Source organism: Urocampus carinirostris, chromosome 12 (assembly GCF_059441175.1).
Source record: "Urocampus carinirostris isolate Australia breed hairy pipefish chromosome 12, RoL_Ucar_1.0, whole genome shotgun sequence".
NCBI classification, from domain to species: Eukaryota; Metazoa; Chordata; class Actinopteri; order Syngnathiformes; family Syngnathidae; genus Urocampus; species Urocampus carinirostris.
The window spans coordinates 26232287-26288819 of NC_142360.1; the positions used below are offsets into that span (position 1 = coordinate 26232287).

The window sequence follows — 56533 nt, forward strand, 5'->3', positions numbered from 1 at the left end:
CTAGACTGATCATCATCACTGATCAATCGATTCAGTTTAGCTATAATGAGGACTATTATCCGTTGATGAAAACAAAGTCCTTGTATTGGTGCTGAAATAGATGTTCATTATAACCACTGTATAACTTACTCTCACCGTAATACATTGAAGCCTTCACAGACTCCGCCTTCTGTGCCGCTAACACACAAGATAAGCCAAAGAGTTGTCACGAGATGACAATATTTTTAAATTTTTTAATTGCAATTTGTTACTAAGACAGACGAGAAATACACAGCAAATCGTTTACATACACATAAGACACATCAAAATAGTAGGCGTAGAATGTGGTACTGTAGTTGAAACATTTGTAACACAAGTTAGGCTAAAATTATTTCTGTGTTATGAATTCTTAGCGTGATATTCTTATAAAGAGGAATTCTATTTTTCCATGACCTTTAACTTAGTCACTGCCAGGTAAACTAGTTTGTTTGGTTGAAGCTAAGGTTATGGTTAAGAGTTTTGGTAGGTTTCAGAAGAAGGACTGGTAGTTTAACTGGGAAGATGAGTTCACTCCACAGTCAAAACAGTACACATTTTGAATGTAGGGTTTGGTCGAGTTAGGGTTTTGGTTGGTGCTAAATTAATGTTTTTGGTTAGAGCTAGGGTTCATGGTTTAGTTGGAGTTGTTTTTTTTTTTCCTTACTATTTTTGGAGCCATGGTTAGTCGGTTAGTGTTGGATATAGGGTTGGGGGTTTGCCAGTAGTTAGGGTTATGGGTTTTTTTTTGGTAGCTAGGGTTAGATATTCGGTTGAAATCTGTAACAGCGTGAAAACTCAAATGTTAAGGTACCTGAATTACACTGACACACTTGTGGGTTCATTCCTCACGCAAGGCAGTACAAATTCTAGGGTTAAGGGAATTTATGGAGGGTTAGGGTTTTGATTGTGCCAACAGAAACCCTAATCCTAGGATTTGTACTGCCTTGACTGGGGATCGAACACAAAACCCTGTGAGTGCAATAAAGGCATCTTAGCATTTAAGCTATGAGTGCCGTTTCTAAATCCAACTAAAACTGTAGCCCTGACCCTAGCTCCAACCAAAACAACCGAAGAACCATAAAACCTGGCAGGCTTCCTACCAGTTGAGCTACTGGTAATGTGGAACCCTCAAACTGTAAGGAATATTAGTTCATTCTTCATTTTCCCCATCCTGATGTTTTTAAGGTTTTTCCTTTCACTCATGTAGGTTTCAGATTAGGGGATGTTGTAATGGTGGTCTGTGCTGCCCTTTCTTACTTTTGTGACTAAGGGCTATACCTTGACTAACCTTAACTCAAACTACAACCCCAACCTTATCTCCAACCAAATCCTTAACCCGAACCATAGCTCCAACACCAGCCACCCAGAATGTGTACAAACTTGACTGGGGATCGAACCCTCAATACTATTTTTGTATTCTACCTGCTGAGCTACTGGTAATGTTCTAACTCTTCTTGGGAATAGATTGGGCATTTAAGGTGGCGAGTTTGAATAAAATCAATGGAGTCTATGTGGACAGAACCAGTTGGCTGTTGGGCCATGCAACTGTTATGTTGAAAGCAAGGATCACCGCCCGTGCAAGATACAACAATTAATCAAACCAAACGTCTGCATTTCTAGACTATCGTGGTGGAGAATGGTCCACTGCAGCCCATACACCACGACAAAGAGATTTGAAAGTAAAACAATCTTGAAAGATGCTAATTGCTAACGCCAACAAGATTTTGATTTTGGGGGGGCTTGTATTGTTAATTTCTTGGCACTAGTATCGACGTGAGGACGTTAGAATAGCGACAGAGCGTGTTGCGGTGAGTAAACGTTTCCCTCTGCTCAGATGAGCCTCTCTATTGGTTGAGGCTGCGTGATGCTCCACATCTCCACCCGGGAACCGTCCTTTTCCTGCCGGCTGGGGCTGTAAGTGCCGTGGGTGGCTCGTCGGTTCAGCGCCGCTACCAGACCGGCCGAACTCAGGATAAGAACCAGCAGCAGGACCACAGACACCAGGCTGATGCCAAGGAGAAGGTCAGAAGTTGTGCCTTTGGAGGTCAACTGGGGATAACATGGGAACGAAGAAATAAGAATGTTTCAACTGTAGTTAAATGGTAAGCATAATTAATTATATCAAAGAGATCTATAACATAATTAGTCGTCAAAGAGAGGAAAGGAGTGGAACCAATAATAGTAACACAATTTTGCGATTCATTTGAGGGCTAAAAATAATGCTAAACCTTATAAATGAACAAGTCAATGCACTTGTCATCGGAAAAATCAGCTAACATCTGATGAGCAAATGTTGACTGCTGTGAGATAGTAACACTAGACTTCCTATTATAAGACACTCACCACCCTGGCCACCACCTCTTTGACCTGTTACCCTCTCGTAGCCGTTAAAGGTCCTTCAAAACAACGACAAACAGGCTCAGAGACAGCTTCTTCCCCAGGGTCATTACAACCCTAAACGAGCGCAAAAAAACTGAAAAAAAATTGCAACTTGTGTTTTCTTCTTTTGTCGTTGCTGCTAAATGTTATTGCACTTGTTTTTGTTGCACTATTCTTTTTAATTCACGAACATTGCACTACTATTATAACTTAGACCATTCTGTAAGCAATATGTTGTAAATATTTTTCTGCCTTTCATCCAGATAGTCTTTGAGGCGGCAGTAGTTTAGGAGGTAGAGCGCTCGTCTTGGGATCAAGGGATGCCAGTTCGAATCCCGGCTCGTCCTTGTTACATGTCGAAGTGTCCTTGGGTAAGACACTGAACCCCTCATACCCCCAATAAGCAGGTCAGCGCCTTACATGGCTGGAAGGCCGCTATTGGGAAATGTGGAGCACATTGTAAAGCGCTTTGGGAAGTCATTGACTTGAAAAGCGCTATATAAATGCAGATCATTTCATTTCATTTTGATTCCCAAGCCTTAAGGGTGGATATTTTAACTTTTATCATCACGTATACCTGGCTCACTCTGAGGATCCCCAATGTTAGAGTGCAGCTAGAGTAGCAAATAACACAAATGACAAGCATAAGAAGCGCTTTGGGAAGTCATTGACTTGAAAAGCGCTATATAAAATGCAGATAATTTCATTTAATTTCTTTTTTCCCTCTTTAAAGTCTTTATTACATGCTTATGCTGCCATGTCCAATCTCGTTGCATACAACAACGTAGATATTAAGGACAATAAAGACAATCCAATTCCATGATTTTCAGAAGTGCAAGGAGGAAGTTATCGTAGTTCTGCTCAATGTCTTGATAGTAATGGGAATAGATTGAGCTCAAATGTGTATTTTATTGTAAAGTTAATTTCCTTTGTAATAGGTTCATTGTATGAATTTCTATAACAACTGTGTGATTGACATTCAGGCAAAAGAGGAATGGACGTTGAATCTCATTCAAAAAACAATACTGATGCAGATATTCAACTCTTGAGTAGTTATTGTTAGCCATATAAAGAAAAAAGGGGTGAAAACTCCACTTAAAAAAAACGGATTTTTTTTTTAAGAAAATGTAAATCCCAACATATTTCCCCTCAAAAGGAATGAGAACGAAATTGCACTGCATAAAACACAATTAAAGAAAAATGTTTTATTTTACAAGAAAAAATACAAAAACTATAAAAAAAAGAGAAAAATAATACTTAAAATAGGCTAAATTATCTTCAATTATGTCAAACCGTTTTGATCTTTATGAGAATTAATTTTCAAATATTAGAACATATTTCTTAAAATAAGACAAATGTTCAGCCATCTGCAATATCTGATACTTTAGCTCTTATAGGAGGGATATTGTGTATTATTCAGCACCTCCTTGTGGTAAAAAAAACAAGCAAAAATACAGGAAGTATCATACAGACCTACGTTTTTAAACAACCGTAGGTCAAGAAATGTATATTTATTTTACTCAGCCTTACCAATAGGGAGCTGATATAATTGTCTCCATCTTGCTGCTATGGGTAGCCAAATAAACCAAAAACGTAGTAAAAGGCTGGACAAAAAATTGAGACGAAAAATTGTCTAGTTCGGTCACTGAGTTTGTAGTCAAGGCTTGCGCACTAACTGCCGATGGATGGATTCCCAGCCTCAGCAAGAGGACTGCAACCCCCTGAAGATTCCGATGGCCTGAGACTCAAAGCTCCCCCTGTCTGCCCCCCTTCTCGCTGTTTGGGAACTGCCGGTGCCGGAACCAGGCCAGCCAAGTACTGAACAAAGCAAGAAGCATCTGTGGCGGATCACACGCCGACACGCAGTCACATACGAGAAGCTGCCTGATGAAACCGTTGTCGTTCAGAGCTGCATGGTATGGCACAAAATCGCTCAAATTGCATTGGAGGTAAAAGTAGTGTCCCTCGTAAACAACGGGTCTTAGCCAATCCAATAGCTGGTGGAATCAAACATCCCTACTGTATAAGCACATACACTGTATGTATACATACAGTATACATATACTGTATGTATACAAGTACTGAATGATGGGTGCCAACAAGACACACCACTGGAAATGGTGCCCATACTACCCTAGTGGTTAAGGGATCCAACCTACCAATACCGCTTATCCTCAGTCACAGGGCACGAGAGAGACAGATAAATCACTTGCTCATTTACACCTAGGGACCATTTGGACCGGCCAGAAAACACACGCAAGCATGGGGAGAACATGCAAGCTCTGCACAGGAAGGCTGATAGCTGCATTTGCACCCATGACGTCAGAACTGTGCCGCGGACGTGTTAACCACTCATCTGCTGTGCTGCCTTTTATAAACTATTTAATTCTGAAATTTCTAATATCACATTGTACGCATTGCATCACTTGTGGCTTTTTTTATATGTTTGTTGAAATACAAACTTTGTGGCGATGACGTTACATCCTTTTTATTTAGTGACATATCAAAGGCTCCGTATATTTTGGGATTTTATATCTATATTTAAATTATTTATGATTTCAATGGGCTCAGCAGCTAGGTGGTTAGCGCACTGCCACATGGTGCGGCGGTTCAGGGTTCAAGTCCAGCTACCGCAGCCTTCCTGTATGGAGTTTGAATGTCAAAAACACTTATGTCAGGTTAATTGGCCAGTCTAAAATTGGCCCTAGGTGTGAATGAGCGAGTGAGTTGTCTGTCTCTCTGTGCCCTGCGACTGGTTCAAAGATGGCTGGTGAAGGATTTTATACATTTTACTATAAAAGATTTTATACGATTGAATGCAATTTACATTTATGGAGTGCTACAAAGATTTTCACAGAGAAGGCTTAAGTTCAATGAGCAGTGTAAGTTCAGGGCATCCTGGCCTGGTAGGAGATGTTGTTTACAAGAGTGGCGGGAGCTGACGTGAGGCTGATAAGATAATCAGCACATCCGACGACGCAGAGGGGCCCTGATGACGGGGGACGGCAGGTGATGTTTGGAGAACAAGGCCCTGATGACGTGGAAATGCTCGGGGATGTTTTGATCATTTCAGACATCGAGGCGAGGGGGTGGACCCCACGTGGGAGCTTTCCTGGCACGCCCATGGTAGGAGCCGGCACACCAGCTTGCAGGGAAAAAACCGTGGGCCGGGAGAAGAACTTTAGAGTAGTGTCCGCAGCGTGCTAGTACCCCCGCCACTCTGTGTTCGACAGTGCAGGCGTGCTAACCAGCACACAGACTCATATGTGTGTGTGCACGGCGGCCAGTCACACTTTCTTCCTCCACTGTCCTCCCACTGGTCTTCACAAATAAAATATGCAAATTCGGGTTTTCCTCCTTGGACAGCATAGCGGATGAGTGGTTAGCCCGTCTGCGGAACAGTTCTGAGGTCATGGATTCAAATCCAGCTACCAGCCTTCCCGTGCGGGGTTTGCATGTTCTCCCCGTGATTGCGTGGATTCCTCCAGGCACTTCGGTTTCCTCCCACATCCCAAAAACATGCGGGTCAGGTTAATTGGCCGGTCTGAATTGTCCCTAGGTGTGAATTAGCAAGTGAGTCGTCTGTCTCTGTGTGCCCTGCGACTGGCTGGCAACCAGTACAGGGTGTCCCCTGCCCACTGCCTGAAGATAGCTGGGATGGGCTCCAGCACCCCCGCGACCCTACTGGATGGGTGGATGGATGTTTTATTTATTTTTCTGTTTGATAGCTTTACAATGCACTTCACACTTATCCTTTCACACACCCATCTACTCTAATTTCGTTGTTAACCTATTTTTGATAGCAAAATTTACGTTTTAGCTGCACTGATAGGGTTACAATCTATTTTGTGTCAGAATAATTTACACAGTAATACACTTTGAATTTCAATGACAGTTCAAATGAATGACAAGAAGGTTCATTAAATAAGCAAAGAAAACACAATTCCAATGTTTTCCAGTTCAGGGGATCCAAATGCATGGGTGGAGAAGCACCTTTTCCGTTACTGGCTCCATCTAGTGTTAAAACTGAGAAGTGCAACAGAGTTGCGCTCAAGCGCCATGTGCGGGCCATATTCAACTATATTTTCAGAATTTGCTGTCAGGCTAATTGGCCGGTCCAAATTGTCCCTAGGTGTGAATGAGCAAGCGAATTGTCTGTCCCTTTGTTCCCTGTCCTCTGCCCACTGCCCGAAAATAGCTGGGATGGGCTCCATCCCCTCAGCGACCCTAGAGAGGATAAGCGGTGCAGATAATTGAAGGATGGGTTTTCTTCTGCATCGATCCCTCAAATCAAGTTAATTTGTGTGGTGTAAAACCTGTGGGCTGGGTTGGGTCTGGCTGGATTTTTAAGGGCCAATCTTACCTCTATCCTGGTGTCTGTAGAGACAATTTTATCCGATGGTGCACATATAAGTTTACATCAAAAGATACTGTGGTTGTGCTCTTAACATATCGAGCGGTAGCTGTAACTATCATCACATCTATACAAGTGGTCACTTTCCAGTCAAGCACTGTCGTGGAAACGCAATTCGGAAAAGGTTATACCCCGCCGCTAGGACACGTTTCTCTGCTCCCTGTAGAGGTTCTGCTGAAAAGTGCTTACCTGTCACCGCAACGCAGTTTTCTGTCAGAATCAACGTGAAACAAGCAAGCCACCGCAACAGCCGCCATCAGTCACACAGTGACACACACACATGCACAGTGCTACTGCGCTGTCTAACTAACCATTGTTTGAGGAAGGTGGCAAGGCCACCCCGAATCCTCCGAGCTCATGCAGCAGCAATGCTTCTCTGGTGTCAGCACTATTACCTTGCTTGCTCCGTCTGTGTGCGGGCACCCTCAAATGTTTCCATGAAGCAGACCAAACATCAGTGAAAGCCACCAGCTACCTGCTGAGGCTGCACTTCCGTGCCAGGTGCTATTTTTTCGCAGACAAGGCACATTTCCGCTTCGTCTCAAAGGATGGCCGCATCAGTGCCCCCCATCATGCACAACACACCTTTCATAACTATGTACAGTAAGTGTGTCTGACCAGGAGGCAAAACCTTGCAAGAAATACATGATGGAAGTTATGAATACCGGGCCTGGACAAAATAGACCCACAGTGTTCCCAAATCTTGCCTGAGGAGCATTTAGGAACAAGAGTCTTTTAATTAGGTATGGGTGATAAAACGATGACGATAATTACCTTCCTATAATTTTTGCCAGGATGAATGATAAAAACCTTCTACCACCGACCACCAAAGAAAATTGGAGCGCTATTGCAATGAAAATGTTCCAGACTAGCTTTCAGAAGACGAAGACAGTGACGAGAACCAGGAAATCATTTCGCAAGGATAGCAGTTCAGGGTGCTGAAAAAAATTGTAGACAGGAGAGGTCCCCATCTTCAGTTGTTTGGAGGTATTATGGCTACTTAAGAGTCTGATAATGGGCAACACGATAAACTTATTCCACAATTTTAAACACAATCGCATGCTAAAAACACTGAAGGAGAAACAATTCAGCCCCAAACGAGTGCGAACGGACATTCAGCAAGCTTGTCTAATGTTCAACGAAGCCCCCCCAAAGCGCTTTACAATGCACTTCACACTTACCCTTTCACACACCCACTCGCAAACTGATAGCGACGTCAGCCATGCAAGGAACCTACCCGCTTATCGGAGGCGTGATGGTTTCAGTGTCTTGCCCAAGGACACTTCGACATTTAAGTTGGAAATCGAACCAGCGACCTCTCGGTCTCAAAATCCAGATACTCCAAGTGACCAGAGAACCATTTTACTTCTCATTTTTGAAGTTTTTGGATACTTGTGCCAGCATGATGGTGGACAAATATGTAATTTCCCTTCACTCCGCATGTGATAGCAGTTTTCTTTTATTCTATTATGAAAATGGTGGAAGTAAGAAAAGGATTGTTTCAAATACGGTTCAAGCGCCAACCCAAACCTCAAAAAGAAGAAAAACGAAGAGTTCATTCGAACGCATGAAACTGTACAGTAAAGAAGATTATATGTTCTTGGATAATTTGGTGCAATTTTCCTATTTTCTATATTTTTGTGCAGTTAAAAAAACGATTTAAATGAGAAATAAAGTTAATAGAAACAAAAACCTTCAAGTCGAAAATTCGTACATTTTTGATAGATCATTTTGCTTATCAAACAACACCGTACTCAAATGTAATAAAAAAAATAAAAATCATTTTAGTTTTTTTTTTTAACTTTAAAAATATAGTGAAGTAGATTAAATAATATGTTCCTGGGGGATTCGGTCCAATTGCTTATTTCTAAATTTTTGTGCAGTTAATAAACAATATGAATATAAAAAGAAATAATTAAAAAAACAAACAAACTGTAAAATGATGAAACATGATGCACAAACTGATTCATTCTATTCATTCAATTTGATTATATTGGTTTTATCATTTTATTATTATGAAGAGCATTATTGTGCAGTGCAAAATAAAATTACGTTGGCAGATAATTGTATTCATTTTAAGTATTACAGCATATGTCTTGTTTTAAGATATATCATTTAAAATTATATATATTTGTAATTCTGGATTTTGTATATATTAATATATATATATATATATATATATATATATATATATATATATATATATATATATATATATATATATATATATATATATATTAATAATAATAATTAAAAACAATCTTGGGGAAAGAAGAAATAATAAAAAAATTAAATGTAATTAATCAGTTCATTACCCTGTGAGCTGCGTTCATCTGGTGTGCACATTTTTCCCACAAGAGGGCATCACGTACAAGAAACAAATGAAGAGTTTCAAAGAGTCAGTCAGCTTCAGTTAATATTTGTTGCAGGGATAAAGACTATATACTTTTTTCAATATAGTTCAATGCATGTATTGTTGCATATATTTTGTTTATATATGGCACTTTATTTTCTAAGCAGTACACAATGTGTCATTTTCGTACAACACTGCAGTACTCATCTCGATGCTCACAATTTTGATCAATCAAAGCTTACAGTAACAAAAATACTGTCGGTACACTTTTGCTAGATTTTCTCTCGTTTGCACTGCGTGTTTGCGTTGGAGATTTCATTATTTTAGGATACAATCGCTCGGAGTCTTGTTAAAGGAGATTATGGGTCTATTTACGGTGGCACGGGCCAGTCTGGTTACAAAACACACACATAAGCAGAGGTGGATCATATGGTAAAAAATGAATAGAGAATGATTAACAAAAAACACTCAACTAAAGAAGAAAACACACAACAAAGCGAACCAAAGATGATTTATTGTTAGTAGACAGCAGTGAAAAAAACAGAAATGTGAAGGACAGTTTCTTAAGTTAGTAGTGTTGTTAGATCAGGGGTGGGCAATTATATGGAGCAGGGTTAAAAGATTTCGACAAGGGGCCGGTACTGGAGACCTATCATACTCTTTATGAATACATGTACATGCAGACATCTACATGTTATAATTATTTTTATTTGTTTTTAAATAGATTAGTTTAATCAAATTGGCTGTGAAGTGCTCACAATTAAAGTCAAATAATATATTAGATCCCTGTTTTAACCACTAAATTTGATAATTATTTTCGTGGTATTATTTTTGTTGTATTTTTTTTATATTTGCCTAGTATTTTTGTAGCACTTCTGTAGTATTTTTGTAGTATTACTAGTTTTATTTATTTATTTTTGTGGTATTACTTTACTAGTATTTTAGAAGTATGTCCATAGTTGTTGTTGTCATTTATTTTGAATATGCGTTAAAAATAGTGCCAGGGTTCCTGATTTCTCAAAAAAAAAAAAAAATACATGTAGAAATTTTAAAAATGAGGAAGCTACACAACCAGAAAACAAAAGACGTATCTAGAAAGGAGTGAGCAGAAGCATAGTATATTAGCTCTCACCCCTTTGTAGTATTTTTGTCGTATTTCTGTAGAATTACTGTAGTTTTAGTTTCTGTCACATTTCTGTATTAGTATTTTTGTTGTATATCTTTAATAATACTTCTTAGCAGTGTATATATTTAAGTAGTATTGTAGTGGTATTTTTGTATTGTTTTATGTCTTATTTCTGGAGTTTTTCTATAGTTATATTTCTGTAGTATTTCTTTAGTATTTTTGTAATATTATGATAGTTGTATTTTTGTAGTATTTCTGTCATATTTCTGTATCAGTATTTTTGTTATATATCTTCCATAATAGTGTCTTAGTAGTGTTTCTTTATTATAGTAGTACTGTAGTGGTATTTTTGTATTGTTTTATGTAGTATTTCTGGAGTTTCTCCATAGTCATATTTATGTAGTATTTCTCTAGTATTTTTGTAATATTATGATAGGAAACTGTAGGGGTCAGATGCATCGACATTTCGTTCTGTATACACGTGTACTAGAATGACAATAAAGTAGATCTGAATCTGAATCTGAATCTGAATTTTTGTAGTATTTCTGTCATATTTCTGTATCAGTATTTTTGTTGTATATCTTTCATAACATTTCTCATTGTTTCTATATTATAGTAGCACTCTAGTGGTATTTTTGTAGTATTTCTGTATTATTTCTTTATTATTTTTGTAGTATTACTATAGTTTTATTTCTGTAATATTTCTGTCATAATATTTCTATATCAGTATTTTTGTTTACTGTATCTTCCATAATATATCTTAGTGGTGTTTCTTTACTATAGTAGTTCTGTAGTAGTATTTTTGTACTGTTTTATGGAGTATTTCTGTAGTATTTCTGTATCACTATTTTTGTTGTATATCTTTCGTAACATTTCTTAGTATTTCTATATTATAGTAGTACTCTAGTGGTATTTTTGTAATATTTCTGTATTATTTATTTTTTATTTTTCTAATGTCACTATAGTTTCATTTTTGTATTATTTCTGTCGTAATATAGTATTATTATTATTATTATTATTATTTTATAGTAGTATTTTTGTATTATAGTATTACTGAAATAGCATTTTTGTAATATTTCTATAGTATCGTTTTCTTTTCTGAATAAAAAAAATGATACATTGGGTCCCTGTTTTAAAGCACGAAATGAGATATTTAGTTTTGTATGAATTTTGTAGTATTTCTGGACTAGTATTTTTGTTGTTAATACAAAATAGGCCAAAGGGGTCAAAGTTGGCATACTGTATTTACTGTCTTTTATATTGTCATAAAATTTTGACCATTTGACCAAACGAAAAAGCCTGACGAGCCGCATAAGGCCCACAGGCTGTAGGTCGCCCAGCCCTGAGTTAGATTAACTTAAACATGTGAAAATAAAGGTGAAAACAAGCAATGAGAGCTTGACCACCACGGCCAAGTGAAAAAAGTTGAACTTTGAATTTTGGGTTTCAACCCGAAAACAGTTTGCATACAAAAAAAGGAGCAAAACGACATTGTGCACGTGTCAATCAATCAGTGACAAATTCCTATAAAAAAACAAAGTGAGACATCACGTCGTCGCCTCGCGCTTCTCACTGCCTTTAGATGTAAAAGACGTCTCGGCGCCTACGCTGCTCGGAGCTCCCCGAGATTCCCATACAAATGACTGACACCGAATGGAAAAACATTCCAACCCGCAGCAACCGGGTGATCTTGGCTTTGCGGCGCCTTTTTTTTAAGGCGACGCGTCGACATTTCGGAATGCTAAAGTCTGTTTTTCCGTATGTTGTTTTAACAGAAGCTGTCAAAAATCTCCTGGGGTGAAAAAGCAATACGTGACATTTTGATTCACGAGTTATCCCCCCCAAAAAAGAAATGCTAATAAATAAAAAATTGTGCTGGCCCTATTTCTTTTTACGGTTGACTATTTAAAATAGAATTTTTTTCAATTGGGTCAGGTTTGAATTAAACTGATTCGGGAGGGGGAAACCAATGTCTGAGTGAATAATAAGTTTATGCAGTTTTTGATATCTAACACGTGCAAAAGGAGATTGCATAGGTAGCCATTTTGTTATTTTGACCATTATTCCTCACTTATAGCCTGACTATTATGCACTGTTTACATCATTGTCACTAGAAGCCAATCGTGTTGCTGTACTTTGATATCCACACCCTATAGTGTGGATCTGCTTTTCGTAAACCAAGATTTATTCAAAAGAAAATCTCAGCGGAGGGCTTTTAGAACAGGTTGGAATTTCTTTGGGCTAAAAATGTTGGTTCCTTGACAGAAAATGTTCCAATAGTATAATACTTCTTTATATAGAATTTGTATAATGTAGTTTAAATATGTGTACACAATTTATATATTATAGTACTTTTCTATATTTTCTCTTGTTCGTTAATAATAATTCATTTTACATTGATGTCTTCTCTTTATTTTGAATGTCTACTAAACTCTGAACTTATGAGTACATAATTTCCCGTTTGTGACTTCAATTTTTTTTTTGTATTTGGAATCCAGTCAAGGTTTCATTTGACCAAAGCCAGATGAAGCTGATGTTTATCTGTATTTGTGTGGTGCCCAAATGTTCATTAGATTTCACAGCTAAATAAAAATGGTAATACACTAAAATATGTGTATATAGTTTGTATAGTATAGTACTTGTTTATATTTTCTCTTGTTTGCTGATAATACTTAAAAGAACATCCGTAAAATGAGCAAAACCATCATTGTGCTCATTTTTAGAAATATTTTCTACCAAGCTGCTGATTCTGCTTGATGAGTGTAACAGTTCTTATTTTACAATAACTTAAATTTAAACTTGAAAAATTACCCTTAAAGGGACACCATGTAATATTTAACCACTATGTGGCACTATATTGCGTAGTGCAGAAGAAAACAAGTGCTACAAAGCACAAGGAAGAATACAAACGACGTAGACTCAAAGTGTCCAAAACCCATCATTTTCTTTCTAATTCTTAATCCAAGCCTTTCACAAAGTTTTGGGGTTTTGGGGGTATTCATAGCAGCAAGATGGCGGACAATCATGTCTGCTCATTCAATATCGTAGGTCCCAGTTTTTGGCACTTAATTTGATATTTAGTTTTGTAGTATTTTAGTAGTATTTGTGTAGTATTACTATAGTATTATTTTTGTAGTATTTCTGTACCTGAAATTGTGAAGTATTGTTGTAGTATTTCTGTAGTAGTATTTTTGTATTATTGTGTTACTGTTCTAGTATTTTTATAGCATTTCTATAGTATTTCTTTTTTCTTTTCAGAACTTAAGCAAAATTATATATTAGGTCTCTGTTTTTACGCAATACATTTGATATATAGTTTTGCAACATTTCTGTACAGTAGTGTCATTTTTTGTATTAGACACACAAAGGGACAACGGGAATAAAGCAAAAAATAATCATTTTTTTCATTTGTAGTATTAATATATACGGCTTAGAAAGGGATGGGTGATATCAGGCTGTTCTTGCCCAAGATACACCACCGGAAGTGGTGCCTCAACGACCCTGGTGGGTGGGAGATCCGTGAACTGTTGACTAATATATTATATACAGATATTGTCATGATATTTTTTCCCTTTTTTGTTTGGCGAGCTGGATTAAATAGCCTGACGGGCTGCAAGTAGCCCCAGGACCCCGGTTTGCCCACCTCTGTTCTAAATGAACCTGGCGTTATATAAAATAAATTTTTCCACACAGTAGTATTTAAAAAAAAACACTTTTAAATAATATTTCAGGTAATTTCTATTAATATTTGTGTTTTAAATGAATGAACACTGCTTCACCAATAAGAGGCAAAAAACAATACACATTGTCCCTTACGAAGTAATTATGCTTACAATGGGCAACCTTTTCTCAAGAACTAATTGTTTCGCATCGTTGTGAAGGCACATACAAGATAACGCCAAAAAAACCTTAATAGATTGCCTCTCTGATTTTCTAGTAAAATTATTCTTTTAGTGGTTGGCCGATTCAATTCAACCCTACTTCCAATTATTAGCTGGTAATGACATAGTAACAACATAGTAATAACATAATATGTTAGTTTAGAATGGCATATAAACCTGGGTAACTTTTGCGCTGATTAGTAACAAAAACTGCTCTTTTGATAAAGTGCTTAATCGGAAGGCACGGGAACATTACTTAACGCTTTTAACTTAACGGGGGCCCTCAGTTGTTGTCCCCCCATTCCACCTCAGGCTCATCGTCCAGCCTGAGGATGAGGTAGGAGAGCAGCTGAAAGAGGTTCTGCCAGAGCAGCACGGCCACGTAAAAGTAAATGTCGCTTACGTCCGTCTGGCAAAGGTCGCCTGCGTAGCTCATGTCGCAAACGCACAGGAACTTGTTGATCAGATTGCGGCAGTAGCCTCCGTTCAGACACGGGTTCGACTTGCACTCGTCCACTTCCTGCTCGCACCTGCCAATAAGCACAGACGCTTTAGCTTCAAAGACAACATCATCATTGACAGTGTTATGTCACGCCGCTATTTTTTCAGGAACGGGGTAACCTAACTCATTTTTTTCCCACCCTTAACGGTTTCCCGCTCTCCTCCGAATTGTTTACGTCGCATATTTTCAGTTCATGTCGCCGTTCAAGATCGCGACGAAAATATAGTTAGATACAGATTATCAATATAGTGTTTCTTAATGCGGCGAAAGAAAAGGCGAATGAGGGCTAAGAGTCACGAAGAATGTGAGCCTGATACCTGACAGCTCCAGAAACATCTCTATTCAGAGATTCAGAGAGATTCCGATTCAGATATAATTTATTGTCATTCTTGTACACGTGTATGCAGAACGAAATGTCGATACATCTGACCCTCACAGTTTCCTTGAATGTACAGATATAAATAAAATGTTGTATTGAGTTGGAGTATTGAAGTACTAATAATATACTAAATAATTATAGCTATGTAGAGTATTATACAGTGGTGAAAAGAGTGCATGAGGAGCAGCTAACCAGATGTGCAAAATATTAACTGTCTCTTGGAAGTGAACAAAGGGAGCCTGCTCCCCACCAATCAACAGTGGTTCCCTCAGAGACATCTTTTTTTCTCTTGTAACTGGTCAATATACATTTTGGGGGATTCCGGGTTGTTGACTTTGAATTTGTTGAGCATAAAAAGGTTTAAATGTTTTTGTATTTTCTGTCTTTGCTGTAAATGTATAAATATTTTAAATATATTTCCCTGGGTTATTGCATTCATAAACTTGAAGACTTTAATCTGAGTAAAGATATGTGACCACTCATAGCCCCTGCAATTGTCTTGTTTTATAATATTGTGTATTTCATGTAAAAACCCTTCTGGGGAAAGAATTCGAGAATTAGCTTTGGCTAAAATGTATGTAACATGAGTTTATGGAGCATTATTGTCCCTTTTAAATTAAACAAAAAATAAAGTTTATTCTTTTTCCTTTTATTGTTTCTCTCTTCTTTTCATTTTCTTCCCTTTTAAGTCAATCCGGGCATGTTGCATGATAACTGGTAATGTATGGATTAAAGCAACAAACACAACCTGAAGAGCCGTTTAAGACACAAATGAGACAGCTCTTTTTAGTAAGCCGAGCCGAAAAAGCTCTAAAGATGATCGGAATTTCCATCCCTACAAGTAAACGCGGTGTTTCAAATTTGCTCAAAAAATTTCAAAAACTTTGACATACTTCTTTTTAAGGTAAGTTACTTTTTGGAAGAAGTAGTAACTATAACTATAATATTATTTTTTTAAAGTAACGTGCCCAACACTGATCGTTCATATGCCATTTATCTGCCGATCATTTTTTCAATGTATCGTAATTTACGGAACATAGAGCACACCTGAAAACACAAATTGGAAAAAACTGGAAAGTGCGCCCAATAACCCAATGTGCCTTATATTACAGGGTTCGCATAACTTTTTCATAGCCGAATTCAAGCACCTCTTAAGGACTTTCAAACAAATTTGCCAACTTCTCCAGCACCATTAAAAAAGGAAATCCAGTGCAAATCATGTATTTTGTAGACCCACAAATATATCTGAGATTTACATATGTAATTTTTAATCTTGGATATGCTTTTATAAGAACATAACCTTTTTCAGATCTTGAGTAATTCGCGAATGTATTTGTGGTTCTGAACATTGCGTTTACTTGCAATTTACCTTAATTTCTTGCATGGCCCATGATAAATGTACATAATTTATATGTAATCCTTGCAATAATACACATATCATACTGCGCTGTTTAAGTGTAACATGCACCTGTCCTCTTTGGCGCAACCTTTAGGGGGCAATGACGCTCCATAGGACAATGCCATACAAACGAATGCGAGCTGGCGTAAATCACAAGGGATGAAGAAATCCAATGGCAAAGCAAAGCCACTAGAGAGCAGTTTTGGCGTTATTTTTAAGCAGACTTGTTAAATTTTGCAACAATTTAAAGCATTTACGAGCGCTTCACCCAAAATTAAATTCTTGAAAACTCAACATTAAAATTCATGTATTTTCAAAGATTTCAAGCACCCATACAAACCCTGTAAATGCCGCAAAAGAAGGTGGAAAAGATTGGAAATGCATACAATGCGTTACTACACAAAGTTTTATGGAAGTATACCCGTATTTGTGCAATGATTGATCAATCAAAAAACATTGCTTACCAAAATCCCAAAACATCAGCAATGGGAATGGAACTCGAGGCGCAGGGGTGAGAGCGCCAAACCATTGGACCACCAGTGATGTAGATGACATACGAAAAGGCATTCAATTTTATCTCATTATTACACTATTTTATCTCACGGTGACAGAAACTAATGTTGAAGAATGGAGAGAACTGAAAATGAGTCACGAAAGATTGAAATAAACGCAAAGTCCGATTCATCATCAGATACACCAAAGAGTTGATTCCCTTGTTGTGCTTTTTTTGCATCTATTGATATATTTCAGAACGACTTTCTCTATTCTCCTTTCTCTAACTTTTATTTCTGGCACTAAAGAAAAATAGTGTGATAATGAGATAAATCTGAATTTCTTTTTACATCTCATCTGAATCAATGGCGGTAAAGTATAGTGGTTAAAATTTGTCTTTTCACCGCAGCAACCAGTGTTCAATTCCCATTTCACATAATGTTTTGCGATTCTAGTCAGCCACTCCATTCATTATTTATTCCCCTCATATTTAATAATAAAGTCTGACAGTATAGTTAAGCTGAGCTAAAATTATTGCTTTCAAATACATCTGAAGGTTTGTTCAAACAGAATGTCCTTTATTTGGCATTCTTTTTAGCTTACACTAGTCTACTTGCTGTTTGTATGCCTGACTGCCCTCTACTATAAGACACGCAAAAATATGCAGGACAAATTGCTTTTAATAAAAATACTCTAATTATAGTACAAGTGCATTCAAATGCTCTGTCCCCAGTCATGTTTGATTGACTCCTGTTAGAAATATAAGTAAGAAAAATCTAATAAATCCTTGACTTGTTATTATTTCTGTATTGCCTTAATGATAATATTCCTCACCTAATGTCAATTTCAGTTATTTTTTTGTGATTGAAATCTGAACTTGGGGGTGGTATGAGCTCAGGAGGTGGAGCGCTCGTCTTATATGTCGAATTGTCCTTGGGCAAGACACTGAATCCCTAATGCCCCCGATAGCAGGTAGTTGCCTTGCATGACTGACGCTGCTATCGGTTAGTTTGTGTTTAAAAGGGCAGTGTGAAGCACATTGTAAAGCACTTTGGGAGGTCTTCATTGACTTGAAAAGCGCTATATAAATGCAGAGCATTTAATGCAGAACATTTAAATGGTTGCCAGCCAGTGGCAGGGTACACAGAGACATACAATTCACTTGCTCATTCCCACGTAGGGACAATTTGGACCGGCCAATTAACCTGACATGCATGTTTTTGGAATGTGGGTGGAAATCGTAGTGCCACAGAGGCACGGGGAGAACAAGCAAACTCAGCACATTAGGATTCGATCCCATGACCTCAGAACTGTGCCGCAGACATGCTACCCACTCACCCACCGTGCCGCCCTTGGTGAAGGCTAATTTAAGCATAAAATGTCCCTTCCATTACCCTGTTACTGCTTTGCACTGTAACACATTTGGCCTATGTCATGTGTGAGGTCATTTGTACCCCTGATCATTTTCAAGATTTTTCTTCATAAATCATTGGTTGTTCAGATCAGCAATTTCAGTTAAATATATCAAATAGCAGAAAAACAAAGTCATATCTGAGAAGTGAAATTAAGTTTATAGGATTTACAGAAAATGTGCAATAATTGCTAGAACAAAAGTAGTCAGGTGCATAAATGTGGGCACCCCAACAGAAAAATTACATCAATATTAAGTAGATCATCCTTTTGCAGAAATAACAGCCTTTAAACTCTTTCTATAGCGTCCAATGAGTCTGGATTCTGGATGAAGGTATTTTTGACCATTCTTCTTTACAAAACATATCGACTTCAGTCAGGTTTGATGGTTTCCGAGCATGGACAGTCGGGTTTAAATCACGCCACAGATTTTCAATAATATTCAGGTCTGGGGACTGAGATGGCCATTCCAGAACATTGTACTTGTTCCTCTGCATGAATGCCTGAGTAGAATTTGAGCGGTGTTTGGGGTATCCAGCCCTGGCGAAACTTCAGGTTTGTCACTGATTCTAGAAAATTGATCGCAAGAATCTGCTGATACTGACTGGAATCCATGCGACTTTCAACTTTAACAAGCTTGCCAGGACCTGCACTGGCCACACAGCCCCACAGCATGATGGAACCACCACCAAATTGTACTGTGGTTAGCAGGTGTTTGTCTTGTTCTTCTTCCGCCATGCATACCGCCCTTTGTTATGTCCAAATAACTCAATTTTAGTTTCATCAGTCAACAGCACCATATTCCAAAATAAAGCTGACTTGTCCAAATGTGCTTTAGCATACCTCAAGCGGCTCTGTTTGTGGCATGTGCACAGTAAAGGCTCCTGTCGCATTACTCTCCCATACAGCATCTCTTTTGCAAAGTGCGCTGTATATTTGAACGATGCACAGTGACACCATCTGCAGCAAGATCACGTTGTAGGTATTTGGAGCTGGTTTGTGGGTTGAGTTTGATTGTTCTCACCATCCTTCACCTCTGCTTATCTAAGACTTTTCTTGGCCTACTACCCCGGGCCTTAACTAGAACTGTGCCTGTGGCCTTCCATTTACCCACTATGTTCCTCACAGTGGAAACTGACAGCTGAAATCTCTCAGCTAGCTTTTTGTATCTTTCCCCTAAACCATGATGTTGAACAATCTTTGTTTTCAGGTCTTTTGACAGTTGTTCTGAGGCTCCCATGTTGGCACTCCTCAGAAGATGCAAAGAGAACAACTTGCAACTGGCCGCTTTAAATACCCTTTCTCATAATTGGCTTCACATGTGTATGTAGGTCAAGGTTCAATGAGCTTATCAAACAAATTTTGTGTTCTAATAATTATTGCTAAAGGTATTCAAATCAATAAAACAACAAAGGTGCCCAAATTTATGCAAAAACCTACTTTTGTTTAGGTAATTATTGCACACTTTCTGTAAATCCTATGAACTTCATTTCACTTCTCATATATGACTTTGTTTGTCTGCTATATGATATATTTAACTGAAATTGCTGATACAAACAACCAATGATTTATAAAAGAAAATGTTGAAAATGATCAGGGGTGCCCAAACTTCTGCACACGACTGTAATTATATCCTGAGTTGGACCAACACATTTGTTTTATAGTTAGAAAGTCCCTTTTTCAGATGATATGTTGAAAACATTGAATAGTTTACATTTTTGAGTGAAGGTCACCATGCTGAAATAGTAAGATTGAGCCTTTTCTACCTTGTGGCCCTAGAGCTAAAATGAGTTTGACAAGCTTGATTTATGGCAAAACTCCAAATTGGTGTCCTTCCTACCGGTGTCCTACGAAGCCAGGCGGGCAGTCACATGACAGTTCGCGGTTAGTGCACTTGCCGCCATTGAAGCATGTGTAGTTCTTCATGCCATCTCCGCAAATGGACATAGGAATCTTGGGCCGCCTGATTGAAAAAAAAAAAAAGAAAACAGTTCATATCAGCCATAAGTTTGCCAATTGCTGCCGGACAAAAAAGTCACAAGGGACTTTTTGCAATAACTTTTTTGTGTCGTAGCGGCAAGGCAAAATAAACTTACAACCAGGCCCGTGTGATCAGAATTTATCCATGGGGAGTAACGAGTTCCTGTGCACGGGGAGGCCAAACCTCCCAATTTTTCTGGTGCGGAGTCATTTATGCCCAAATACTAAAAAACAAGCTTTCTCTTGCTAAAATACAAGTCAACTGGGAGCTCCCAAACAGTCAAAACCAGTGTTCTGAAATTCCTTCCTACCCCCTGAGACATTCTACCAATGCCCAGTACGCATTAGGGCTTCAACAACAAATCGATAGAGAAGCTCCCTTACTTACGACCATTCTACTTACAAAAAAAGTAGATACGAACATTATTTAGGGATGTCGAAAAATATCCTGACATTGCTGTAAGTTAGATGTATTGTGTGCACATTTTCCGAAAACAGGACAGTACTGTAGTGCATCTTTCCGCCGCTACTGGCGTGTGGCGCTGTAAGAGGTCACCCAGCATTCATCTGGAAGAAAAAAAATCCGCTTCCTCTGCGTAGTTCATGTATAAACATTCTATACTGTTTATGTCTATACTATCTCCAGCGCGCTAAGAATTTTGACCTTTGTATTGATAAATATCTCAATATGGTTAGTGGAAAGTGTAAACAAGAGGCGAGCTGTTTCATTTGAAGTGAAAGTAGAATAAGGAAGCTTAATGCGGATGAGAAAATGGTTGGATCTGTTTTTTTCTGCCACTTTCTACGACTGAGGAGGAAGTCACCTAACTCTTGAAGCCCATCTCCCAAAAGTAAGTAAAACCTCACTTAAATAACTTAAGTAAGTTGAACTTAACTTTATTTATCTTCATAGAGCATATTATTTTATGAAATGTTTATTTTTTAGTACAAAAAAGGTTACTTATACAGTATTGCCTAGACTATGTCTATACTATCTCCAGCGCGCTAAGAACTTTGAAGTTTTTATTGTTTAATATCTCGTGCATCCATTCCATATAGTTTGTGTAAAGTGTAAAGAAGAGGCGAGCCATTTCTTTTAAGGCGAAAGCGGAATAAGACAGTTTGATGCGGTTGAGAAAATGGTTGGATCGCGTTTTTTACTTATATAAACCTTAAAGATACAAAATATAGCACTTACGAAGAAATTTAACTTACAACCGATCGTCCGGAACCTATCTTGTTCGTAAGTCTGGCAGCCTCTGTAATCGATTATTAAAAGTGTTGATCATTGATTCGTTAAATCACGTGATTTATGAGCCATTAAGTACGTTAAACCGATTCGAATAATAGTGCACACAATTCCGTTGTAACGCTGTGAGTTCTGGTACTACTTTGATCCGGCAAGACCCTTTTGGGAAAAACATTATCTTACATTTTTTTTTAAATTGTATTCAATTGCACATTGCATCATTACAAACTAAATTTGCATGAACGTAATGTTTTACTGACAAAGTTCACAACATTCAAGGGAACAGAAAGTGCTGCAGAAGTACAGAGGAAAAAAAAATCAGAATATAAGTAAATAAATGTATTTTTTTGTTTTTTACACTGTAAGTCCAAATATAATATTATCTTTTGATAAGGTGGTTGGAAAACAGTATCTTACATATTTGCTGATCTATAGTAAATATTTGTATATATTTTTGTTTATGGTAAAGTTTATTGAAAAGCACTTGTATTTTTTTTTAAATTGACACATATTGACAATAAAAATCGACAATATTATAGAACAATCTGTTTTGCACTATTTTTCTATCTTTCCCAAAATTCAATATTTGAATAAAGAGGAGGAAAATAAAAATGTCTTTAGGAAATATGATTCACCGATTTACCCCAAAAATAATCGACTGATTCGTCGTTTATGAAAATAATCATTAGTTGCAGCCCTAATGCGTAATGCACGTCTGCGCACGTCATTGTGTCTTTGAAAGAAGTATGATTTTTCTAATTAGTCTTATTTGACTTTTTCACTGCTTCAAAATACTGTTTTCTGACTTAACTTTAGAACCTGACCTGGTTTTCTGTGGTAGATTTCAAGCTTTATTCTTAAATCTCTTGAATCTTGAATTTTGAATCCGGTCTTTGTTGACTACAGCAATCACACAGTGTAAGTATGCCAACCTTTTTTTGTTTTTGCTTTATCATTAGTAAATTTTCTGTTTGCAGTAATTCTGAGTTTGATTTCAGTGTTGCTGGATTTTTATCTGATTATAAAGATATCAAAATGGCTGCTTTGGGGTCAGCCTACTGTGGGGTGTCTTGAGAGGCTAGGACACAACTTGGAAATGTTGACAATTGCAAGATATTCATAGAAAGTATTTCACATTGTTAGTAGCTGTTTTTGAAGGAGCAAAGGAAATTACTAAAATGATCAGTTTCTTTACATACTCGATTCATTATCAATGACCTAATAGATTTTCTCAGAATAAGCCTATTAACTATTTATATGATTGACCAATCCCTTTTTCAAGCAACGTATCTTTGTGGTTGACGGAGCCTATTTTAGCCTTTTCTATTAATTACAACCTTGTTATAAGATGATGATAAAAGTACTGTTTAAACGTTTTTTTAATGTATTTTCTTTTTACAAATAACTACTTTACCTTCTCATAATCTCAATCAGGAAGACTGTTTAGCCAATCAGAATGCAGAACACAGTGCACAATTGAAATCCTTGAAGTGGCGAAATTATGAAAAGCAAACCGTGTTATAGCGCCGGATTACTGTACTCCCGATAATCACAACCAGATCAGGGGGAACTTTAAATTCTTAAATGCCTTTTGATTCTGACTTAAATAAAATCACATCTGGTGCATAACTGTGGTGGAAACTAATTCAATTTCTGTTTTTCTGTGTTACAAATGGATAGATATTAGAAAATACAAGTGTCAATATCATAGAAAGAGGAAAAATCTTGAAAAAAAATGCTTCAGTAATCATTTCATTAGCGTAATTGTAGCCCCATGAGTAATAATCAAATGGTGATTAGTATATTCAGTTTTAATAGTGGACACCTTCAAAGGAGATTGCATAGGATGCAACTTTGGTTTTTATCTTACTATTGCGCGCGGGTGTTAGTTGTTTTGACAATTATGAACTTTTAACATAATTTGCACAATTCGCCAATTACGTTGCTTTTCTTTGGTTTTGACACCTTTTAGAGCCTATTTGCTTTTAAACCTAGGAGATTTAATAAAAAGAAATGGTACAGAACAGGTTGGAATTTCTAATTTGAAAAGCTTGCTCCCCTGTTCTCCTTGCAAGTCCATTGGTGTGTTCTCTCCTTTTTTTGGGTGCCGACTAAACTTAAAACTTATTGGTGAGGTATCAAAAGATTTCCACCCGAATTACAACCTAGCAATAAGATAATAACATTAAAATGATGATTATTTCATAAATGAGCATCAAACTGGTAACCCTTCACACTAAACAGTGACAAAGAAATAGTTATCGGCTTCAAATAGATTCTTGAGCTGTGTTCTTTGAAGTGGTTTTGTGTTTATAAACAAGAACTTGGTGGAGGTTAACATTAGGAGAAGTTAATATTAGCTTTGCTCTTTATGAATAAAAACAACAACAGAAAGATGTTGTCATAACATTTGTGAAGCAAAGAAGGAACCAAAAAGGGGACACCTGTGAAAAAGTAAAAAAATAAATATACTTACACATTTCTGACAACAATGTACCAAGGAATTTCTTCAACCCGTTCACTAGAGAGGAACACAAGGAGAGAAGGGGGAAGGAGATAGAAAAGCCACACAAACAAAACAAAGTCATTTTGATGAAAACTTTACAGCAGCAATGTTCGCAGTGATGGGAGACGCGCGGATTCACTTGTCAGGTGGGGGTGGGGGGATCTTGCTTGCAAAGGTTCTAGTGCGCCGGGAAGAAGGAAAAAAATTGCAAAGATCTGCGTGTTTATGGGATAAATGCTTGGAGGCGTTCCCCCGCCTGTTCTCTGAGGCAAACAGGAGATGAGAGGGAAAAAAGCGCCGTTGAACCGGTGAGGCACCGCTGGTAGAAGGAGGCCTTTTCTGCCTGACACTAGAATAGAATTTCATCTTCAGACGAGCTCGCTGCAGGCGGCGGCGGCAGCCACCGAGAAACGTTAGCGAGTCTGTTGGCGGCACCGTCACTCGTTTCAGCAATTTTACATCATTTGTTTGTGTTTACTAACTAACCACGCTCCGAAAACTGTTAAGATGGTGACGAAAGGAGGAAAATTTTCCCCTGCCATTGCTTGTCGCGCAATGAGTGTTTTTTGTGTCACGTTGAAGTAGTACAGTGGAACCTCGGTTCTCGACCATAATCCGTTCCAGAACCCTGTTCGAAAACCGATTTGTTCAATCACCGAAATCGTTTTTCCCATTAAAAGTAATGTAAAATAGTTTTAATCCGTTCCAACACCCTGAATGTTTACCATGAACGTAAACATGAAGCTAACCCAGGCTAATCGTACGTTCGCGTTAGCGTAATCTTCCGTACGAAAGATTACGCTAACATGAACGTGTAAAAATGAAAAAAAAGGATTATGAATAGGATTTCTTACCTTTGTGGTGGACGGTGGAGAGAGAAAAATCATCAAAAGTTTTTCAACCTCTTCCAAAACTATGGCTTTCTTAAAGGCAATAGTTGTACGAACAACTTGTTTTTTTTCACCTGTCCTGCTTGCACCGACCTTCTTCGGAGGCATAATTAGGGGCTAAAACACCCGTACGCCGCTCAGCATCGCAACCTAGCGTACCAGCGTTCGAACTCCGATTTTTGACTGAACAGCGAAGCAAGAATTTCTCGAAATTTTTGGTCGAACACCGATTTGTCCGAACTGAGAGGCGTTCAAAAACCGAGGTTCCACTGTAATTCCTTCTATTTTGCAAGCACCTCGTCAGGCGTCCAGAACCTATGGCTTGTGAGCCAGATATGGCTCTTTATGAGTACATATGACTCGAAAATAAAATGCCAAACAACTTCTGACATATTTAGAGTCTGATAGGCGCAATGCTGAGTAAGGTCCGTGCCTTTTCGGAGCAGCGCTGGTATTCCAATGAGTTCAGTCCAGTATGTAAAGAGTATACCCCCCTACAGTTTACAGGGTGTCACACGAAAAGACCCCGTTTTGGGTGTTCATTGCTAAGGTATCCTTTATATGGAACCTCATTAGATAACGTATGTTCACTGTTGATACACTTTGTGATTAAAAAAACAAAAAAAACAAATTGTAACACTAACAGCCGCCTCTTTTGAGAGAACCAAGCTAAAAGAAAAAAAAAACAGTTCTCTAAATTACCATCTCTTCAGGGAAACTGATCAAAGAGGTCACCGTGGTTCTTTGACATACAAGTACTTTTTAAAGTAACTGAAATAGTTACTTTCCCTGGTAAAGAGTTACTTTTAGTATATAGTAATCCAGTTACTAAGTCAGTTAATGTTGGGAAGAGGTAGTGAGTAACTTTAACTAATTACCTAATTAAAGTAACGTGCCAAACACTGTCAAGTGGTCAAATATTACATCGTGTCCCTTTAAAGCAAATTACTTGAAATGGGGCCAATACATCCAAATCCAAAATATTTTAATGTGAAAAAAAATACGCCATGTGTGGACGGACAATTATTAAGCATTGTTAACGAAACAGTTTTTATCTGGATCCGAAAAATAAGCTCAAAGATATTCAGTCTTTGATCATGAAAGACATTATGAGAGTTTGCAGATATTAATTGCTGACATTCTGAGGGATTTTTAATTTGGTCCTAAACTGTGGGCGGCCTGCTGGACCCTAAGTGAATAGTCCCGCTCTATATCAGGAATTCTTTAGGATAAATAAAAAGAATCCTGAATTTAACTGCCCTCATGAGGGTGTAACTTCTGTTAATTCGGATGAACTTTGGCTTCTTTGTGCACGATCATGACAGAGGCATTTCAATTACAACACCGACGTGGCGGTCACAAGTTAAGAAAGGTACCATCATCGGTATTCTACCTTAGTGAACTTACTTGCACAGTGGTCCGGTGTAGTTATCAGGGCACAGACAGGCATACCTGTCGGGACCATGGAGGCAGGTTCCTCCATTTGCGCACAGGTGGTTCGCACAGATGTCTATCTCCTCCTCACAGTCCACTCCTGTGTATCCGAGTTCACAGGAGCACTCGTAGCTCAGGCCGTTGACGCTGCAGTTGCCATGTATACAAGGACCCGATGCACAGGTGTCGGTGAAAAAGCCGCAGTGCCTCCCTGCCCAGCCGTCGGCACAGCTGCAGTTGTAGTAGTGAAAAAAGTCCTGGCACAGGCCCCCGTTCAAGCAGGGATTGGTTGAACACACGGACGCCCCCGTGCAACCGAATAGCGGCGGGTTGAGTGACGTCTGGATGAATTTCTCCTTCTGTAAACGAGGGAGGTTCACCTGAGAAGAGCTGAAATAAGGAAGCGCAATCCCGCCCAATTCCACTGTACTCAAACACCCTGCCAGGGACCACCTGAGGCCAGGTGCCAAACCTCCTACGAAGATGTCAACTCCCTTCCTGAGGAAGTTCAGGTTGCCCACTTGAGCGCTGGAGGTGGCGGCTTCATCGACTTCGTCATCCAGCACCATGGTCCACTGAGACACATCGGCCCACGGTGCAGTCATGAACAAGTGGGCACTGTGCCATTCTCCGTCACTGACAGATCGCAGACTGCTTAGGCTGATGGTGGACTCTGCTTGTTCGTCTTTTTCCGACCCGCCTATGATTTTGGTGGAGCTCTGGAGCTCCACGAAGAGGAAGCCGTCCTGGACGGAGACGGTGACAAAAGCAGAGTCCTTCTCCGCATGCAGGATGGCAGCATTACGTTTCCGAGTGCGTAGGTTCACAGAGAGGTTGGTGAGGTTACGGAGTATGTGCCCATTTCCTCTATAGACCAATATAGTGCTGTCGTTCAGGAAAGTGGCATTGGAGTAACCTAAGATGACATGAACATAAACAAGAGTAGTATTTTGGATTGAGCTGATTTTCTGACAAATATGGTGCTATACATTAATGGTACATATTCAAACACAACTTTAATGCACTATTCAAACCTTGGAGCACCCACCTAACATTACAATGAACTTTCAGTGAGGTACGGGGAGGTTTGCTTCTGGTGAAGCAGTCAGATTTCCAATCTACTGTACAGCTAATCCATCATTGGATTGACAAGTCATACGTCTATTCTCTATTAATTTTTAGACACGACAAGTAGATTGCATATGATGCTAGTTCCTTATTTGGACTATTGTTGTGCATTACTGTTTGTTGTTTTGACTAACAGGACCTGTTTACATTATTGTCATTTTTGAAAAAAGATGTTGCTGTTGTTTGATCCCCACACCTTTTAGGGTGGATCTCTTTAATTTTAGTCATCACAGATACCTGGCTCAATCCGAGGATCCCCAATGATAACATACAGCTACAGCAGCTGGCTGATTTCTAGATTTCTTCCTGCAGTAAAAGGAGACGCCATCCAATTTTGTTGAACAGTACTAATGTATACTGTAAAGGCAAAAAAGACCATTCATATATTCATCTGCTTTCATAACCTAGGAGGTTTAACCTCTCAACGTTCCTGTAAAATTCACATGAAATCCTATTCCAAGATGTACCCAAAGTACATTGAATGCTGTTCTTGATCCGACCAATGATGCAGGTATGCTTTTGGGCAGATTTAATTTATCTGTCGGCATTATCCTGTGTTTTGGAGTAAATATTTTACGTGGTGAATTCACTAGACAGTCCTGGGTGTAATGACTCCATGTTTGCAAATAAGGATCTGATGAGCTGACTACCCAGAGGACTCAGTGGTGAGCTATCCCAGCTTTATAGTTTTTGGGTATCTTGTTTCAGACTGATCGTGATGTTTCTGGGATGGGTAAATTTTGAAAGCATATCTTGACTCCCAACAGCTTAAACTTTTCAATGATATATGGCATGACATATTTCAGTAAATGGTGACATAGCGGCGTCATGACTTTTCTTCTTCACCGACTGACATAAATAATTTGAGGTCTTCTCTCACTATTTTGGGTGTCTACTAAACTTTAAACCCATCAGAAACATTTAACGTGTTTTTTTTTCAAACTGGCATTTTTTTTTATAAAAATACCCAAACTGCTGTAGAGAAAAAATACTTTTAAAAAGTTATCGTCTTACCTTTCCTTATACTGATTGGCATCACACGCTTTGATATAAATTCCAGCTATGAAAACTTCTTCAGTTTGCGATTCTTAAGATAGAGGCAAAGCAATGGGACAAGAATTTCCAGATAACTTCGCTTGAATTACTGTTATCTTGCAAATCCTACTTCTATTTTTTGACCCCTAGGGAGTGCGCTAAATCAGAATCACTGGTCGTGGTCTATCGCCTCGTAAAATGAGGCACGTCGTTCTCAGATCGCCTCTCCTGGAAGCAATACTACGACAAGTGATTATTTTCGGCCGCTCCTTTTAGTATTTGAATAGTAAATGTGAAAACTAAGCGATATCTTCCCCGATTGCACGTCACTAACGATTAATACTAATAATCAATGTCGGCCATGAAAAAACAACATATAAAATTACCTAATCAATTAACTAAAATATGCAACCACATTTGTATTTGATAAACATCTTTTTCATGTTTTATATGATTATCAAGTATGAAAAAAATAGATTTACTTTACAATAGGTTCCAATCCAATGTCACATGCAAAACATATCCATATTAATCATGAGATAGGTTAAATTAAAACTTACACTAAGCTAATATCCTCAGTAACCCTGTATCATTTCACTGGGACTAAAACCTATTAGTTTGAGCATAAGATTCCCTGAGTTAAATAAACTGTAGTGGAAATGAATTCGCTTTTTTACAGATGTACAGTCGATAGATTAAATATTGGAGCGAAACAAAATATAAAGGATAAAAAACCCTTAACAATCGTTTCGTAATTTAATCATACACCCCAGAATCATATTTAATTTTGAGCCTCTGCAAAATCCCTAGCCCTAAAGACACAGGTTTTATGTAATTGATTTTCTAGTCCATCCCTCGTGACAGTGTTTTCTACCATGTGCCCCCTGAACTAAAATATGTCTAACCCCTTCTTATAGATTTGTGAGAAAATTGTTGGTGATACTATTTCAATAGGATATTGTCGATTTTCCGTGATGTACAAGGCCAAATTACTAAAACACTCACTGATCGCAGCTTCGAAATATTTGTTGAATTCCCTTTCTGAAGAGACATGTTTTTGTAAAACTGAACCGGTAGATCCTGTGATAGAAGAGATGGAAACAAGGCAAGTGTGGTCCTTTTTATGGAAAATTTCAAAAATCAGAGGGGTTGTAGGTCCAAACCTCTATTCCAATTGACGGAAACCTATTGATTTTGTTTTGCAAAATCACTGTCAAGGAGTTGACTCAGTTGACTATTTAACCTAAAATGACCCTTAAAGGTATACTTACATTCATATCCTTGGTTGAGTATCTTACACTCAGCGTCTGCAGGGCATGGGGACAGTTCGCACCATCTGACCTCTTCGCAGTGCCGCCCTCCTGTGCTTGGTGGGCACGTGCAAGTGAAATCGTCCCACAAGGTGTAACATAACCCCCCGTTCAGACATGGGTTCCTCTGAAAAAGAACAGTGTTGGGAATAAGGCTAAACAAAAGTTGCTATTGAAGTTGTACTGACACTCAGATAGACATTTTTAGTTGTTCCTGTGGTTTGAAGGAAAGAGAAACAACTGCTCAGTCTGGGAAGTTAGTCAAGATGATGGTAGAAACCCAAAGAAAGTCAAAGGGCCTGGCGACCGTTAAATAAGCTTAGCAAAACTGTAAAATTTGGGATCCAGTTTGTGTTTATAAACAAGCGAGGAACCCAGCCACCCATTGTTGGATCATAAAAAAGTTTTATGAGTGAACTCTAGTTGGTTCAAAAAATGAATTCTTACCCGACTGGCAGAACATTTAGCATGTTTTCGACTTGAACTTTTCTGGTTCGAGACATGTTATCTGGTTTGTTGAAAACAATAAGAAAAAAAACATCCTTGAAACGAACAAAATTGTATAATCTAGTTGATAGTGGGTAAGATAGGTAAGATATATTTTCTTATAAAAACTGTAAATGTTCTTCGAAATGATGAGCTCAAATGTCTCAAAACTAAAAGTGTTACGCTTAATTTTCTGCCCTGGTGGTAAGATTTTTTTCCAGTTTACATTTCTTATGAAATACATCAAGTGTTGGTGGTTCCCCCATTGGCAAAAGAATGGTTCTTATTTTACTTAAAAAGGCAGAGAAGCATGTCTTAACACTACAAAAGGAATACACTTAAAGTAGGCAAAGTTTTATGTTAATGTGGTAACAATGCTACTACATAATACGACTCAGTTCATAGCAACATTATGAAATACATATTTGTAAAAAAACTACAAAATAAAAAAATAAATGAAATGAAACAATGCTCATTTTTGTATTAACAATGTTGATTGTTACTTGATTGTTAATGGTTCATTAGTACCATCTGCTGGACATTTGCACTAACAGCAGGTCTGGTCTGAGTTTTCTCTGTCTAAGAAACACCTTTGACCTGGAAAAAGAGCACTCTTAAATGCTAATAAAAAATAATAATCTGAAAATTATCTTTACGTATTTTGAAATAATATTTTAATAATATTTTCAATGTTTGACAGCTTTGGGGGAGTTTTAAATTTTTGCATAGTGCATTCATTGGGAAATGTAATAACAGTGCTCTTTTATATAATCATCCTTAAAATGGGCAAATTATAATTTACAAAAAATATTTGTTACTAAGATTAGAAAAACAAATGACTAAGAGTAGAAAAACAGATTACCGTAATTTCCGGACTTTAGTCCGCAACTTTTGTCACACAATTTCAACCCCTGTGGCTTATGCAGAGATGCGACTACTGATTGAATTTTTTCTGACGCCCGCCAAGGGCTTTCAAGCAGAAAGGGTAAGAGTAAGACAGGTTGTGTGAGGAAGACGCATAGGTGGGTAGTAACAGGGTACATTTACACATTGAAAGTGTACCCTTACTCTACTACATTAGGCTACATTGAAGCAGTTACTTAAATACTCTTCACGTAGGTACTTGTCCGTCTGTCTCTGCTTAGGGCACATTATTTATTCATTTTGTTTCTTTTATTTAGATTTTACCAATGACCCAAACAACCACGAACGAGTTGGCACGTGACAGAAAATAATTGAGAAACACTGCTTATAAAGGGAAAGGAAAACAATTGCTAAATAGATAACAAACTTCAGTTAGTCACTCACACTGCAGGTGTTGTCCCCCGAGCAGCCGGCAGTCACATTCTCCTTAAATTGCAGAGGGAACGATGTCACTGATGCATCCAAACCGAAGAACTGCAACCTCCTGTCATTTATCCGGAGATCTTGGATGCATCCTTTAAAATGTCCACCCCAGATTTCCATTTCATCGCTCTGAGGCAGACCTCCGACATAGACGACGTCCCCGGTTTGCAGCCCATCGGTGCTGGACACCGACTCGGCTTGTTTGCGGGCATCCACGTGCAGCGTGAGCCGGCTACCAGTCACTTCCACGTCCACAAAGTGAACCTCGCCATCGTTGACCGTGCTTTCCCCCCTCAGGATGTCCGAACCAGAGAGCTGAACCCCAACTGTGCCGTCCTCCAGCCACACGTGCAGGTAGAGGGCGCTCCCGTTGCCCGCAGCCAGCAGGAGGCCGCCCGGTTTGCGCGTGCGCAGGAAGAGAGACATGGCGAGGCCCTGACCAGGGTCCTCCGAGACGATAAAGGCAGCGTGACTGAGGGCGTCTTCGTTCCCAAAGCGCGCTGACACATTTTCTGGAGATAAGGAAAAATATAAAAGTTTCACATTGAAATTATTTAAATAAAAATCACATTCTGCTCATTTTTGATGTAATTTTACTGTTTACTTTTTATCAGGGGCAATTTTAGGTTCAGAGCTTTAGAATTGGTTAATCAGGTAGAAAGGTAGATTTTCCGAAGGGCCGGTGTTAAAAAGAGCCGATTTCTTCAACTCCCAAAAGCCTCTTCAGATTGTTTTTGTTACATCTACCCTTATATTAAAAATTGTTATGTAACATAATGCACAAAATTACTTTTAGGTTAAATCTAAAGCTAGAAAAAAAGAATGAAAAAGAAACAACAGAATAAAAAAATCAAATAAAATCAAAAAGTGAGAAAAAATAAGAAACAATAATATGGGGAGAGTAAAAGGCGAGAAGACTCAAAAGAATACAAAAAAATGTGAAAAAAGCAAGGAAAAACTGGAAGAAATATTAAAAAAGACGAAAATGCTAGAAAAAAAATCTTGGGGAAGAAAAGATGAAAAAGAAGGAAAAAAAACAGGTCCTCTCACCATATAACTTCCTCACAGATGCCTACCATATCACTGGGCTGACAAATAAGTTCCTGTTGAGTCTCTCCTGTTCTCCATTTACATATGAGTGGAGCTTCTCTGCTTTAAAATGTGGGAAAACTAGGCTAAGAAGCTTACTGTCTCGGGAACTTTTGGAGGCCTTAATGCTGATATACACTGAAAAGGAAATTCTCATCTCTATAGACAATTAAATTGTCATCAACAAAGTGAAGGGACCAGTTTTTTTGCTTAGAAGGATTTGGGCGTTTTAAGTAGATGACTCCAAATGTGTGTAGTGAAGCTACTTTATAAGAGTGTGAAGCTTAACATTCTGTTGGAAAGGCAATTGCAATTTTGTTTTCAAATGACTGATACTGTACATAGGGAAATATGTTTTCATTTGTATCAGAATATTGATACAATTTTCTTTGAATTGAAATGTTAAAGTGTTTTCTGTTAACTTATCAAAATATACCTGAATTTCTTGTGACACTAGCTGAGCGAAAGAGGGCCATGGGTGGAGAGTGGTGCCAGGAATCAAATGGAATGAACCATTTCGGGGCAGTAAAGTATTTCTAACGATGCGTATTTCACATTTTTTATATTTTGATTATATATATAAGCTCATCCTGTCCCTTATTCAGGAAAAGATGCTGTAATTTTCGAGGGTTGCTTGAATTTGGTGGTGCTGCAACACCTGAAATGAGCTGGTTACGCTCATTCCGCTGAGCACATTGGCACAGTATTGGATGCAATTGGTATCAAACCCGGATCACTGAATCTTAGCCACTAAATTGCTGCGATTGTAGATGACCTAAGAAGAGGCATTCGATTTTATCTCTGATCACACTTTTTTTTTACTCACAGTGCCACATTGATTAACGTTGCAATGGAGCTTGAGGGAACAGAGTTCAACCAAAACAACGTTTTACAACGTGGTACCATGGGTAAAAATAATGAGATGATGAGTTAAAATCGAATGCTTTTTTCTATGTCATCTAGATCTCTAGTGGTCTAGTGCTTACACGGTGCGCATTATTATTTGTTATAATTATTATTACCAATATTATAAGTAGGGCATGCCGCGAGAATGTTGTCAAAAATGTAAGCAGTCCGTAGTACAAAACAGGTTGCGAATCGCTGGGTCATATGGTATAATTAACTGAAATTGCTGATCCCAACAACCGATAATGGCAAATGTTGAAACTGATCAAGGATGCCCAAACTTTTTCATACGACTGTATTTTAATTGTTGTGTGCGTGAAGTATTCCTGATGTAAAAACATACCATCCTCACAGTCGTGACCCTCGTAAGGCCTCGGACACTCGCACCGGTAGCTTTGCCACAAGTTGACACACACTCCATCATTTTGGCAGGGTACATCCAAGCAGCGGTCCCGGTGGCTGCAGCCGGGGGATACGTTCACAGCCGAGTTGCTCAACCACTCGCCGGGGACTATTAGCTGCCAATCCACCAGGACATCTCGCATGCAACCGATGAATGCGGGAATTGCAGAGTCCAGGCCCGAGTCCTCCTTGGATTCCTGCAGCAACCCTCCGATAAAAGTGTTCTGAGGAGGCCACGCCTGACCGTCCGTGTGACTTTGGACCGGCGCCGCCTTGTAACATGGCTGCCTCTCACATTGTGATGCATCGTGCCAGAGTCTCAGACTGAGGATCCGGTTTGTGAGGACAGCTTCTACAGTATGCCACTCTCCATCGGTGACTGTGTGAGACAGCTTCAACGCCCCGATCAGATTCTGTGCTTGGAGCTCGGCGGGAAATTGCCTCCTAAGCTTTAGGTGGAGCCCCCCTTCTTGCAGTTCCAGGGACAGTAGGAGGCCCCTGATGCTGCGCTGGAACAACACGGCCCTAGGCAGAACTGACTTAAAGGTGAGGGTGATGTTGCAAGAGATCTCGGCCTCCACAAAAGGGCTCTGCAGCAGAAGGTAGCCGCTACGTTCAAATGAGAAGGTGGTCGGGGTGTTGCAGAGTGGGCCGGTGTAGCCGGAGGAGCAGGAACACGTGTATCCGTGAGTTCCGTCCAGCAGGAAAGGATTGCAGGAGCCTCCGTTTTGGCATTCGTGGCCCTCACAGCCTGCCAGCCTCACCTGGCAGTTTGCACCACCAAAAAGGTAGCCGCCGCTACGCTGTTTGCTGCAGTGACACATAAAACCCCCGCCGTGGCTTTCACATTTCCCCCGATTCTGGCACGGGTTGGGGTTGCAGTGATCTATTAGCTCCTGGCAGAAGGAACCTGCGGAATCAAGTAAATTGGATCACTTTACCAGGATAGATGCATAACCGCCAACACTACTGTTTTACCCATTGGACTACCGCTATTTGCCCTTTAAAAAAGCCTTCCGCTTTTGAAAGTTTAAACAAAAACGAAAACATCTTGACTCAAGTCCACTATTTTATCACTGGCTGCTTTATTTTGAAGTGGAAAAGGTCATTGGTTTCCCCCTTTTATGTTTTTATATGCATACGTTTATACTTTTATATCCATTCTTTTTTTTAACCTTGTTTCTATTTGTGATGTATACTGTGCCTGATTTATTGCATGTTTGCACGCGGAGAAGAGGAAGTAATTTAATCTGTTCTCTATGTTGTGCAGATAGCAAATTTTACAACGAAGTCCATGGGCGTGAATAATCCACCCCCAATGATCACATTAGATTTCTGTTTTGGTAAACGTTTGTTACTTCCTATTTTAAAAAGCACATCTTTTTTTATACATCTATGTATTCTGGAGATGCATTGTGTTTTCCACGTAAAAATAGGCTGTGCGATAAACTCTATTGTTCTTTAATGTCAAAAGGTTAGCAAGTATGTACATGTTTACCACAACAATTTCCACGAACATTATATGTATTTGTTTATTTCAATTAGATTATTGTCACCAGGACCGAGTATTAATCACAATACACAGAGGCCCTAGTTAAAATTCAAAACAATTTATTCCATATCTCTTCCCGAAAACATTCTACTTAATGTAAGTGTGTACAGTAATCTTAATACTGTAAAAGGAACTATTCCTTGAATATTAAACAGTAACCTACTACTGTACACTACAAAATAAATTTAAAATGTTGATCATTTCAAGTGTATTTTTATAGTTAATTAATAACAGGTATACTTAAAATAACCAAAAAATAACCGGCAGATGACGACCTACCACCTTGTAGAATCGTTTAGTTTTGCTTATTTAATGGATGGAGTTTCTTATTGAATTCAAGAAACAAGCAAAAACTCATTAAAATGATTTTCACAGTGCAGCGTTGTGTTACTATCTTACTTAACTTATATATAATTTTTGTACCAATGAGTAGTTTAACCAATTACTTTTGACCAAGGAAAAAGTTCCCCTATGGTTAAGTTTAAATTTTCAGAAATGATTTGTAGCCGTCTGTCTGATTGTCTGTCAGTCTGATCAACGGAAGACGAAAGATAAAAGAAACAGTGCAACTATTGAAGGCAAGGAGAAAAGAGAAAATGTAAATGATACTGTAAACCAATATCAAGAAGCATGCAGCCTTTTGTTTCCACTTAAATTATTATAAAATTTAGACTCGTCTGGAGCCTCCATTCAACCCTAATGACAGGCTGAAATATGAAAGGATTGTGGAGTTTAAAACAGAGCTAGTAGAATATATTATGTCACTTTTTTCCACTTTTCCTTCCCCTCTTTACTAACTTTCTTGGGACCCATTGTTATGGGAGGTAAAAGGAAATAAAACAAACCAAATCACAATAAAATGAGATATTTCCCCTCACATACACAATCGGGACAGCACCTATTGACTGAACAGGAAGAAGAGATATGGCATCTACTATATAATCGACCCTCTGTTTTCTTTTTTACTTCTTAGGATTATTTTGCAAGAGCAAAAGCCCGCAATCCAGTAGAAATGGGTCTGCGTCCCACTTTTAGGTCCTGACCAACCATTTACGAAACACTGACTTAGTCAATTCAGATTTGCCTGCACATATATTTTTGCATATTTCAATTATTGCGTTATCGAAATCAAATATTTAAAACAAACCATCATAATATCACAATCCCTTCGTATAAATTAATTTGGAATGTATTTAGATTTTATTACATTCAGTTGATAATGTCAAATGATGGATTATCAATTAACATAATTGATTTACATCAAATATAATATTATAGTATAAAAGTAGAAAATGCATATTTTAAACTTAGAATCTACCTTTTGTTTAATAGCATTCTTTGGTTGTCTCAACAAACTCTTTTAAAGTTGAAATTTATGAGTCCAAACAATATAAAACAGAAAATAACACCAGAGTGATTTGCCATTTCTTCATATTAGCCAGTAAAGCCACTTTGTTACTTGCCAGCGAAGCTACTTAACTCTCCTGTGCTTCAGATTATTTTGTTAACATTTCATCTTGTAAATAAGTTTAAAGACTAAATACTTCACCACATATCCAAAAGTTGTTGCCCAGCATCAATAGAACTTATAAATAAGTTTAGAAAAAACAGGGGTGAACAAATACTATAATTCTTGTCCCCCTTTTATTACTGTTACCTGTTCCAAGCAACAGAATGGCCCATATCCATGGAGTGTGTATCCGCATCATGCCGTCACGCTTTCCCCTACAAACACCCTAAACTCGTTTAAGTGCACCATATTAATGCGAGCGTTTTGCAGGTGGTCTCTTCGTCTGCTTGTGTGTCGCCGTGCAAGGCTGAATAGGAATGGACCAGTAAAGCCAGATCTTGGGGATTACACTAATGCTATTTGGCCACTTGGCTGAGGAAGCTCGCTGCCTCAGGAAAGGGCACCATTTTACAGTACAAACATAAAGTGACAGTGTCGGAGACCGCTCGTAGACTAATTTACCGCCATTGTGAAATCAGTCTTGTGAAAGGCAGGAGACATATTAACTCATTTTGTGTCATAAATTTAAAATATGCTTTCAGAAGCCCTGTTGCTGAGTGCCAAAACATAAAAATAAGTTTGTTATTTTTTTTGAAAAGATTCTGAAGGCTTTGGCGCTGATTTTCAGAGAGTATCAAGCCCCTGGGAATGACTTCAGAATAATAATTTACCACTAAATAGCAGGAATGGCTGACATCAAAGCTTTGTCCACACATTGAGGAGCCACCACTTCCTCGTGATGCTTTCCCTATTCAGCTATCGAGAGTGTTTGGGACCGATACCAGGTGATCACATCACCGGAAAAATCGGGCTCTGAAACGTTCTGGCAAAGTTCCTGCATTGTTCATGCATAGGTTCAGTGTTTTTGCAATAATATGTTTTGCCAGTAAAGTTCCCTCGTGGTTATGGAAAGCATTGTTTAGATCAGGGGTCTTCAATCTTTTTCAAGCTGAGACCTACATTTTGTTACTAACTTGTGCAAAGGGCACCCAGTATGATATGCATTTCTAAAATAACAATTTATCATGTTATTACTATATTGTTACTATGTTATTACCAGGTTAAACACTTACAACCTGTTTTCTACTTTTACAACTTTAATGTCCAGCAACTCAGAATCTTGAAAAACGCACAACAAAGTGTTGATTAAAAGTATCTACTGGTACTTTTCAATGCAACAAAAAATAAACTATGAAAAACAAGAATAAACGCTCGGTTTGTCATGTCAATCACAAATCCCTAAAAAAAACACAGAAAATATAATTAAAACTATTTACAAATGCACAAAAAAGATAAAGCACAAAACAAATAACATTTTTATACTGAAAACAAAAACAGAGAATCCTTGAAAAAAAATCCACTTTGACCAATCACAAGAGGAAAAACAAGCATCTCGAAGGGAAACGACTCTTGATTGGTGGAGAGCTGGCTCTTGGAAGTGAACAACAAGAGATCTAAGAGCCGGTTTATTCGCGAACGACAGATCACTTAAGGCCATCACTGAAGGCTTAGGTGTGGAATGCACGCCCCACTACTGAATTTTAACTGAAAAAGGACAGTCTATTCAGCCAGAATGCAGAACATAATGCTCAATGCAAATCAGTAAAGAGGCAAAACCGTGACAAGCGAAACATGTTATAGTGAGGGTACACTGTACCACTGGTTTATGCCGCTTATCTATTGCATCAGCCATTTCCAAGATCCGGCCCGGGAGCCAGTTATGGCCCGTAATCAAATTTTTATTGGCCCGCAGCCTCTGTCGTAAAATAATAATATATGTTCTGGCAGTTATGTTGACCACAGTATAAAATACATTTGTTCAAAAAAAGATCACCATTTCAACAGATTATGGCAGTAGCCCTTTCGTCACCTTTCCCTTGGCTTTCTGTGAGAATTTCAGCACACCACATTTCCAAAATGGTGATTTTAATTAAAAAGGTAAAGTTGACTGTGCGGGCTGCTTCTAGAACAAGTGGAAATTGAAGTAGTCTTTCAGAAAAATCTGACACAACTGCTTCTGCCTGGTTTGCATAGAGAGTGTGGCTGTTTTTGAAGAAGATAATATCAAGAAGCACTGCCAGAGGAAACATGTTGACTACAAAAAGCTAACTGGAGACAAATGCTGTGAAAAGGTGAAGCAACTGGATGATGTTTCAACGGTACAAGTTCATGACGCTGATCGCCAAGCGCTGCAAACCTTTTACAAAGCCTTCAGCTGAGACAAAATGCTGCAGTGAGGCTTTTAACTAAGACAAGAAAGTATGATCACATGACCCGATTTTAGCTAACCTGAATTCGCTCCCTGTTAGCTTAAGATGTGATTTTAAGGTTCTGTAGGTAGTATACAAAATCATGCATGGACTTGCTCCCTCATATCTTTCAGACGTAATTTCCCCACATAATCCGGGCCGGAGCCTTCGCTCTGAAATTGCTGGTCTACGAGTGATCCCAAGAGCCTAGAAGAGATCCGCAGGTTCGAGAGCGTTCTCCATTCGGGCCCCGGTGGTGTGGAATGCTCTTTCCCCTGAGATTCGATCTGCAACCTCTGTGAAAATTTTTAAATCTAAGCTTAAAACACACTTTTATTTGATAGCATACGAATAACCTATATTTTATGTTGATAATATCTTTGTTATGTTTGTTATTGCCACATCCAGTGCGGCCTGGTCATCCTGGAAGGTGGATTCCCTCAAGTGCAGTCCTTTCTCAAGGTTTCTTCATGTTCTTTCTGTTGAGGTTTTTGAGCTCTTCCTTGCCCTCGTGTAGGTTTTGGATCAGGGGATGGTGTGATAATGGTGCGTGGTTTGTAATAATCTGTGGTCTGTGCAGCCCTTTGAGAGACTTTGTAATTAAGGGCTATACAAATAAACATGACTTGACTTGAATTTATTAAAGACTATTCAAAGAATACCAGGCTAAATAGTCGGCCTGTACACATTTTCAATATACCAAATCTCGCCCACTTTCTGAAAAGTTTGGACACCCCTGCATTGCACAGTTCCAGCTGGACTCAACGATTTTTTTCTAGAAAAGGCTGGAGGCAGCAAGGTAAATTATGGAAATTATAAGTCAGCTCGGACGAGGAGACGGCTCTAGTTTCTTGGTGACGCAAAAGAGTAAGCTAACCTGGTAGGAAACATTTGTGTGTGTGTTCATCGCCAACCAAACAGAGAAACGACTGCACTTCGTCAACTAATCACAGGGCAGAATCACAGGTAGCCAAAACTAAAAAAAAAAAAAGTTTTTATTCAGGTAATATGCCTACAAAAATGGCGACCTGCACCTTGATGACGATCCTCTCTGACCAACCAGTGGTGGGCAGTGACTGACATCACACTTTAGTCCAGGGTCAGCTAATTTGGAACCTCAAGAGAGGTGGTACGAATAAAGTGGTACCAGTTACCAAGATCCAGGTACTTTTTCATAATGGCGCAGTGAGGCAGAATGGAACCATGTAATAGAAAACCCCCATTAGTGAGTCAAACAATGTTTCATTGGAATGGACTACCTGTTGTCCCTGGAGGGCAGCTGCAGATGTAGCCTTCGGCGTGCTGTGGGTCGTAGAGTTCAGGTAGCATCGGCTCTATCCCAAAAAGGACCTGCCAGGACCTCTCAATGCAGCGGCCCCCATTCAAGCAGGGGTTACTGCCACATTCATTGATGTCTATTTCACATAGTTTACCCTCAAACCCTGAAATGAAAGCGGAATTTAATGACTTTCTGGCTTTAAGAGGGTCAAAACTACTTTACATAAAGACACAATTTATGTAAATGTCTCTTAAATATAGTAATCTAAAAACTCCTTTCCGCTTTTGTCAACAAGTGTGACGTAGCCAAGCTGCTTGTGCATTGTTGGGAAAAACAACATAATTTATGTCAGTTTATAATAACAGACTGACAGAGAAAAAGATCATAGATCGTGTATTGTAACATTTCAAATATGCACCAAGAATGTGGAAGCAGTAAGATACCAACTTTATTTAAGTGATCAAAGTAAACAGAAAAACAAACGTTTTTTTAATCGGTGCTACACGTAGTTTGGGATAACTACTTTGTGGAGATTGTGTGTTATACTTTTTTGTTTCGCATACAACGGCGGTCCATATCCGGTGAACAGCAAGTAAAATGCCTTTATATGACGGCAAATGAAATGGACAAAAATAGTAGCTCACTTGAACAGTTCATATTTACAGTAGCTTAATTCACACTCAAGTCTAGAAGAATGGACTTTCCTTGGCTTGCACCCAACTTAAAAACACAGACCGCTTGCTACTTTGCGCTCCGGTTATCGCTGATTCACTCCTTTTCAGATTTTTAATTGAATTGTCATTATTGTCACTAATATCAATGTATCTTTCATTGTGCTCAGAGAGAGTTTACAGCAAGTGCTGCACGGGGCTGATTGGGTGGCCGTGGACAGGGTGGGCGTGGCTGTTTCCGTAGGTAACTGTGATAGGTTGGTGTATGCTGTCAGTCAAAGAGCAGGGATGGGCATGCGCAGTCTACGTCTTCAAATCAAAACAAACTGGGAAGGGTAGCGGCTGCTAGCTATCAGCGACTCGTTACATTGAAAAGAAATTCAGCAATGAAATCGGACTCTGAGGAAAGTCAGAAGAACGCAAAGAAATGTTCATCACCACTGGATGCTCTATTGATTGTTATCGGGTCAGGAAGAGAAAGTAATAGCGAGGCTGAAAATCCAGCCTACTGCTCGGGCTAAGCTAACAAACCTTTTAAGCTACCCCTGCTGACCCTGTATCTTGACAACACCAGATCCATTAACCATGAAATAAATGACCTGTAGCTACAATTTGTGAGAATACGCTAACTTTGGGACTCTTTTATTATAATCATCACAAGGACTTGGCTCAAAACAAGGACACCCGATGATAGCGTGCAGCTAGCCAGCCGCTTTCTAAATTTATTTCTTACTCTGAAAGGAGAAGCCCTCTAATTTAGTTTTACTTTTGTGAAATGACAATAGCATCATCCATTCAACTGCAAGTTGTTTGTAATTTATAGATCCATAGTCGTTATTTTGTTGAAGTTGTATACTCTCAGTCGGTAATGACATCATCACAAGGTAGGTTTAACTCTTTGGAGGCTTTTATGAAGGTGCAACGCTCCTTCACGGATTTCCACTTTTTGTGGGAAGTTCTGGTCCGTATTACCCGGAAAACTGAAGGATCTCTGTACATCATCTGTCTTGGTGGGATCAATAATAATGATTATAACTCAAATAATCAATACTTTTGTTATCAACAATTTAATGATGCATTATTATTAGATATGTATTATATAAAATATACATGAACAATTGTTTTTATTGTAAGTATTGTCAAAATGATATACTTTGCTTGCACTGCTAGACATTGGTAGCCAATACAATTCCCCGAGACTCATCCTACTAAGGCATTCAGGCTTCAAGTGAATCTAAACCAGATAACACAATAACATAACAAATAAAATGGCTGAATCAATATTGACCTGAGCTTTCCACCGGTTTCTTGCCTCAACACTCTGTGCCCAAACTATAAGTCTGACTGTATAATACTTTACATTGAACGTGGGTTTTCAAAGGGACCATCTATAAAAAATTACCTGAGCCTGTTGTTTTTGTAATTTTTGACACTAAAACTCGACCTCCTACGCCTGCTGTTCTGCGTCAACAATGCACATATAGTACATCCTGTGGTGATCTGGTGATGACGTAGTCTGGTAAGGGATCTAATGAAATTGTGAAAGCATGCCATTATTACCTGGCAAGCACTGGCAAGTGTAATGACCCTGGCTCTCCATACAGGTGGCACTGTTGAAACAGGGTCGAGAAGAGCATTGTTGTCTGAGGCCTGTGCAGTGCCTGACAGTAAAGGCAGTTAGTGAGCAGCCGCGGCTATATTTGGATCACCATTACGTTAATGGCAATAAATCTACCCATATATTTCTCCATTGTGTTTTTTTTTCTTGAGTAGCTTACCCATGCACTGCTTCCTTACACTGATTCCCATTTTGGCATGGCTCTTCTCTGCATTTTCCAATGTTGATTTCACACCGGTGTCCCTGGAAACCGGGCAGACAGGTGCAAACGAAGCCACTGGCGTTTCCGTGGCAACTGCCGCCATTGAGACATGGCCCGAATTGACACTCATCAATCGAGACCCCACAAGTGGCCCCTGCGACAATGAAAGCAAGCAGATGTCAGTGCGAAACAGAAGCGGCTTTTATGTGGACTGGCTGTGATCATACGCTACATGGAAAGTATTTCAGTCTGCATCGACAACAAACATTGCGGCTTCACTTTACTAGACTGCTTGAGGCACGAAAGAAATAAAGCCACCTGTTGAAATCCCGGATACTAGTTGTTGTCCACAAAGCTTGTATTGTTTACTGTATTTCCACAGCCCGCGTTAGCCTGAGGGGCCTGTATTGATAAAATGGACATTGCCTCTTTTAGCTTCAAATATCTTTAGTCAGTTGAATCAACTGATTATATACACATTGGTTAGCCAATAAAAATCTGAACAAAAAAATGGTACGCAAATGTACAGAGTGTATTTTAATTGATCCCAAAATAAACGTGCATACTGCCACTTGTGATTCAGTATTACACACCATTGTTACGCGCAAGTGTGCACAATAGTGATAGAGGCGCACAAAGAGAAGTCAAACATTTATAACTCTCTCAAAATGTCTAAAAATGGCCTAAGTAACATACACAGTTCCAGAGGTTTTAGTGTTGTAAAATGGTCGTCTCCAAATGGCCACTTTTGGAAACGCTTAGACGTATCCGTAGAAAAATGTGTAAAATACAATGTATAGTTTTTCAGATTGCGGCTCTTGGCCAATAAGAATGCGGCTCTTTGCCTCATCATATTTTCCATATACTGTGGCTCTTTGCCTCGTTTCATGTTTAGTTTTTTTCTCCTCTTTAAACACACTTGAATCCGTCAGAGTTAATCACAAATAATAAAAAATATTTTGAAATTGATTTGGCAGATTTGTTGTTTTTATGCTGCTCCGTACACATAACTGACTGCCAATCATCTGCGTTGGTTACGTCTAATGCCGGTCAGTGCGTGGTGTGTTTTTTTTTTTGACTCTCACAGTTAAATATTTCGGCTCTTTTTGTCAAGCTATTGTCTTACTTGTCTTCCCACTAAGATGCCCATGCTACATTCATCTCCAGGTATTTGATTGCAAAAAATTCAGGTAAGAATTAAAACCTTCTATTTATGTGTGTCCCAACTCAGATTACTCAATGTTAAGAACACTTGCAGTGATTTTATCAGCTTGGGATAACATTTCAACGTATTACCTTTAAGAAGAGACTAGAACCGTCCATATTCTCCAAAAAGTTCAACAACAGCATTCAATTTACTTTGGATATGTCTTGGATTGGGACTTTAGGGGATGTTTACCAGAACGTTAAGCGGTTAAGTGAAAGCCTACACTGAAAAGAAATGCTGTGCCATTAGCAGTTGATTTTGCTCTTTTAAAGTATATTTCTAAATTATGACAAAGTAAACTTATATCTTGCTAGTGTTACCTTACCGGTAAAGCCAGCAGCACATAGACAGGAGAAATGGCCCACCCTGTCCTCACAGGTGCCCCCATTGATGCAAGGCTGGGAGACACATTCGTTGACATCAATCTGGCAGTGAGCACCCTGGAAGCCCGGTACACAAAAGCAAGCGTAGCCATCCTCGCGCCTTTGACACAAGGCTTGGTTTTGGCACGGATTTGGTGAGCAGAGATCTACACCTGCAGGGCGCTCCAAAGGAGCTGAGCCTGAAAAAATATGACCACAATTTTTGGAACCTTTTTTTGTACAATCATCATGCCAAGCATCCAAAATATAGTACAATATATTTTGGATTCACAATGCTGTTTTTGAGCGAGTTAAGATCTGTTTCATCAGGAATGATATGAAGTCCTTCCTTACAAACACCAATGACATTTTTTTATGTTTTTGTTTCTTACAGTTGTCAAAACCGGGGTTTTTAACCAGTGGGCCAGTGCCCACTACATACATGAAATGTCAACTATTTATCAAAAAAGAGAACAATAATCTAAAATGATAACAGACTTAATTTTTTACAGCAAATCACACAATCACATGCATTTTACAAGGATACTAAATAAGATGTAGTTTTATAATGGAAAGAAAAGACAACTTAAACCTGACATTTCTGTCTTTCCTTGATGAAAGATCATCGATAATATCGTCATAAGCAATCGGCTCCCCTATTTCGTGATCATTGCTGATGACAGCAAGCCCAGTGAGCTGTTCCCGAGACATGGTTGACCACAGGTACGACTTTATCAACTCGTTTTGAAAAGATCCTCTCTGCTTGAGTCACCATGACTGGCAGAGTGAGTGCAATCCTGAGGGCACGACAAGCGGTCAAGGCTAAACCAATTTACCTGAGTGACCTCATAATCCATGTTGTATCACATATGTTATGCAGTTAACACAATTTAGAACTGTGCAGTAGTTGGCCTGTATTTTCAAAGTTTTGAATAATGTACATCTTTGGTAAGATAGGAGCCACCAACGAATTCTACTCTCGGCCATTCATTTTGAGAGACCCATTCAGAGGTGAACTGTACCCTGTCTGAGCCGCCCCTACCCTACGCTGTTCCTCGTCTCATTGACAGTCGCTCTGCACACCTTCGCAGCAAGCAGGGCGTCAAAGCTGCAACGAAGTGGCGCCCATTTGTCAAGAGGCAAAGTCATTTGTGGTTAGATAATACAAAACCTTTTGCAGTGCACATTTATTATTTTTTTTGGGGGGGGGGGAGTTCTTGTGCCGCCCCTATGTGTCATGGTAAAAATGCTGCCCGTGCCTAAAACCGAGACTGCGTACGTATACAACTCCAGACCGCAACGTAATTGACGCACAAGCAGACACAGGCAGAATAGGGCCAGGGCAACCGTTAGGCCAATCAGAATTGCAGAACACAAAGCACAATGAAAATCCACAAAAAGTAAACTACGATACAGCAAGGGATTACTGTATTGTAAAAGAAATATAGAATATATTGAAGTTGATTGACATTTTATCTTTTTCAATGTCTTGGATTGGGATTATAGGGGAATTTTACAGGAACATTAAGGGGTTACGTGGAAAAACATGGCTGATGGAAAATGCCGCCGCTTATCTTGGTCCTGTCCCTTCAATGTCTAAACACTTTTCACAATAATGTATTCAGAAATAGGTTGACAACATGACGTTGAGGTTTGAGCAAGGGGTTATTTTCCTCCTGGATCAGAGGCTTGCTTCATTCAAGTATGTTATCATTTCTGTGTAAACCTTTTTAAACAAAGTGTGTATTTAATATTCACTATTAATTTACCCTGGTGATCATTTTCTGGGGTCGCACATTTTGTATGTAGCTCCCATCCAATTGTTTTTAATGACAAAAGCTCTTTATGAGATTCATAGACCGAAAAAGCGCACACGGAAATGAACACTCAAGACCACTCTACTTAAATCGCAAGCGCAACAAAGTGTGGTTACTGCATGGATGTGAAGTGGGTCTTGCACAGCATTGATGGTAAAACTGAAACATTAAAATGAAGCTCCGCTGCACACATGAATGCACACGCCGGCAGTAATCCTCCTTCAAGTGTCCAATCAGGCCGAGTGCTAACCCAACAGACGGCCCTTGTGCTCCATGATTGACTCATCTAAAACTTGCAATCATCTACAAAAGTACCCACTTTGAGACAAGGCTAAGGAATATGCAAATTTATTTAAAAAAAAAACTATTAAAGGGACAATGTGTATTATTTAGTGCCTCCTAGTGGTACAAAAAAAACTTCATTTACATATCAGAATCCGTACCTAGTAGTTGCTGTCATGTTTGTCTGGCATCTTTCTGCTATTCTGTGCTTATTCAGCACTTGTTTTCATTCTGATCAGACAATACAGTCTCATTTAGGGTACAAATGATACACAATCCCGCGACCCTAATAAGGATAAGCGGTACAGCTAATGAGATGAGATGAGATGATACAAAATGTACTTTAAGGGAATGTGCAGATGATTAATGGGAGAAAAACAATCTGTTTTGCAACAAATTAGTTTTAAAAATCAATATGGAATCGATTTACCTCTGCATAATCCATTATTTATCTATAAAACCACAAAGTGAGCGGCATATTTTTTTAAAGGCAAAATGTAATTCTAAAATTTCAAAGTAATAGTATTTTCTGGGCTATATGGGGCGGGAGTAGCTCAGGAGGTAGAGCGCTCGTCTTGGGATCAAGCGATCCAAGTTCGAATCCCGGCTTGTCCGTGTTACATGTCGAAGTGTCCTTGGGAAAGACACTGAACCCCTAATACTCCCAATAAGCATGTTAGCGTCTTACATGGCTGCAATATTAGGCCGCTATTGGGAAATGTGAAGCACACTGTAAAGCGCTTTGGGAAGTCATTGACTTGAAAAGCGCTATATAAATGCAGATAATTTCATATAAACAAACATTTGCGGGAAATTCATGTGCTTTAGAAACTGTTGCGCCTTGTAGACTCTGAAATACGGAAAATAAAATTGGAAGTGCATGATTATACCGAAATGTTGCTACATTTGGTAACCCATTATAAATGGAGTGGTGGAACTAGATTTCATGCTAGTTTATATTCTATAAAATAAATATATTTTGGATTCACAGACTGTTTTTATTTTTTATTCAGCCCTGGCTGCACAGGGGAGAGGGGCTTAGCTCAGAGAATGGGCCATTAAAGGAGCTGTACGTAATTTGTTACTCTCTTCCACCATATCCTGGCTTGTGTCATCCATCATTGCAGCCACAGTCAGCTCATTTCTCATGTATGTGCAAGTATGTGCGTTTTGAAATGCACTCGTTTAAACCCTCCTTTTCCACCTTTGGGTTTTGGGTTGAAAGTTGGATTCTACTTGAAGCAGGCCTTTTCTTACTTTCACCGTTTTCATGCTATACTGACAAATATAAATAAGCTCTGCACATGGGACAGGAGGAATGCACTGCATTAAAGAAAGGAAGACTGCGGCTGTGTATTGTGAGATTTTGGGGAACAACCTCCTTTCCTCAGTAAGAGCGTTGAAGATGGGTCGTGGCTGGGTCTTCCAACATGACATTGACCTGAAGAACACAGCCAGGAAAACCTAGGAGTGGCTCCGTAAGAAGCATATCAAGGTTCTAGCATGGCCCAGCCAGTCTCCAGACCTTAACCCAATCGAAAATTTTGGGAAAGAGCTCAAACTCCGTGTTTCTCAGAAACAGCCCAGAAACCTGATTGATCTAAAAAAGATCTGTGTGGAGGAGTGGGCCAAGATACCTTCTGCAATGTGTGGAAACCTGGTGAAGAACGACAGGGAACGTTTGACCCTTGTAATAGCAAACAAAGGTTACTGTACCAAATATTAACATTCATTATCTCAGGTGTTCAAATACTTATTTGCAGCTATATCACACAAATAAATCGTTAAGAAATCGTGCATTGTGATTTCTGGATTTTTCTTTATAGTTTATCTCTCTCACAGTGGACATGCACCTACGATGAAAATTTTAGACCCTTCCATAATTTCTAAGTGGGAGAAATAGCAAAATAGCAATCAATATCCAAATTTTGCTGTAAATTACTGCCAACTGGCTCATTTTCACTCATCAATTCCATCTTGGTCTCAACAATAATAATCTAGAATCAACTAAACCACATGTATCAAAGTCAAGGCTTGGTTCGGCCCTTGAGATAATCCTCATGATTGCCAGGGTTGGGTAGGGTTACTTTAACTTGATTACTTTCAATTACTTTTGGATTACTCCAATACCAAATATGCTAATAAAAGACAAAAGAAACTAAATATGAATACAATTACTAATTTTTGTGCAGGCTTGGGGAGTAACGGAATACATGGAACGGCAAAAATGATGTTGGCAAGTTGTTTGGATTTATTTTCATTTCGTTTCTGTCGCATTTTATGTTCGTTTTGCCGGAGATCAAAGAGATCAAAGCCGGGAGAGAAAGCTTACCACGTGTTGTGAGCCATAATTGTATTCATATTTAGTTTATTTTGTCTTTTATTAGCATATTTGGTGTTGGAGGAATCCAAAAGTAATTGAAAGTAATCCAGTTAAAGTAACCCTACCCAACCCTGTGTATCACACACCGGGAATCGTGATATAAATTTGTTTTCGCTGTACGCTACTTCTCCTTGCACTTCATTTTATTGTAATTTAGTGAATGATCGAAAATTGATTTTTTTTTTCTTTGAGGTGATTTTAGCCTACTTTTCACAAAATATAAGAAATGGGCTATGATGGTGCCTTAATATTACCTGCTCATTTCATTTAATGTTTATGTAATGGGGATTTCATATCAAATTTACACCATTCATATAAATTTGGCCTTTTTTGCCTGCTGAAAAACAAGATGACTGACAGAGCAACAAGAAAGTATTTCTTTATTTGTCTGAGCAAATTGGAATCTATTTGTTAGCTTTTTAATTAGCTTCACAAGACTGTTTGTTGGTCATTTTAAAAATTTTCAACATTCGATGAGTCCGGCTCCCTCGGCACGTTGCCCAATTTTTTTATTCCCATCTTCCATCTGTTTGACTTTGACACCCGTGATCTAGGATCAACTAGGCAAACATGATTTAACAATCAATTAATCACCCAATTAAGTCGCTATCCCTTATCCTAATTACATAATGTTGTCTTTCTTTGGACAACTACTTTCAGTTTAGCTGCAAAAACTATGTTTGAAAAGTAGGCAAAATTCGAAAAGCTTTACTTCAGAGGAAATTGTGACAAGTTGTACATTACTCGGCACAGTAATGCTCTTGGTTTTTCACTATTCCCCTCTGACTGCGTTCAGTGGATTCAGCGGTACAGTTGACAGATCCGACCAAGCATGCAACCCCAGCTTGTCGTCTTTTCAAATGTAAATAGCCTCTGAGGGTTTCCCTTTGTTTGGCCCTATCTAGAGCCTCAAATGGCACATGAGGCACACCTGACATCTCTCAGACCATTGCATGTACCCTGACGTATCTGCTTGTCCGTTTGCGTGTCTCAGGGTGATAACAACTTAATGACGGATAGTGTCTCTTCTTTCCCTGTATTATGTTCTCCATGCACGTCATCCCCCTAGAGTCACGCTACTAGTCCCCACTGTCAATCTTTATGATTACAATGTAAGCTCAGCTGTTCCCTCAGACCTCACTGTTGGCAATGCTGCCAACTCATCGTCTACTACTAAAATTCGAATAATACGCTTGAATAAAACTGATCTTTGTCTTTAACGATAAAAAAAATCTCAGCCCTGCCAGGTGTGAGAGTTACATGTAACTTATTAATTCAATTTGGATACAACAATAGTGAAAAAGAAATCACTTACCATGTATCACAAACAGTGAGGAAATTAAAATTGTCCAGGTTGGTGTTTTAAATCCAGGATAACAAATTACATCCATAATCGTGACAGGGAACCATCCTGCTTGTCTTAAGCCTCAAAATGTGTTTATAAGGGAGATGTTGCGGAGCTGTCTGCTGGGTCGCATGTGTTGTCAACTCCAGAGCCTCTTCAACACACACTTGTGCTTCTCACTGGAGCACCTCTTGGAGCCTTCATCACATGTGGAAAAAAAGAGCCAATCGAATCCAGGGACAAAAGAGATTGAGGTGGCATAATAAAACAGAAAAGGCCACACTAGCGAATACAAATTAATAAAAATAATACATGTATAGTAAATATAATACAAAGATAATTTAAAAATGCTTTTTTAGATGATAAGATATGAGAACAACATAAACCTTACCATGTAAAAAAATAAACTTAAGCGTACTTTCATAAATAAAGGAATGTGATGAGAAAGTCTTTATTCATTAATTTTCAACCACTTATCTTCTCAGATGACTTCAGCAGCAGGCTCCCGGGACTAATAGCCAGTCGCAGGAAACATATAAACAAGCACTTATACACATATTTACTGTATGTCTATGGACAATTTAAAGGGACTAATCAACTCGAGCTCCTAGAGAAAACCTACTTAGGTACGGTGTGACTTGCAAACGCCATACAAGGAGACCTGTAATTAAGCCCGAAACTTGTGTGACGTACTAATGAGGCATGTATTAAGCCACCCAGGAATGAATCCTTATCAAACCCTTGACATTGACTGTTTTTTTTTGTCTGTTGCACAGCTAATCAGGCTTGGGGAGAAATGTAATACATGTAAGCAGCGTTACATAATTAGGATTCCTAAAAAATGTAATTGTATTCTGTTACAAATAGACAAAAAAATACAGTAATCAAGTAATCAAATTACAGTTTTGTAAAAATAAGGATGACTTTGCCTGATTACAATTTTATTTAAAATAATATTTATGTTGCACACTTTAGGCAGCAATATTGAAGTTCGGAGTCTGTTTATTTGTATAGCCCTTAATCACAAGGAGTCTGAAAGGGCCGCACAGACCACAGATTATTGCAAATTACAGACTATTATTACACCATCCCCTGATCTAAAACTTACATGAGGGCAAGGATAAATTCAAAAACCTCAACATGAGTAAAATTAAGAAACCTTGAGAATGGACCGCATATGAGGTAATCCCCCTTCCAGGATGACCAGGCTGCAACGGATGTTGCTATAACAATCAATTGACAGATATTGTCAGCATGAAATCTATGTAATTCATAAGCTATAGAATATAAGTGTGTTTTAAGCCCAGATTTAAATTGTTCCACTGATGTTGCAGGTCAAATCTCAGGGGGCCGAGCATTCCGTACCACCGGGGCCCGAATGGAGAATGCGCTCGAACCTGTGGATCTCTTCTTGGCTAGGTAAAGCTCATGTTAGGTAAAATAACAAAAACATTACAAGTATTGTAAAATGCATGTTTATATGCATGTTCATATATTACTTTTTTTTCCCTGATTATTAAAAAGGTTTTTTCTTGTTAACCACTAGCAGGCGCTGAATAATACAAAACTCCTTCTTCCAAGGGAATATTATTAAAGTTTTTTTGTTTTGTCATTAATTTTTCAAACAACATATTATTATATCTCTGGAGTGTGTTAGTTTGAACTTTAAAAAAAAAAAAAAAATTGTTGGCATTGGCTTTGTTTACATTTGCCATGTCTGTTCATGCCCACCCCTCTCGCTCTCCAGTGTCATTTACCATACTTTACAACCACCTACACCTACACTAAAGTCACCGCGCAGATACCCTAATTCCCTGAATACAAAAAGTAACTTTACAAACATTTATGAACATAAATAAATTGACATGAAATTAAATGATTATTCCGTTTTAATGCCTGTGTGTGTGTGACATCTTCCACAGCATCTATTTCTTTTTCAAGGTTACATTATTTAATTTATCTTGAACACAATTAGTTAGCGCGCCCGCGGCACAGTCCTGAGGTCATGGGTTCAAATCCAGCTACCTGCCTTCCTGTGCAGAGTTTGCATGTTCTCCCTGTGCTTGTGTGAGTTTCCTCGAGGCACTCCTGTTTACTCCCATATTCCCAAAATATGCCGGCCTAAGTTGTCCCTCGGTGTGAATGAGTGAGTGGGTTGTCTATCTCTGTGTGCCCTGCAACTGCCTGGCAACCAGTTCAGGATGTCCAGTGCCCACTGCCTGAAGATGGCTGGGATGGGTTCCAGCACCCCCACGACCCTACTGAGGATAAGGGGTGCAGACAATGGATGGATGGATGGATGGATGGAAAGTAAAACAAAAATGTATTGCACATCATGATAATTTGACTTTGTTTTTTTTTTGTTGTTTTTTTTTCACGTGAACCTTAAAAGAAAAACAATTTGCAAGTCCTTGAGCAATTACCAACACCCCTGCGGACCTACTCAGGACAAGTGGTGAAGATCATGGATGGATGGATGTTTTTTTCCCTCTTTTACTAGCCTATTTGGTATTTGAGTAATCCAAACATAATTGAAAGTAATCAAGTTACAGAAGGACCACAGCAATATTATGGTATTCGGATTACATTTTTCAACAGGTAACTAGTAAACTGTGTCAGATTACAGTTTTAAAGTAGCACTCCTAACACTGCAATTAGCATAGGTTCAGTTCCTACTCGATAAGGATTTGAAATTAGAAGTTAAATTTATGCTCTGTGAGTTCTTGGCTACTAAAGCCATTTGTGCAGGAAAAGTTAAGGTCAATCCCTTACCTCAAGCCTATCATAACATCTTTAAGAATTCAAGCCCGTTGAAGGTGTAAAAAACATTGACAGGCTTGCCAACAAGGAAATTGTATTCGTGTGCATATTTTGAATCAGATATGTTTGGGTTTTCATCTTCAGTTTTGAGTTTTGGTTTTTTTTTGGTCTTTCTTGACTGAGCATCCTTTTCTGCGCGGTCAGAAGTCAAGCAAACGGTCCTTCCAATACTGCAATGTTCCCAAGTCTCCAGCAGAGGAGGCTTTGGTCGAACTGTGTAACGTACAAGTAAAAATGCCTCACACAACAGAGTCCACATAAGTGAGACGAGAATTTAATTGGAATAAAAATCAATATACATTTTAGCATATTTTTACCTGGGAAAAAATTTTAAAAAACGATGAGCTCTTTTATCCACTACAAAAATAATAACATTATCAATTATGAGTGATTAATATAGGAGACCAAAAACAGATTGTACTTGATAATGAGCAACCAACTAAGTTTCATTTTCTGATAATCATCTTTTTTTACACAGTAAACAGTCATTAGAAATCTTAATTATTGTCATAATTTGTTTTACGATTATATTTTACTCAATGTCTCTTTCAATGTCTCCTTCATTTTTAAAATTTGATTTTATATTTCACTTTCCAGTCAGTGTTTTTTATTCGTTTACACAATAAACACAATCTTAAACGCCGTGTTTTAAAAAAAAGAACAGGTATTTGATTGGTGATTTTGGCCCTTTCTGTAGTCTGTAATGTCATTTTTAATTGGACTTGGACCACCTAATTTAAAAGAGTACGATATGTGCATTATGTGAAATACATTTGCCCTGGGGTGTTCCTGCAGGGTAGGGGATCCAAGAAATTACGTTGTATGGGAAGCTGCGCCTTTGGTTGCTCGCTATTTCGTGGTACACCTTTTATTATAAAATTAATAATAAAGTCACAAGTGTCTTAAGTAAACAACTTTACAAACGGACAAGTTAAGAAATAATACAGACATGCAGCTTTGATGATCCACAAATTTGTACGTCTGCGGTATGACGTCATACGGCCGACAAATTTAGCTTTCACATAACCTTGAGATGCATTTCAGGTGACCGGTCCAAATTGTCCCTAGGTGTGAATGAGCGAGTGAGCCTGTGTGCCCTGCGATTGGCTGGCAACCAGTTCAGGGCGTCCCCTGCCCACTGCCTGGAGATGGCTGGGATGGGCTCCATCCTCCCTAATGAGGATAAGGCGATGAGATGAGACAACCTTGAGATTTTGGATGCAGCTTAGTCCACATGGCTTTTATCTGTTCTCATCACACCAATAATGATTTATTTATCTGGCACTGTTTCAATCATACTATAACAAACGAAATGCATATTTACATTGCAAATGATTACTATTTACAATTTGGTCAAGGCCTGCAAGGCCTTCTCTGCCGGCCTAAAAATATCTGAATCATGTAATATAATCAATTATATTTGATCCATACTTATGAGATAATTCAAAAATTCAAAATTGTCTGTCAGCCTTCTTTCATTGCTATCTACCTGATTGCACTGCCTCCAGATGTGTGGTTTCATATTTGAGCATTTAACCAATCACATTTCAGCCGTTACTTGTTGCCAGTCCTTCAAAATTGATTTAGAGGCCCTTGTAGCATAGCATGGGTGTCAATAACACTGTTGGTTTAGCCAATCGGACTTGAAGTTGGCAACACCACGACCTTTTATCAGGCGTAAGGAAACGCTCTGCTCTGGGACGGTGAAGGGTTTTATACATTTGACTATAAGGGATTTTGTACGATCAAATACAAATTACATTTAATGCAAAAGATATTCACTGGCTGAGCTGTGGGGCAGGTCATTGCAACCTTGTGAAGAATGATGTTTACAGAAACAACGGGAACTGGGACAAAGGCTGATAAGATAATCAGCACATTGGACGACGGAGAGGGGCCCTGATGACGGGGGATGGCAAGCGATGTTTGGAGAACAAAGCCCTGATGACGTGGAAACGCTTGGGGATGTTTTGACCATTTCAGACATCGAGGCGAGGGGGCGTTCCTAGCCCGCCCATGGGAGGAGCCGGCACACCAGCTGGCGGAGAGGCGTGGGCCGGGAGAACCTCAGAAGATTGATTAATTCAGCTAATTCGGCTAATTTGATGGAATTCACTTAGTTAAATATTTTAAGAAAATAAATCTGTTGTCTTGGAAAAAGATTGGAAAAAGATCTGAAACTTAACTTGCTGCTGCGTGCTGTGGCGGAGTTCCCACCCACACCGAGCACTCTGAAGATCTGGGGCTCACAAGCTTCCAACCACGGGGCAGTAAAGTCCCAAAGGGGAAAAGATCTAACCACCTACCATCAATACTGCACTGCACAGCAGACCGGGAGCTGCAGGTAGACCTCAAGAATAAACTGGTCTTTCCTCAGGAGTAAGTGGAAACTACCTTCTGATCGGACGAGATCCTTCTTTCTAGGAGCTCAAAATCCATCATTTTAGCCAAACTCACTGTTTTCTTGGAGGACAGGCTAGCCTTATCTCATCCCATCCAACCAAGAGGGCTAAGTACCAGGACATTGTGGCTTAGGCGACTATCAATGTGTACCATGCCACCCTCCACCCATTTGAGGTCGGTGCTAAGGGGTTTACCCGCCACATCTGTGTGCAGTTTTCCGCAGAAGATTGGACTCAATTCCAAACAAGTTCAGAAGGCTATCAGGGAGATAGACACTGTAGTCGCAAGTAGTATGAGGTGGCCGTGGCTGTCTAGAGGTCGTAGCTAGACCCCTGCTCAGTCCTTGCTGTCCCACTCAGAAGAGGTGTACGGGTTAAGGGGCGAAACACCTGTTACCCTGAGACACCTGCTGAGGGTGCAGAAAGGGTCTGTAGGAACACCACGACAGTCCACCAGTTAGAACCTTAATATCCACATTCGTAGTTGCTCCTGCAGTCTCTGCTTGAAGGAAAGCACCTATGGTGTTTATTGCATCCTCTTGCTGACACCATCTTCTCTCTGCCTCTGTCAACAACAATCCCTTAAAAAAATAATTGCATATTGACCAATCGCCAGAAGAAGAAAAGCATCTTAAAGGGAACTGGGTCTCGATTATCGATCACTTCCAAAAGCTGGCTCTTCACAGAAGGCCAAGGTGTGAAATGCACAGCCCGCCACT

At 38.9% G+C, this 56533-nt stretch overlaps 1 protein-coding gene across 3 annotated transcripts; it reads right to left on the reverse strand.

The window, feature by feature from the left end:
• Nucleotides 1–547: 547 nt before the first annotated feature.
• crb1 (crumbs cell polarity complex component 1) lies at nt 548–50709 on the reverse strand. 3 transcript variants are annotated; one of them, XM_088349220.1, is made up of 13 exons: nt 50563–50709; nt 44729–44965; nt 43155–43350; nt 42937–42986; nt 40686–40868; nt 34057–35025; nt 31680–32230; nt 29847–30012; nt 26386–27328; nt 24059–24103; nt 20194–20316; nt 14575–14701; nt 548–2067 (listed from the first exon to the last, which is right to left on the reverse strand). In XM_088349220.1, exons 1-13 carry the CDS (start codon nt 50636–50638, stop codon nt 1849–1851), a joined length of 3885 nt encoding a protein of 1294 aa, XP_088205346.1. In that variant the 5' UTR covers nt 50639–50709; the 3' UTR covers nt 548–1848. The 3 variants fall into 3 exon arrangements, with proteins under 3 accessions (XP_088205346.1, XP_088205344.1, XP_088205347.1); XM_088349218.1 differs by having other exon boundaries at nt 42937–43037; XM_088349221.1 differs by lacking the exons at nt 40686–40868; nt 42937–42986; nt 43155–43350; nt 44729–44965; nt 50563–50709 and adding an exon at nt 37325–37469.
• Between the last annotated feature and the right edge of the window lie 5824 nt (nt 50710–56533).

What these genes read in the sequence shown, in the direction of transcription:
- crb1 (XM_088349218.1), bottom strand. Translation starts at nt 50,638, where the DNA reads ATGGATGTAATTTGTTATCCTGGATTTAAAACACCAACCTGGACAATT. An exon ending in CTCACTGTTTGTGATACATG is followed by an intron (nt 44,966 to 50,562) that starts GTAAGTGATTTC and finishes ATATTTTTTCAG; the next exon opens with GCTCAGCTCCTTTGGAGCGC. An exon ending in ATGTGCTGCTGGCTTTACCG is followed by an intron (nt 43,351 to 44,728) that starts GTAAGGTAACAC and finishes TCATTGTCGCAG; the next exon opens with GGGCCACTTGTGGGGTCTCG.